This window comes from Xenopus tropicalis, chromosome 2 (assembly GCF_000004195.4).
Source record: "Xenopus tropicalis strain Nigerian chromosome 2, UCB_Xtro_10.0, whole genome shotgun sequence".
Taxonomy (NCBI): domain Eukaryota; kingdom Metazoa; phylum Chordata; class Amphibia; order Anura; family Pipidae; genus Xenopus; species Xenopus tropicalis.
The window spans coordinates 57,091,692-57,163,780 of NC_030678.2; positions in this window are offsets into that span (position 1 = coordinate 57,091,692).

Genomic DNA, 72,089 nt, shown 5'->3' on the forward strand with positions numbered 1-72,089 from the left:
AAATGCTCTGCACGTATGACCACATTTGCTCTGTGATACAATATCTTTCATAGGGAATTGCTTGTAGGCTTGTGCACATCCAAATGCCTTAACCAACATGTGTCCAAGCAAAGGCAGAAAATCATCCTGGGACTAATCTTTTTGCTGGATGCATACCACTTTTCCAGCATAAGCATGTGACACTGACATAAAATCCCACTGAAAATAATTACACTGCACGGTATTCCTGCTGTGGTTCCCAAACCAAGGGGCTTGAAGCAGTGGCAGGGGAGCTCAGCCACTCACCAGTTAGGGTAATATTTGCCAATAATATCTGTTGCTCTACTACCAGGAACCCATAAAAGCCTTGCTAGAAGATGAATTTAGGGTAAGATTTGGGATGAACACTCCACATAACTGTACTTCAATCAATCAATGTAAATCAAATGCAATTGCACTAAGTCAGGACTGCATAATTTCTATCGCTTGGTGTAAAAAAGAAATCTGCAAATGATTATTTCAGTATATGTGATATTTTAGGTGCAAGTACAGTGATGCAGGCCACTTGTTCCCCAGCATCAATAGGTTCACTTGCACACAATTCGGAAGGAGGTGGCATAGAGGCAGCGGGACTAAACGCAATTATGCAAGTGCTTACATTTTGATCTCTCTTATGTTTTGGGCTTCTATTCAGATCTGTGCTTCCAAAGATACCTCCAAAACCACTGTTTCTTCTTTTCTGACAGTACACACTATGGACTGCTTCTATTTATGCTGTATAAACCTGTATAATATAGAACGCACAATACAAGGCTGTTATGCAGTGTATATAATATAGAATGCACAATACAAGGCTGTTATGCAGTATATATAATAAAGAATGCACAATTCAAGGCTGTTTCATAATTATTTAGATCCATTTTACATGGCAGCAAATAAATGAGTGCATTCTGCATCAGTTTCCCCTCTAGATTTTCCAGTGCTGGAGTTGAAATCCAGAAACCTTTCTAATCCACCTATAATACATGTTCCTTGTGTGGTGGTATATAAACTTGTTCATTTTGCAGCTGATTTGCAAGTAACATTCCATTTATACAGTACAGTACATGTAACCTCACTTTTTAATAGCATTTTTACATTCTGACGTGATACCTAGTTAGCTTCTCTACAGCAGCCCAAAGGACACACAGCAGGTATTGTGATACCAAAGGAAAGTGAGAGATGCCAAGGTATTTATTGCTCATAACTTATACAAGAAAGTAGACCTTGGAGCTATCAAGTCCCACTAATCCAGATGTAATGGCATGTTGGATCAATCAGGTAGTCTTTCCATCACTATGGAATCAGTTCTCTGCCCACTGTAATGTAACAGTACGGTATATATATTTCATAGTTGGATACCATCCAACTAGGTCCTTTAGTTAGACAGAAAGCATATCACAGGTTTTCATGCAGACCAAAGACATGTATTATTATACTGTAAACTTAGCTTTCACAGTTGTCCACTCAAATGACCATATTCTTTCCAATACACAACAGTATTTCATTGGAGTTTACTGGACCAAGATAAAAAGATTTTGCACTCCATGTGGTTTACAGACCACGAAGATCTCATCTTCAATGCAGACGTGTCACCTTTGAAGGAAGCCCCTGCTTTTATCTAAGTCCAATAAAATGTGTCTGAACCTGCTTAGTTTTTACACTTGCCTATAACCCGTGAAGCCTGTAAACTTTCCCCTGCTAAACACATCCATTTTTATTAAGAATGGTATCCAGGGCTGATTTTATACACATAGCTGGTTTCTATTTTACAAAAGTGTGTACAATTTCAAGTACTTTAGCAAATGGCAAACATCCAAAATGACTATTTTCGACTACAATGTCAGAAATCCACTGGCTTTCTTGTGTTCTAGAGAAAAGATCTTCTACCTTTACTGCTTAGTAAGATTTCTTTCAGCTAACTCTTAGTTAGTGCCCAACTGAGCTCCCTATACCTCTTGGGCCCCCATAGTAGCTGCTTCCTCTATAGTTATGCCCTTGCATAAGGCACGTTTTTGTTTTATTTTATAAAATAATAAATATAACTCTCATGGCTGGTGTTAAAAAAAGTTGAATGTACAGCAGTACAAAACACAATCCATTTCTATGTCTCTGCAGTATGTAAAAATATTAAATAGCAACTGAAGCCCCACAGATGATTAGATTACATGATGGTATTCATTGGAGTGCTGTACCAATCTGGATGTACACATTTCTTGCTCTTTGTCTCCAGGCAATAATTTTACTGATTGGAAAGTAAAATACATAGTAAACATCTTCAGCAGGCCGGCACACAAATTCAGGGCAGTCATTCTTATAGGGCTACTGTATGTTTAAAAAGCCTTTCTACAAAGACAAGGCGCCTCATTCATTACTGCCCCTTGGTGCTTATTCAATTCCAACCTATGGAACGGGCAGTGCTGCACTCTGCAACTTGTGCGGGATAGAATTTCAAGCACTAGGTACAGAGCAAAGTGTCATCAGTATAAAAGGAAGCCCTTTCCTCACTCAGGCAGGTGGTAACTACAGAACCCCCATGTGGCCTGTGCCCACTGGTGCTCTGATTGAAGGGACAGTTAGAATGCCAGCCAACACCTGCTTCTCATAAACACAATACTGTTGAATGCATGCAGAGCTATATTCAGTGGGTGCAGGCACAGGTCTTTGTGCTCCAATAAGTAGTGAAGGGCCTGGGGCAACCCACCTAATATGGAAAGCAAAGCAAAAACATGGAGGATTGTGCCTGTTTTTTGTACTTTTAACCATGCCTTCCACGTCATAAATGATGAACTACATAATACTGCCACCTAACCCATTTCCATGAAAAAAAACACTGCATTTAAAAATAGATATTTTCTACCATGTATTTTCATTTAAACAGAGCTTAATTAAAGCGAATTAGCTTATTTTGTGCAGAGAACATTCCTTCTCTGCCAATTTTCATGTATTCCAATTAGAGGAAGCTGGAGGGTTCTGACTAGGGAATCGGGTATGAGAAATGCAAATGGCGTAAACATGCAAGAGGAGGGATGAGACAGAAATGATCACAGGAGTCAAGCGAGGATAGAGTGACACAGATGAAAGCTAGACTGCAAGACAGAAAATAACTATATTAAACTTTAAATCCATACTAACCTCAGAAAATATTTTTGAATAATTTTGCCAAGTAAAGAATTTTGCAGATGCTAGATACAGTTATATATTCCTATATCTACAGGTTACAAGTAAACCTGAGGAATTTGCATTGTTTTCAATATTACATTTGCCTCTGTTCTATCTATACGGATATAGGGTCAGTGCCTTCCAGTAAGCCATGCTTCCAATCCTGTTGGAAAAATACAGGCAGAAGGGATTAGGGGCTAGATTTGGAGAACAGCAAGAGTTTGTTTTTGTTTCTTTTAATGAGAATGTAAATGGACCTTATGTTTTGGGGGTACTGTTCTAGCTAAGGGATGTTCATCCTGTATTGGTGAAAATCAATGCCCCAGTTGCTGTACATAATTGTTTTCTGCTAAGGCAAAAATCATACTTAATCCCCTCTGGCATACAGCCAGCTGAATTTACAGAGCTAGAAGCAGAAGAGGTTGGGGTTTACATTTTATGAAATCAAATGGTTAGTCCAAATAAGCAAAGTGTCAAAGTTTGACCTATTACTTTTAATCTACAGATTTTCATCAATGTAGAAGCAAATATCTATAATGTTTTATGCATTTTACTGATAGCTGTATTTTCAGGTATGTAATTTTTATCTAGCCCAGTTACTAATCAGCCCTGCAGCAGCTGAATTTGAGCCTTGCAGAATATGAATCAAGTTCCAGTTTCATTTAACAAAGTTGTAAAAATCATTCCTTTCAAGCTCAAAGTTTCCAAACTACCTCTGACAGCAACATCAGCGCAACTGTTGTGAGCTTCATGAACTGGGTTTATATGGCTGAGCAGCTGCACACAGGACTAAGATCAGTATGTTCAATGCTAAGAACTGGCTGCAATGGTGTAAAGTACTCCGCCATTGAGTTTGAACAGTGGAAAACATGTTCTCTGGAGTAATGAATCACACTTTACCATCTGGCAGTCTAATGGAGGAATCTGGATTTGGATTCCAAGAGAATGCTACCTGCCTGAATGTGTTGTGTGCCCAGTACATAATATAGCATTCATAGCTTTATTCTTTTCTTACTTTTTTAACTCTGTATAGTGTGACTTAAGCTTATATTATAATATTACATTTTTCAATATAGAATGATGGTAAAATGTTGTCATATAAAATGTTGTTGTTTAAAGTGGCTTTAGATTAGCACAGGTATGGGATCTGTTATCCAGAAACCCATTACCCAGAAAGCTCCGGATTACAGGAAGGACATTTCTCACAGTGTGAAGAACAAAAAAAAAACCATACTATATATAGTATATCGATGACTATAGTTTTAACATTGTTTAAAGGGATCAAAATGTAATTGTAAATAAAATGGACAGATTAAAAAATGAGTAATTCCAAACCACCACAAATATTACTGGATTAAAAAATCAAATATAAAAGTTGTAGCAAATATAATGTTTTCTCACATAAGAAAACAAACATCAAAATAACTGAATAGTTGTAGGGACATAACTACAGATGAAGCAGATCCTGCAGTTGCAGGGAGGCTCAGCAATGTATTGGGCCCAGTAAGGCCCTAATTAATGAGCAATTTCAATATATCTTGGTTGAACGGGTCAACTTATTTTGGGACACTAAATTGAATTTTTTGTGGGGTCCAGTAACATCTAGTAATGCAAATGGCGTAAACATGCACTGAATAGTTGTCAAATGTTAAGTGACAAAATACTGTATATACTGGAAGTAAATACAATAGTAATGATGCAAAACATCCAGCCCTAATACCTCTGAGGAGCACAGAGACCTGTATACAACTTATATTGTGGACTGTGTTAGGCAGCGCTCAGTCTAACAGGGGCGGATGGGGGGAGACATGTTGATGATTTAAGGGGTCATTTACTATACCCTGGAGCGGAAGTGCATGTCTCTTAGTGCCTTAGTGCTCAGTTAAGAAGCACTTGCACCTCGGGGTAAGCAGGTGGCACAGCCACATTGGAGCCCTGTCCTTACAGGTCCCAAAGGCAGGCCATAAGGACAGGTCTAGCTGCTTCTCTTGACACTGCTATCTGCTCTTTGTGCTTGATTACCAAAGCACAGCTTGCCCTGGGGTGCTAGTGTGCATTAACTGAGCACTAAGGGATGTGCACTTGTTCCCGTAGTATGGTAAATGACCCCTTTAATGTTTATTATCAACATCAAAGCTAGAAATGCTGTCATGCTGCGTGGACAGAAGTTAGAATATAATTGGCAGGCACATTTGTTTTTAACTCCAAGCTTGTACTAATAACAAACAAAAGATGATCAAAATAAGAAATCATTCTACTCTTTGAAGCAAATTGTTTTTAATTTTATTTTAGAAGGGTTGTCAGTACAGTCTCAGAGAAGGACTGCATGTATGCAAAAATCCTTTCAGTTGCAGAAAGATTTAAAAAAAATTTTTTCAGACACAGATGCCTGATTCCATTACAGCCATTCAGATCAAATCAGAGGGCCACAGTGTTGGACTGGCCAACAGGGATTCCAGAACAACTCCCAGTGGGCCCAGGTGTCAGTGGGCCCTCCTGCTTCTAGCTGTTTGGCCTAATTCATTCCTTATTATTCTATAGGAAAAAAGAGACTAAATATATAAAATAATAGATTATAATATGTAAAGATGTAAAAAAAACTAGGAGAATATAGTGGCTGAGTAAGAAGTAGAGGAAAATAGTTTGGAGAGTGGGCCCATGGTCTAAGGTTTTCTGGTGGCTCCCTGGTATTCCAGTCCAACACTGGAGGGCCAAATGCTATGCTATATCTATTCAAAGTGAGGGTAGGTAAAAGTGTCTTCTCTGCTATGTACGTTGGTGTTAGCAGATACTGTAAATCTCATTAGAAAGGTCTAAGTAACAGAAAGCAGGCTGCTTAGGGTTACATTTGCTGCTAACCAAATATATTTAAGGAAGCATTTGTAAAAGGTATATGTTTCTCTGCATGCACTGAGTATATGTGGGAATGTCTACAGCAACCTTGTCTACAATAGTGCACACATATTCACAAATTTTTATCTTAGTTGCCACTTAGCACCTTAAAGGAGAACTTAAACCTAAAATAGAATATGGATAGAAATGCCATATTTTGGATAATATACTTACTGCACTGGCTTAAAGCCTTTACAGTTGTCACAGGAGCTCCTCATCTTGGATTCTGTCCAGGACAGTGCACATGCTCAGTGTGTTCTGAGCAGCTGTTGAGAAGCTAAGCTAAGGGTTGTTGCAAAATATCAAGCAGAAAATGAGGTTTGTCTGGCATATAAGCTGATGCTACTGGGCTAATTATTTAATTCTGTTGCAATTGCTCTGGTTTCAGATCTATCATGTAATGTGAATCTGAATAAATTACTAATCAGCCTTTTACTGATATTTTCTATTTATGTAGTAAATTCTGAGTAGGTCCCTTAGCTCAGTAACTTACAGTAGCACAGAGCATGTGCAGGGAAGCAGCAGAAAAGAAGATGGGGGCTACTGGGGCATCTTTGGAGGCACAGATCTTCCCTGCTAAGGGGCTGGGGTTGCCCAGGGCTGATACAGAAGCCCATAACATAGGGGTATATTTATCATGCTGTGTAAAAAAAAGAGTAAAGCATTACTGGTGATGTTGTTCAGGGCAACCAATCAGCAATTAGATTTCAAAAGTTAGAAAACCAAAGCAAAGCATCTGATTGGCTGCTATGAGCAATATCACCAGGAATGTTTTACTCTACTTTTTACACAGCATGATAAATATACCCATTAATGTACAACATTTCTGCCCTACTTCCTTAGTTAGGTTTTAGTTCTCCTTTAAAATATAAGGATATGAGCACAGCACCACGTGTTTATGGAACCCTAAATTGTTGACTTTTAATTATCTTCTACTGCCATGTTTTTTATTTATTTGTAAAGTATTGGTTCCTCCCAACTTCCACAGAATATTGTTGCGCTTTTTCACATCCCTTCAGCCTGGTATCATTTAGAAATATGCATCAACAAACATTGCCCTCGAGCTATTCCACTTTAGCACAACTTATGATCTTGCAGGATCTTGTATCACGCTGAGTCATTTGTAAGTGTTTAAATGTGCCTGTCATATTCTTCCCACCTCTTAGAGCAGTGAACATAATATTCCAAGTGCTACAAGCATTCAGTGGGAGATTTTTTAGTAGGGAGTAACAACATTTTTTTTATAAAAGGGCTCTATCATTGGTTGAGTGGTAATGTGCAAGAGCTGAACCAGTGGAACTGTTAAATTAAACTGAACAGAAATATTGAGTCTAAGGCTAATGGCAAACATGGTATATTAGCTAAAAAAGGCCCATCGTTTGCATGTAGAAACAGGATATGCCTGTGACTACACATATGAAGAGGGTTTTGGCCAGAAGATGCAAACACAAGATCCATACTGTGAGCAAAATTGTAGAAGTGGTAATGGTGATACACAGCTAAGCATCTCACAATACTGTTTTTACTATTGATTTGAACTCAGGTATCCAAACACTGAATCCAAAAATGTGCAGAGCACTAAAATATTTGCTTACCTCAATTGCTGGAGCTTTATTAACAAGCATTACAGTGTGCTTAATAAAATTTAGTATATTCTAAACTAGTATCTCAGTGGAAACAGACCTACTGGAAAAGGCTGATGATGCTAACAGCAGCCTACTGTAAAACCTACCTGAGAATCACCAGTCAAGTTCAACTAACCTGGCCAAATTTGCTTCAAAGTACAGGGAATTGATCAATGCACATGCCCTGGCCTCATGTTTTATTAGTAAGTTAGCCTGTACAACTACAAAAACAAGGGTTTTAGTTTCAAATTTATGATCAAAAAGACGCCAAGCCACCATACCATGTCTACGTAACACATTTCATCAGATTTTATTCTTGGGAAATGTGTCTCCTGGCAAAGGGAAGAGAACATTTTAGAAAACTCTTTAATACAAGCCTGAATTGTTGAAAGTCTCTTACAGTATTTGGAGGATGCATTTCAATATCATCTCAAGAGATTATGTAGCCAAGGAAGAAAAACCTTTATTAACTGATAACATTTTTTAAATTTAGCATAAAGACTCAAACAGAAGCCTGAATGACATAGGCTTGATGCAGAGGTAGGGATGAAGAGAAGAAGAGGCTATCATCCACATACACCAATATAGGAGGTTTATAGAAAGTCAGTAAAGATAATACCTTAAAAAGCTGCTGAAAAAGTTACACAGCCCTAAAAAAACAAGTTGTAACCTCTTTTTTACCTTCTGTATTGTTTAATATGTCATCTATGTGTTTGGTTTATACACCCATGTATTCTAAAGTGGCATATGTTGCCACTTCATAAATAATGTTAATAATAGTAAACTATATATGTAAGCTCTTTTGGGCAGAGCTCTCTTCACCTCTTGTATCGGTTATTGATTGCTTTATATGTTACTCTGTATGTCCACTTATTGTACAGCGCTGCGGAATAAATTGGCGCTTTATAAATAAATGTTAATAATAATAATAATAATAAACAAAAATAAGAACATTTGTAATGTCTGTATTCAGTATTAAATAACAGTTTCTTTAACCCTCGGTCTGATATAAAGAAGCTCTATCAAATTCTGTTTGATAAAACTATGGACCTTTTCAAGTCAAAGTTCTGGGAAGAGGGGCAGGGGGTACCTTTAATCTACTGTTATCATATTATGGCGCTAATTATGGAGGCCTTTAAAGACTCTCCTTTTCCCAATGACATAGGAGCCTGCAGGAGAATTAGATTATTCAATTAGGCCTCAGGACAAATTCTCTTATATGTACAGTTTTACTGCCTGGAATTCAGTTTGCTACAGAGCATAAGTTATGCCTTGAGGAGGGAGGGTGCCACACAGACACTCATTAACACAGCCATATGGCTTGTCTCTTATAAAAAAAAATAAAGAAACAGGCAATTTTAGAAAAAGAAAAAGAGAACTGGAAGCCAAGGCAGATGCAGGCAAGTAAACTGATTTTACCCTGTCACAGGGCCCTTTACTAGAGCACCCTTGTTCCCCTCGATGGTGACCCTGAGCAGGAGATTCCATCAGGAAGAAAACTGTCAGGCCAGAAAAGAGAGTAGAAACACAACCATTAAATTCCCAGAAGCACTGGGAATTAGTAATGACAATAAATATGATTTGAGAATTGTAAATGGCCTATTATCTAAAGAAATGCAATCTCTGGATGTAGGAATTAAGGTCCCTTAGTGCCACAATAAAAGCACAGGCTAGAGGTTTGTTGCTCCAGTTTGCATCAGTTCCTCAGAACTTATTTCGGGTAGAGTTTGAAACTAAAGGGCTTAACATTTACAGACTTTGAAGTCTATCTGGATGCAAAGATCAATTAAGGCTTTTGTTGTTCCTGGATTGCCTAGCAACAGAACTTGACTTATACAGTTCTGAAGCCCTGGCATATACAAAACGACTACTAGGAATCAAACTACACTCTTGCTGGTGCATCAAAGATCGACACAAGGTTGATCAACTGCAAATTCAGAATTTGTGGTTTTATCTGGATAGAGAACTGATTCAGAAACCTCCAGAAATGCAACACCTAATAGGCCTCAAGAGGAGCAATTGTCCGAGCAGGAGCCATGGGTAAAGACGGTTTTGTAGCTAAAGCAGGATAGGGAGGGAGGAAAGGGAAGCACCAGTTTCAGAGAACCTGGATGTGCTAAAGCAGATCCAATTAATGGCTTAGCTGGGCTTTGTCTTGATGCCTAAAGCAGTGGAGGGCAATTTGATGGCATGTGGAAAGAAGCATAAGGTAAATAGGGCAAATGACATCAAGCCACCAGTCACATGATGACAGCAACATAATAAATTTGGCCTAATGATAATAATGATTCTATTGTAATGTAATGGCACAGACACATACATATCACTAAGCTGCCAAAGAACAGGTTGACTTGATACATAAATGAAACAAATCAGGGATTTTCTGCTAAAAAGATCATAAGCACTCACTCTACATGGGCAGGAGTTTGTTTCTTGTTTTAATATCTTACTTGGGGTGCTATTACTCCAACTTGCAGTGCTGCAGTAAAGTGTGACAAATCATATGGCTGAGGGTACCTGGAACACTAAGAATATGGCTAGGCCCACGTAAGATTTCTAAATTAAATATAAAAAAAATAGTGCAAAAATTCAGTACAGGATTCTGCTGGAGTAGCTCTATTAACTGATGCATTTTGAAAAAAAAAAAGTTTTGCCCTTTAACTGTAATAGAAAGGTAGCATAGGGCAGGCAGAGTATAGCACACACAGGCAGGGTAGGGCAGGCAGAGTATGGTACACACGGGCAGGGTAGGACAGGCAGAGTATGGTACACACAGGCAGGGTAGGGCAGGCAGAGTATAGCACACACAGGCAGGGTAGGGCAGGCAGAGTATGGTACACACGGGCAGGGTAGGACAGGCAGAGAATGGTACACACAGGCAGGGTAGGGCAGGCAGAGTATAGCACACACAGGCAGGGTAGGACAGGCAGAGTATGGTACACACAGGCAGGGTAGGGCAGGCAGAGTATGGCACACACAGGCCAAGTATGGCACAAACCAGCCAAGAATGGCACACAGTCAAAGTATGGCACACACAGGCAGGGTAGGAAAGGCAGAGTATGGCACACACAGGCAGGGTAGGGAAGGCAGAGTATGGCAGGTTTTTGCTGTACTACAACCATTAATATGGGTATGGTCATGTGATAACACAGGTGTGGTTTCAAGTGGGTGCAGTTTCAAAAAGGGGAGTGGTCAAAACTGGCTTCCATTATCGGCCCTCCATCACGTAGGTCAGAAAAATTCTGGCCCTCGGTACCACAGAAGTTGGACAGCACTGATTTAAGTGATGCAAAGCTTTACAGATAAGCTGCTCTATGCAATATAGTTTTATAGAGACCTACATTGTTTGCAGGTATAGCTTTTTTTTAAAACCAATAATGCAAACTGCTAAGTGCTCAGGAGACCACACTGAGCAAATTAACTTTGCCAGAAGGGATATGGTCCCCCAAGTAGAGACCTTTTGCAACAAATGTGTGTGGTTTGTGCTATTCATTGGTTCAACTGAAATAGCCCACTGAGCTCCTAATATTCTGCCTCTTTTAGCGGTTGGACAGATGTGCACATCTCATTTTACTATGGACATTTGTGGCATGCCAGAAGTGGCAACACCAGAAAAAATAAAGGGCTTTCATAAGTAATCCTGCAGGGAAAAGGTTAGAGACAGAGATAGACCATACAGGGAAAACAGACATCTGCTAATCTCAGCCAGAAGGAGAGCCTGTGTGGAAGGACAGAGCTGACCAAAGCCAAAGGGCCATTTGCCCAGCGCCCATTTTGCCTGCATTACTTTTATCTGCTCCCAGCCTCACTCACCAGTGAGTCCATAATGTGACTCTATGTAAATTGTGGGTGCATGCATGCCTGTTGGTAGCGCAGAGTAAGGAAAGCCTACAAAATTGGTCTTTGCCCATTTACATTACATTACATTACATTAACATTTATTTATAAAGCGCCAACATATTCCACAGCGCTGTACAATAAGTGGGTTACATACATTGGACATACAGAGTAACATATAAAGCAACCAATAACCGATACAAGAGGTGAAGAGGGCCCTGCCCAAAAGAGCTTACAATCTACAATCTTACAATTCTACACAAGGTGTGGGAATGGGCATGACCAGAGTTGTGAGAGGTGGGGCACAGGGTATTGCTAAACTAGATTAGGGTAAGCCTCTCTAAATAAATGTGTTTTTAGAGATTTCTTGAAGGCAGAGAGATTGGGAGATAGTCTGATAGTTTGTGGGAGCGAATTCCAGAGAAGGGGGGCAGCCCTTGCAAAGTCTTGAATGCGAGCATGTGAGGAGGGAATGAGAGAGGAGTTGAGGAGCAGGTCAGTAGAGGAGCGTAACAAGCGGGTTGGATGGTACCTAGAGATGAGTTCAGAGATGTAGGGTGGGGCAGAGTTATGGACTGCTTTAAATGTGAGGGTCAATAGCTTGAATTTTATCCTGGATGGTAGGGGAAGCCAGTGCAGGGATTGGCAGAGCGGCATGGCAGAGGAGGAGCAGTTGGAGAGGTGTATGAGCCTGGCAGCAGTATTCATTATGGACTGGAGAGGGGACAGTCTTTGGAGGGGAAGGCCAATTAATAGGGAGTTACAGTAGTCCAGGCGAGATATTATAAGAGAGTGAATAAGAATTTTGGCAGCATCTTGGGTGATAAATGATCGGATTTTGGAGATATTTCTTAGGTGAAAGTGACATGATTTGATAAGTGATTGGATATGAGGAGTGAAGGACAGGGCAGAATCAAGGATAACCCCAAGGCACCGGGCCTGGGAAGATGGGGTGATGGTAGAATTGTTAACCGTTATAGATACCTCGGGAACAATATGGGCGTTGGATGGGGGAAAGAGAACCAGTTCAGTTTTAGAGAGGTTTAATTTGAGGTAACGTTGGGACATCCAAGTGGAGATAGCGGACAGGCAGGAAGAGACGCGAGTTAGAAGCTCTGGGCTGAGATCAGGAGAGGAAAGATAGATCTGAGTATCGTCAGTATAGAGGTGGTACTGAAAGCCAAAAGAACTGATTAATTTGCCAAGTGAGGAGGTATAGAGAGAAAATAGTAAGGGGCCCAGGACAGAGCCTTGAGGAACCCCGACAGAAAGAGGCAAGGGAGAAGATGATTCCCCATTGTAAGAGACACTGAAGGATCGATCTGAGAGATAAGATGAAAACCAGGATAAGGCCCTAGATAAGGCCCAGAGATAAAAAGGCCCTAAAGCAGCCCTGTAACCACTTCAACTGAAGTTGACCAATGCCACAGTTTAGACCATTAAGCTGCCTTTAATATTTAGAAAGAATCTAAGCCACCAATGGAAAAATAATGACAAAAATGCCAGTGGGCAACCTCTAGTTAGGATCATATGTGGAAGCAGATATCTTGGTTCAAGGAAAAGTACTTTGGTCAGTGTAGCACTGCCTGGGGTTTAATAAGATCTTTTAGAAAACGACACATTAAAAGAGTAGTCACTTCTGCTAAATCTCCTTTACTGAAAATTCCTGCAAATTCTTTCCTACCAGCAAAAATGTAAATCATGGCAGGAAAACATGTCGCTAAGTCATTCAAAGTTTCCTTGGGAGGCAACTTCAAAAAAACAACAAAGAGTATGTTTTCCCTATGGCAATTTAATTATTGCTATTGGGAAAGCATTGGCAGGAGATTAATCACTCTGTACAGGAGATTTATTGCAGGCGACTAATCCCCTTGTGTGCTCAGTAAGGGACTGTGTAAGGCTAATGTTCCACAGTGCAAATTAGTCGCCCACAATAGATCTCTGCTATCATGGGCAACTAACCACTCTGAAATGCCTTTCCACTGGAAACTATAGGAGTCGCCAGTGGAAAGGCCTACGCATTACTTCATCTTTCCAAAGTTGTGTGCACTGTTATGTTGTTTGTTAGGCAGCAAGTTTTTTGTGTTCATTTAATTAGTAAGATGGTTGTATTAGATGCTTATTATTTTGTGATCACTAGGGATACACCAAATCCAGGGTTCGGCTTGGGATTCAGCAAAGATTCTGCCTTTTTCAATAGGATTTGGGTTTGGCCAAATTCAAGTGTCTGATGAGACCAAATCTGAATCCTTAAAATCATGTTACTTTTGGTTAAGTAAACACGGAAGTAAAAACATTTGTAAGCGTGCGCGAAGTGCGTGCTTCTATTTAACGCTTCCATTGCAGTTCGGTATATATCCATTGTAATATATAATGTAGTGGCATCAATCACATTAGTACCAATTTTTCCCGTCTCCCTAGCTAATACCATGGAGGGTTCCCAGACTTGCCTGACCACCATAAGTGTAGGCCTACCTTAGTAGCTACCGCAGGAAATGGTTATGTTGTTATTAACACAGCTTTCAGAGATGGGTGCCATAAAATTAGTCCCACCAGTGACGTGATAAATCATACTGTTCTCTGGAGAGCTTGTGGTGAGCGTAATCTAAAGCACAGCCCTAAAACCTGAGGGCACCGACCAAGACGTACATATTCAGAGATAAATCCCTGTAAGAGAAGGTACATTAAATATTAATTTCTTCTCTAATATTGCTTTGCTTTATGGATAAAACAAAATAAGCCACAGCTTTAGAATCTCTAAATGCAGATAGCCAGTTGTCTCCAGCAATCAGAGGAAGCGAGCTAGACTAAACACATAAATGGCTCTTGAAAGAGATATTCACATGAGAGGAAGCATTTAGGGCATAGCATTGCAGAGAGGAACCACCAAAAATATAATGCTTTCATATTTGTGTTTTCATCCTCTTATTTCCAGTTCTTGCCAACGGCCAGATCCGATTTGCAGCGCTTAAGCATGTGATCAGAGCTCTGTATGCCTTTCGGGCTCGGCTGCCTGGCAGGGAAGGCAGACTAAGCAGGGCTGATCTGTATCTATTTGATACGCTCTATCACACCCACCCATGAACCACGGCAAAAGCCAATTTCACTTTGTTTTCGTGACTGCAGGAGGGTGAGATCAGATTAAGCAGTGACACTGAATATGAAGAAAAGCATTCATAGTGTTTTTACTGTTATTTTATAGTTACCCACTACCCAAATTCCTTTGATTGGTTTTAAATGACTATTTATGCTTTAATCTTAGAGAATGTACCTTTGATTGCCGTAATGAATGTACCTACTTTCTGTACTGCAATTTAGAAAAATAATCATTTAACAATAACCCAATAGTACTTGCCAGTGACTCAATACCCATATTTTGTATTTCCTTTCTCTTACTGTAGGTGTCACAGTTTAGCTACTCGACAGAACACCTCATATGTAATTTACAGGTATTGGATCTATTAATTGCAAACCCTTTATGAACAAAGATTGGCGATTCCATTTTCCATAGTGTTTTATTTTAAAAATTCTTCATTTTGGCTAAATTTATTATCTGCCGTAATAATAAGATTGCCCCTTGTACTTGATGGCAACCAAACTAGCATAAATTAATTGATGGCAAAATAATCATATTGTTATTTTATAATTTTAGTGGTTTTAGTTGCTAAGGGGCTCCATGACAAATTGAGGCCCCTTATTTAGAAAATCCCTAGTCTGAAGCATAAGAGATCCCATACCTATATACTGTATAAATGTTAGGCTATTAGTTTGAATGTATTCTGAAGCCATTGTTACAGTCTTCTCATGCACGGGACAGACAAGGACACTTTACTTGGGGGCAAAGACAGAGTCAGATGCTAAGCATGCCTCCACTTGTAATGAATACTCTGTAGATACTTGACACGCAGCTTCTGCTAAGGCTTTGACCTTAAGTGAAAGTTTTGACCACAAGAAGCCCAGATCTTACAGATCAACAATTCATAGCAGGTATACATATTGTTGCTAACACATTAAGGACTCACCACTCATGTTTGTGGGGGTTATTCACAATTGTGTGGTAGATTTAAATTGGAGAAATGAGGAAGGCTTTTGGTAAAAATTTGCAGGGTAAAGTCAAAGGATTGGATTACCAGGCAAAACAAAAACCCCAGTGCATTCATGTGTGACCCACTATTCATCTCTTCTGGCTTTATATACCAGGGTCCCTCTTCTCCAAGCCGCCAATCAGTCCTGGATTGACAATCTATAGATTTTGGAAAATGCCAGAGGGGCTGCTGCAAGATGCTATAGATAGTCACTATTTATTGGGCCTGTGGGGGACTGTTTGGGCCTTTGTAAACCTTATGGATGACAAGTTTGGAGTCAAGAAAACCCGGATGGGAGGCGGGTCAGTGACATAAAGGGGTGTGGTTTATGACATCAGGAGTGGGGTTATGACCTGGCAATCAGCCAATCATGTCAATCTAATAGAGTCCTGTCCAGTTTCCCTGATTTAAAAAACAGGGCAGGGAGTTCTGACAGCCAGGCTGTCCAAGTTAAAACCGGGCAAGTGGCAACCCTAATAAACCTGAAATCCCAGGGCCTATTTTATATTTTTAATATGCCCTTTTCTAAGCAATAATCAAAACGCATCTCTTCAGGGTTTACTCACACACCTTAGGTATTGTCTCCCAGTACCTTAAGGGTTACACACAGAAATCCCTACCCACTTGAGTCCCTGCACTTGACAAGTACCAATTGTGGAACTACTTCACACACCAGACCTCCTTGGTGAAGCACAGGACTGTTCTCCACAATGTCTAACTCACATTACTCAGGAGTATACTATAACATGATCTGTTTTCCCAGTGTCTACACCGGTGGTTCTCAACCTTCCTAATGCCCAACCCTTTAATACAGTTCCTCATGTTGTGGTGGCCCCCAACCATAGAGGAGCAGTATCTCAGTTCCTAAGTCCATCGGAAGGTGAAAGGGTCATTTGACCCCCAAAGGGGTCCCGACCCACAGGTTGAGAACCGCTGGTCTACACCATGTTCATGGGTCCCTTTCCCTGACTTCACTAATGGTGGGCATAGCTACTGGGTCTTCCTAAGCCAATTAACCCCTTGGATCCAGTGCACATCATTTTGAATAAAAGGAACCAAATTGGCCAACCATCTTCCCTCTGTACTGCACCATCATATATACTGTCCAATGCAAAATAAAATCACAATTCAATTTGCTTTTAGTAGATGCTGACATATATTTTCTATTACAAAAAATAATGAATTTGAATAATACAGGGCAAGTACAATGAGTATTCAGTGAATATATGAGACTGGTGCCAAATAAGTGGTCGTGGGGTTTCACACTCATCCAATCTGTTTCTTCCATACGGAACTGATGCTGATACGGGATATATATTACTCCCACATTTGCACTGAAAAAGCAGATTCACACGGCTCACAGTTTCACATAACAATATCTATTTTTTCTATATTTAAAATAATCTCAATCGCAGACACCTGCCAGGTTTGCCTATTTATACATAGGTCTGTCTACTTATACACAGGTTTGTCTATTAATACACAGGTCTGCCTATTTATGCACAGGTTTGTGTATTAATACATAGGTCTGCCTACTTATACACAGGTTTGTCTATTAATACACAGCTATGCCTATTTATGCACAGGTTTGTGTATTAATACATAGGTCTGCCTACTTATACACAGGTTTGTCTATTAATACACAGCTATGCCTATTTATGCACAGGTTTGTGTATTAATACACAGGTCTGCCTACTTATACACAGGTTTGTCTATTAATACACAGCTATGCCTATTTATGCACAGGTTTGTGTATTAATACATAGGTCTGCCTACTTATACACAGATTTGTCTGATAATACACGGCTATGCCTATTAATGCGCAGGTTAGTTGCTGCTGCCGCTCGCAATACAGGGGAGGCACACACAACATTCCTGCCTAGTTGCCTTTCTCTATAGCTCTATGCTCCGCTAGCGCTTCCCCGGCTTTATATAGCAGCGAATTATCCTCTTTGAAAGCTTCCAGTCCAACCCCTTTTTAACCCACGCAGAGACTTCCCAGTGCGCATCAGCTGCTGCTACGTTTGTTGCAATGGACTTGCGGCAAGGTGGGGGTTAAGCCAAATGTGTCTGCGCTGGCTGCACCCCACCGCCTGGCAGAGTGATGGATGGTGCCTGGAGGGGGTGATTTGCTGCTGATCGCACATTACCACTGGCAGGTCAGACTGGCTGCTGATAGACGGCTGGTAGCGGAGGCTCTTTCACACTGCCCGCCTGCCAGTCCTGTCTGCGAGTCTGTGATCCTCCGTGTGGGGATAAGCGCGCTGCTCTGTGCTCGCTGGCTGGGAAGTCATTCATTGGCGCTGCATGGCGGGCTAATGAGCTCAAATCTGCCAGACGACGCGTCTTTCTGATTAAATGACACCGATCAACCTCTGCAACCTGTGGCACATATTTGCGCGTTTTATAAGCTTTAACCCTCTAAAAAAAACCCGTTTATTTGAAAGGTTCGGTAAAACCAGGAAAGAGCCCGGAATGCATTTTCTTTTGACGTTCGCTTTGTCTGCACTCATGAAAATATAAAAAAAAAAGTATCTCATTTTAACTGTTTGGGGGAAGGACAGAAGGTATTAACTGATGCTTTCTTATATAGCAGATGTCGCCCAGAGCTAATAGCAAGCTAATACACAGTAACAAACCCAGAACTGCATAGCAGTGTAATAGCGAAGCCGCTAACGTATTCAGGATAAAGAGAAGCGGTATATCACGTAGGGATACACCAAAGCCAGGATTCAATTTCCGGCCTGCAGCCTGAGGGCCGCTATAGGGTCCCTGACCCCCTGCCCCTTATACACCACAATCCCCATTTTGGCCTTCTGCCCTGTAAGGACCTATGAGTGACTACCTCTTTGCTGGCTGCCATTACCATTCTGCCCCAGGACCATGTAAGGACCCATGGCCTGTGATCCCTGTTCCACCCTCACTGCAGTTATGCCATTGGCATAATCTTTAGGGTTCTGGTTCAGCATAAGGGACCCCAGCTAATGAAAAAAATACATAATCATATCTGTCAAAACAATCAGTAGATCCCAGTACCAAACCTATGGGCCCTGGGCTAAAATTTGCTACATAATGGAGGTAAAAATTGATCACAGATAATGCAATTTTTTATCTCTAAGTTAAATATGCCAATTGCCGTTAAGTAATTGACCAGATTTAAATATGATAGATTTGAATCCCTATTTGCATCCCTAATCTTTGGGGTTCCTGGTTCTAAGATCTCCTGTAAATTACTTGGCAGTCTGTATGACCAGCTTGCAGTGTATCTCTCAGTGGATTTGCATTGCCAAGCCAGCAATGAGTGGGGTTAAACCTAACTCAAGAGCTTCAGCTATGATTGGGTGCAGTGTGTACGCAGACAGGCTTGGAGAAGGAGGAGGAGGGCTGTTTGTAGAGGGGCTAGGCAATGAATTCCAGGCTGTAACCCTATATGAAGACTGTCTGCCTAATTTGTCGAAGATGAAATCCAAATAAACTATATTGCATTACCCAGGCCTGTCAGGGATGTTTTGCCTAAGGATCCCCAGCTTTTGTTCCACAGGAACTCCGACCTCTACACTGCATAGTGACAATGGAGGGCAGCGAATGCTCTGTTTGTAACTACAATGGGTACAGGGTGTGCAACCCTACCCTGGCCTCACTACATGAGATGGCCCCTGGGAACAAAGAATAAGATCTTCTATCCCTAAAGACAAATACAAATTGCAGCAGGAAAGGGGCAATGCACAATTCCACATGCAGAGGAACATGCAATACATTTTGCATTGGGATCTAGTTATGTCACTGAAGCAGTAGATCCCCAAAAAGGCTGATAAGCAGGTGACTGTTTCCCTGACTGTGTGATGATTGACAGTTAAGATACTTTTTTAATTTATCAAAAGAGCCAACTTGGCTTGTTTATGGCGCATCACCAATTTTTTTTATTACACATACTTTACATATAAGATGACTTTTTTCAAGGACAACTGTTAAAGGAGACATATTAGATAAATGGAAAAAAACTAATTTTGAAAGGCAATTATGTATAATATAAGGTGCTGGTTTCACTTTGGGCTAAGAATTAATCCTATCTGTAAAAATGGTCCCTTTATTGGAGCTCCCTATAGATCCTATCAGTTCTCTGTCCCTGTTTCATATGAAGGGTGGGCGTGTCCTAACAGTTCCTGCCAGAAGCACAGCAGGATGGGGGGGGGGGGGGGGTAGTCAATCACAACCCTGCACTCATGCAAGCAAAGACAGGATTCAGTTCCCTATCAGGTCAGCCTAGCTGCTGATTGGTTCCTATACTACAGTGCAGTATACTGAGAGCCGATGGCTCCCCTGCACATCCAGAGTATTCAGCCAGCAGGAAATGGAGCAGATGGCTGGGCCTAGTGGGGTTTTGGGGGAATTTCTCAATAAATCAGTACAAAACACAACTTTTTTTAAGCACAATCCTATATTTAGAGGAGTATAATTCTCTGGTACATTCTTAATTTTTAAATGTTTAAAATGTTAGGCACCCCCAAGTGACTTGAATCGCCTACCTTTTACCCCGGGCTGGTGCCCCTGTTCAGAGAGAACAGGACCAGCCCGGGGTAGCTGTGGCGCTTCCTCCTTCCTGTATCGCTTTAACAGAGAAGTCGGCTTTTCACTCTACTGCGCATGCGCCCATTGTGTGAGTCTTAGTGAAACGCAGGCGGAAGAAGGAAGCGCTCGCTACAGGTACCCCTGGCTGGTGTTGTTTTCTCCTAACAGGGGCACCAGCCCGGGGTACGAGGTAAGCGATTAAAGTCACTTGGGGGTGCTTAACATTTTAGCACCCCCAAGTGACGTAGCTTTTCCTTCTCCTTTAAGTTACGCTCACATTTTTTTCTCTGTAATGAATGACCAGTGGCAAGTTTCTAAAGCTGGACATTTGGCAAGTTTTATAAACAAGCGGACCTCTGTCTGATTTGGCCATATATGTGCTGAGCCAAATCAGGCTAAATGGCCAACAGATGTATCAAACAGCAGTCAGACTTGTCAGATAAGGACTGCATCAATGTTCTGACGTGGGCCTTGACCAGAATCACCAGAATTTTTAAACCTGCATGCTGGTAGCTTGAATCAGTGCTTTTGTGAGTTGAGAGAGTACAGTGCAAGAGTAGCATTTTAACTGTGTGCTCTTCTGTTTGTAAATAAGGTTGTGAGTGGTTCTGAAGCCAACAAGCATGTGTTTGAATTCACAATTCCATATTTTTATGGACCTCTAATAAGTATTGTCCTGCTGGGCACGGCATTTGAGGTCCCCAGGGATGTTAGGATGCGCCCAGAAATGACAAGCACACAGTTGCTAGGACAAAAGTAAAAGAGCAAAGCTATGGCAAATCATAAATTACGCTGGCTTCCTCCTGCTTGCACAGATGTGACTTCCCAGAACTGCCCCAAAAACTGTCTTTCTCACCCAATTGGTGTGTAATTCTATCACCTTGTAATAAACTTTTTCAGTTGGGTTTAGACGAACATCACAGCAAAATCACACTGCAACACATCCTTGTTGCGAAAAGTGATTTTATTTTCAGGTAAGATGAACAGGCAACGTTTTGGGCTTACTCCTGCTCTTTCTCAAGCCTGCCTGGTAGTACTTCATACAAACCATTTATTCCCATCAGAGTGGGAGTGAATTATACCAGGACACACCCCCAAAAACTGTCTTTCTCTACTCGCTTAGCTAGGACTGACAGTCGAATGCCAGAGGGGCTGCTGTAAAATGCCATAGGCAGTCACTATTTAGTGGCCTGGTGGGGGGCTGTTTGGGCCTGTGTAATTCCAGGGTCTATTTTGAATCCCAGTCCTGGGCAGAATCTAACCTTAAAAAGCCATAAAAAGATCTACTTGTTTGGGGAAGGACAACAATACAGTCCTGTGTATGTCGCATATAAAAAGCCTTTAAAAATGGAGCAACATTTTTAGCTCATTTTGCATCTATTTTAATTCCCATATAGGGTAAAAAAACAGCTGCTAAATAAGTATGAAAATATTTGAAAATATCTGCTTTAGCTCTGTTTGCAGTGCCCTTATTTTCTATGTTGCCTTTGAACTAGGCACCCTACAAGGAAAGTTTAGAAAGCATTAGTATAATGATTTTTTCTCAATTTTAATATCAAGCAGGCAGTTCTGCTGCTCCGACATTCCATACTTTGCTAATGCTGTGCGCACGCAAGAGCTGCGCTTCAAGCCCTTCAGAGCTGCTTTGTTAAAATCTTACTCTGCAGGAGTTCTTAATGCTGGGGATTAGTTGCCGGCTCACAGCAAGGGGACAAGGGAGGCACCAGCTTGCAGACTAACCCCTTTTGGTCTCTGAAGCTTTAGCTGCCTATTACAAACCAGCAAATAATTTGCTGCTTTTCCACAGGTTCTCTGCTCCGAGTATGGGCAATGTTATGGCAGTGTTTGATACTAGTTCTTGCTGCACTGGTCAGTGACAAATGAGAATATGTAATAGTGGGTTTGGGGCTGATAGGGGGGCTGTGACAGTTATTATCCTGCATGCTGCAGCAATTTATATATGCCAGCAAATTCAAGCAGGATCAAATTCAGTGCAGGATCTCTGATAAATACTGGGTCAATGCCCCTAATGTTTGCAACATTCATGCAATATTTATGAGCCGAAAGTGAATATAATGATCTGATTTTAGTAACCCTGCAGTCTTGTTTCTTTTAAAATGCTATGACATTTAAAATACACTTATTTTGTCAATTCTGGTGCTTAAAATGTAGTGTAAACATGTATTTAAAAATACTGAAATTATAGTTTCTCCTTGCATGGAAATATTAGCGGTCATTTACTAGCAAGAGTAGGGAGCATAGTGCAACAAACCTTAGTGAATTTCTGCAGGTGTCAATCCCCTGTTTATGTTTTCATTTTAAAGACCTGTGGCTGGCCCAAGAAATACAGTGCTGTCTGCCTTCAGCAGTGCTGTATTAATGAGGGGGGAGACATGTCCTACCTGTCTCCCTAACTTGCACGTCATTCAGACAACGTGGTTACTTTATGTAAAAGCATGATTATAAAAGAATGATTATAACTGTAAAACTGCTATACTTGCAGGAGAATACATCGATTGGCATTAAGGCTGGGTCAGTCCAACACCTTGGGAATTACTAATGTACAAGTAATTTTTTTATGACTGTGGTTGAAAAAAATTGACATTCTTTGCCTCTTGCATGTCTCTCTGTCCTTCAGAAGGCAATCAGTATTATGAAGTAGTGCAGCCAGACATTCCTTTAGAATATTGAATTCCTTTCTTTTTCTTCTGTCTATTGCCTTCTTTTTCAGTATGTACACCAGCCATAACCGTGCGTGTGCATACTGAAACCTACGGGTGGGCGATATCGGGAGAATACAGGCTAATTTGATCGTTTGGCCCAGGGGCCAAACAATCGAATTATAACAATGGGTATAGGCAAAGTCTGTCCGGTCTGTGCGGTCCCCAATCCGACTAGATTTTTTAACCTGCCCGATCGATATCTGGGCGATTTCAGGCCAGATATCGGTCGGGCAGCCCTGTTGGTAGTTCCCATACACGGGCCGATTAGCTGCCGAATCGGTCTAAGGGACTGATATCGGCAGCTAGAATCGGCTCATGTATGGGGACCTTTACAAATCTTCTCACTGAAATGCTATTCCTCCTTCAGCATAGACAGCACAATATTGTGGGATGATAAAATTGTATACTTATACTGCTGCAACACTGCTGCCTCGCTATGTACACAAGCAACCTAGGGCTAAAATATAGAAAAAAATGTGCCATTGTCTTTTCTTCTTCCTTTCTCTTGTACTTATTCTACTTTTCTTCTCTCTTAAACTTTCCTTTGTCCATATTTCACTCACACTCTCATCTTTGCTAGTGGATCACCCACCTTTCCTCACTTCTCTACGTACAGAACTTGTCTCTCCCGTTCTGTTTCTCCCAATCTCTTCACTCTCCCATCCACCATATTATTCTGCACAACACTTTTTCTTACCTCTGCCTTGTTTTTTCAATCCTGTTTTCTATGGGGGTGGACTGGGCCAATCCGGGTTGGGGGTAGGCTGGACCAATCTATGCTGGGCCAATCCGGGCTGGCTGGACCAATCAGGTTGGGGGTGGGCTTGGCCAATCAGTGCTGGGGATGGGCAGGGTCACTCGGGAATGGGGTGGGCACTGCATTGAGAGTAAAGTAAAAGCTCCCAGCCTTTGTTGCTGAAAGCAGGGGGGCCTGGCTAATATAAGTAAGTGCAGCATGGCCAGGCCCCCCTTAAAGGACTTTTCAAAATCTTTCAATACCTGACACTCAGGCTGTCAATAGGTTAATGGTAAGGCTGCAGCATCCACTTAATCCAGTGGTTCTCAACCTTCCTAATGCCGCAACCCTTTAATACAGTTCCTCATGTTGTGGTGACCCCCAACCATAAAATTATTCCCAAGACCATTGGAAATATGTGTTTTCCGATGGTCTTAGCCAACCTCGGTGAAAGGGTCGTTCGAAAGGGGTCCCGGCCCACAGGTTGAGAACTGCTGCCTTAATCACTTAGATTTCCTTCTCCTCCTGTAACCCACTCGGCCCCCTCCCTTAGGAATTTGCTTTAACTTTTGGCTTTTGGGCATGCTCAGTTGTTTAAAAACTCAGATTACTAAACACGCCCTCCAGTCTAGCAGCCAATGAAGAAATGGCATTGCTGGTTCCCATAGAAACTCAGCTCTAGCTGTCTGCTTCAATCTTTTTCTCCTAACCAACTCTCCTGAGCTCAGCTCAAACAAAGTAGTTTTGCCTATGTGAGCCTGTATTCTTGATGAAATGTATGCTGAATAAGGGTCTGTGGGTGTGTATGCTGTTTGCAGATTTAAATGTAACTGATTATGTATCAGAGGAAAAATAACCACCGGGTGAAAGCTGCTATTTGCTTTAGGAAAATGTGATGGTGCTGGCAAGCAGAGGGGATATATGCAGAACAAATGATGCCATTTGGGTGGGGGAGATGTGCCCAACTCATATACATTGAGGGCAAATGTAGGCTTTACATGTCCTTTAAGAGCCAAAACCCACTGGGATGATTGTACCCGCCTAATGGGCGCCTTGGTGGACTGTGTTAAATTGGTGGAGTTCTAGGGATCCCTTGGCATTTTATAGTTCAGAGTGCTGGAAACCTGTTATCTAGAAAGCTCTGATTATGGGAAGGTTGTCTCTCATAAAGTCCATTTTAAGAAAATAATTGTAATAATTTTTATTTCCCATTTCTTTGTTATAATAACACAGTATTTTGTACTTGATCATAACCAAGCTGCATGAATCTACATAGCAAAACAAACCTGTTGGATTCATTTAATGTTTACATTTTTTTTTTATCACACTTATGGTATGATTCAAATTATAAAAAAAATCCCTAATTGGGAAAACTCAAGATCCCAAGCATTCCAAATATAGATCTGTAGTAGTTATGGGCCCACAAGTGTAACCCACAACATGTTCTGTTCAACATGCCCTGTTCTATGCCAGTAGCTTCTATCAGCTCCCTGGTGACACCAACATAACTAAAAGTTGCTTCTAGCAAACTTTTTTCAGGCCCCTCCTCATTATTCATAAAGAATATGATCAGTTTTGCACATATATACTTAAGGTAAGGTACTCAATCAGTACCGCCGTGCCCCTTCCAGCAGCCACTGAGTCGCCTTGCTCTATTAAAGGGGTTGTTCTCCTTTGAGTTAACATTTAGTATGATGAAGAGAGTAATATTCTGAGACCATTTGCAATTGGTCTTCATTTTAATTTTTTTTGTGGTTTTCTTATTATTTTAATAATTGTTCAGCAACTTTAGCCTCACAGAGCAATAGTTTTTGGCTGCCAGAGTCAGTGACCTCCACTTGAAAGCTGCAAAGAGTTTGAAGAAGAAGGCAAATAATTCAAAAACTATAAGAAATAAATAATGAAGACCAGTTGAAAAGTTGCTTAGAATAGTTCATTCTATAACATACTAAAAGTTGAATTAAAGGTAAACCACCCCTTTAACAAGCACCATTAAAGAGATACTGACACCAGAAAGTAAATCCTTTCTTACAGCTTTCATAACACTGCATGCTTTTTTTAAACTGACATAAAGGTATTTGTTCAATGCTTTTACATTACATATTTGGTCTATGAGGGGGCTGCCATATTTGTGCAGCAGGAGTCCGTTAGCATTAGAATGAGAAGGGACAGTCTGGTTGGCAAAACAGTCAGATTTAGGGACTTCAAGTAACAATTACTTACAGAAGCAGCCCTATCAGTAAAAGTGATCAACATGACCTACGAACATTCATATTTTGAAAAATAGAATTTTAGTGTCAGTATCACTTTAAAGCTTTTTTTAAAAAAGATAAATAAATAATAGCATTATTATTTTCGTCTCATACAGTTCCATTGACCGTAGGATCAGTGCTAGCTTGTGCCTGTTTCAAGGCCGTTTCACAAAAAAAACCAAACCCAGTGTTAATGAACCAGAAAGTTACATTATTGCTATGCTGAAAATACACACTGGCAAAATAGATGCAAAGTATTGTATACAAAAGGCTATAATCAGTGCACATGGACAATTTTGATTACTGCATCAAATTTTTACTGATCTGAAAATACAAATGATGTGAAACTTTCCCCACAATCAGTGCAAGCAAAATTTCTGCACATCACATTTGCACCTGCGTAATTTTGATTGTAAGTACATTTACAATGTCTTCATGAAAATACACCTGTATTGGGTGAATTTTGGCAGAGCTATTTCTAGTTAAGGAGAATATTCTCACTTAAAGGAGACATATCCTATACAAATTAAGTATGTACCAGAGAATTATACTTCTCTAGATATAGAAGGAATGTGCTTAAAGAAGCTGTGTTTCTGACTGATCTATTGAGAAATTCCACCAAAATTCCACTAGTCCCGCCCATCTGTTCCACTTCCTGCTGGCAGAATTCTCTGGATGAGCTGGGGAGCCGGCGGCCCTCCGTACACTGCACTATAAGAAAGGAACCAATCAGCAGCTAAGCTGACCTGATAGGGAACTGAAGCCTGTCTTTGCTTGTGTGAGTGCAGGGCTGTGATTGGCTCTCCCCCTCCTACTGTGCTTCTGGCAGGGACCGTTAGGACACGCCCACTCTCCATTTCAAACTCGGACAGAGAAGTGATAGGATCTATAGGGAGCTCCAATAAAGGGGCCATTGTTACAGATAGGATTAATGTTTAGCACAAAGTGAAACCAGCACCGTATATTATTCATAATTGCCTACAAAATTAGGGTTTTCCCATTTATCCAATATGTCTCCTTTAAGTAAATAAGCCCCAAATCTACACAATTTTTTTTGTGGAAATTTAAGACATAGCTAACTCCTTTAGTAAATTGCAGATTTGGTGGCAAATTTTTATTTTTGGCGGGAATACTCCACATGACTTTGGCATTGTGACTTTTCGCAGTGTTAATGAACCAGACAGTTACATTATTGCTATGCTGAACATACACATTGGCAAAATAGATGCAACGTATTGTATACAAAACACTATAATCAGTGCACATGGACATTTTTGATTAATGCATAGAATTTTTACTGATCTGAAAATACAAATGGTGTGAAACTTTCCCCACAATCAGTGCAAGCAAACTTTCAGATTTGGTGGCAAATTTTTATCTTCGGCGGGAATACCCCACATGACTTTCGCATTTTAATAAATATGCTCCAATGACTTGAATGTTCTTTGCTTAACAGACCCGTAAAAAAGAATAATCAAAGTAGTGTGAAAGACATCTATCAGAGAGGGGCATATTTACCAAAGAATGAAATTAGAGTTTGTCACAGTCCGCCAGAGAAATTCTACGCTCTGTGCCCATTTTGCTCTGGTGAACTGTAGCAAGCTCTGATATCACCCTTTGGTAAATATGCCCCATTGTGGAAATAAGTGCAGGGGATAGCAAAGGGAAAAACAGATAAAGTTTTATATAGCAATATATATATATCTACAGTACTTCTATTTCATACTTTTGAACTTATTTAAATTGAACATAGTTCCTGAGAATTCTCAATATCCCTTTTAGTGGAGTGCATCACTCTTACCATTTTCATTATATTTCTCTTTACAAAGTTGTTCATTTGGCTTCACAATTCTCATTAATCCTAAATTAGTTAAGCCTATCCCTTTATGGACACGCGTTCCCTTTAAAGGACCTCCCCCCATACGCACACGCTAGTTATTAGAAGAAGATGTTCAAAGCTGAGTTAACATTCTCTGCCTTCAGCTGCTATCAGTTCATTTAATTAGCACATCGGAGATTGCTATGTGCATATATTCTGTTGACATACTTTCTGTACATATAATATGCTTTCATTCATATCTGTGTTAGCTCAGATAAATAACTGCGCCAAAGGAATTTTTCCACTCACATTTGCATATTCATGTGCGTATTATCCTAATGGCCATCATGTGACAGGAATATATTGGAGATCCTCTCTGCATCAGCTAAAGTAATGTTAGCATATTTGTATTCATGTTTTTGTTGTATACTACATTGCATTGTGTAGTTCAGAGACAAAAAAGGGGATTTATTATGCATCTGTCTTTTTTACCAATTCGTAATGATTCTTACCACTTGCTTAAACAATAGAAATGATGCAGCCAAACCTACTAAGCACACTTGGTTGCTGGAGTGGTTTGTTCCAGTGTGGAAAGGTTTTTAAAATTGTTCTTAAACTGTATTAAATTGCATTTTAAGGGCTCTGACACACGGAGAGATTAGTCGCCCGCGACAAAACTCCCTGTTCGCGGGCGACTAATCTTCCCGAGTTGTCATGACCCGCCATCCCACCGGCGAACATGTAAGTCGCCGGCGGGATGGCACACGCGGCGGTGCGATTTCCCGAAATCACCGAAAAAGACTCGCGGCCGACTAATATTCCCGTGTGTCAGAACCCTAACAGTTACATTTTTGGGGATTAACAATTCAGAAGGAATTTAAAACTCTGAGCCTCTAGCTCCTCTGAGCTCTAACTCCTCAAAGACCACAGTAATGTACAACTGCTAAAAGCTATAGTCAAAGACATTCTGATGAACTGAAGCACTGATTTTACTTTCAATGTTAATTTGGTAAATAGTATCCATCCAGGTAATTGTTTAATACCTGTGCTAAAATTGTTTGAATTTTTGTAAATCTGACCTATAGTTGTGTTTATCTATGATTGAGAATTAAACATTCTTATTTCAAAGAACTAATAAATAGAAGGTTCATGCCACAAATAAGGTCGCCATCTGGCAGGTATAATATTCGCTCAACTGAATTAGTGTGAAAAAAGATAAAATATATAGGATGGCCAGTATATTATTCAGAACCCAAGCCGCAGGAAAAAAAAACGATGCAGAAACCCCTTAATATTAAAAGAAAATAGGTTATATAAGTACTTACATATCAGAAATGATCATTTCAGTTCATGTAGAAGTCAATGGAAATATATGTGCAAAATTCAATTTGAACTTTCAAGCTTTGAAATTGAGCAGACTCCCTGAAAATGATGAGTAGAATGTGATTTCAAGATTCAAGTTGTTTTTTCACATTTTCACACAGGTTTTTGACGTTTGAGGTTTTTAATAAATAATCACACATTTAAGGTTTTCGAAATAAAAACTTGAAAATTCGATTTATGATAAATGGGCTTTATGTGTTCTCAGGCAAAATACTTAACTCTAGTGGGAAAAATGCTGATAACGGCCTGCTACGACCCCGTGTGCAAAACCCTACATAACTAGCATCCTCCCATCACTATGCACAGGTTGAATTTTGCCCTGTAACCTCTGTACAAGGTAAGAACAAGTCCTATTTATATTGCTCTTGTTGAATATTGATCTAAGGTGTATATCTAAGGTCTATATGTGTATATTCGCCCTTAAAAAGGATAAGCAAGCCTTTCATTTTAAAATCCCATAAAATTACTCTAAACATCCCCCAGAATAATATACCTTTCCGCTTGCATGCCATTTGTTTCTTTATTTCAAGTAGCTGAACCCTTTTGCTTTCTAAGCACTCCTTTTCTTTCTGACTATAAAGACCTCAAAGATGTGCCCACTAGGCATGCACATTAGGCACTTCTTTGAGGTCATCATGGTCAGAGAGAGAAGGAGTGCTCAGAAAGCAAAAGGGGGCGGAGCTTCATGCTAGACAAGGAAGTCAGTATATGAGCTGGGGTTCAGCTGGCTGTAATAGAGAAAAGAAATAAATCTGGATGCAGGGAGAAAGGTATGTTATTCTGGGGCTGTACAGAGTCATTTTTAAGAATGCACCGAATCGAATATTTTCGGATTCGGCAAAACTGCAAATCCTTTGTAAAGGATTCGGTCGAATACCGTACTGAATCCAAATCCTAATTTACATATGTAAATTAGGACGCAGTGTGTGGTGACAGATTTTCAGCTTCCATGTTTATGTGACAAAAAGTCACGTGGTTTTAAGGATTTGGTATTCTGTTCAGCCAGAAGCGTGTATTCGGCCAAATCCTGCTGAAAAAGGCGAATCAATGTCGCAAAGGTCAGTCTCCTTCAGCAAGACAGGTCTGTCAGTCTTCTGGCTTGTGTTGCATTGTTTCAAATGCCAGATCCACCAGGGCAGAGAATAGAAAGGACAGGCAGACACTGCTTTTTATAGCAGTTATACAGTATATACAAATAACCCAGAAACTATTGCAAATATTTAATGCATGTATATTGCAAAGTTGCTTAGAATTATATTTTCTTTTAATAGGCAAAAAATATTTTTGGGGTTTTCAAGGGTTTTTTCTATAGTTATGTTATCTCTACTAAGAGAATACAATTTTCTTATTCAGCATGTACCACATTACTGTTTAGTAAAATCAAAAGACAAATATTTATATAAAGCCTTTTGTCTAACACATAAAGCGGCAATGATGGAGACAAGCAGTATGCAAACTAAAATTTTGGACACAAATCCCCATTTGTGTCCAATATACTTAATAGAAGTCTGGTGTTGACACAACTCCATTTGGGAACCTGGAGACAATGCAGGCCTGGACTGGATTCAAAATAATCCCTGGCATTTCAAGTCCCCACCAGCTCACTAAATAGTGACTGTGTCTTGTATGGCATCCTGCAGCAACCCCTCTGGCATTTTCCAGAATCCACAGATTGCCAGTCCAAGCCTGAGGCATGGCAGAGTCGAAGTAGCTTCAGGTAGCGCTCCCTCTGTACGCTTGTGCATGCACATACAAACTTCAAGACAGAACAGACAACAATTTGTGGTGTGCGCAAAGTTTTACAATTATTGACATGAGCACACAATTTTTAAAAATGCGTGTTTTTAAGGGGGCCCATTCATTAAAGCACAAATTTTCACTAGTTAAAAGAACGATTGGAAAAAATTACAAGTAACCACGATAATTTCTGATGTGCGCAAATTCTTTTCTTGGTTGTACAAAAATATAGTGATTGTAAACCGAAAGTTGCAAAATTTTCAGATCTGAACTATCGTAAATGGTTTTGAAACTTCAATGTATGATTTTGGAAGCCTTCCATAGAACTCAGTTGCACTCTACAGATCCAACCTGGCCAAAAGATAGTCACCATACCAAAGCTTGAATGAATTCTGAAATGGTTGTAGTCTTTGCGAAAAATACGACTTTTTTGTGGAAGTTAATGCAAAGCGCGAAAAAGTTGCATAATGTTAACGATGTTATCGTGGTCATTACAAAAAGTTCTATAACTTGGAAAAAATACGTTTTTTCTGGAAAAAAAATCATGCGTTCATGAATCGGCCCCTAAATGTGTGCATAAAAGTTTTTTGCCAGGGTTCCCTAGTGTCAATAGGTGCAGTTGCGCACCATTCATCAGAAAAGACAGGATGGACACATTGGTAACCTTGTGGAAGTGCAGGAGCACCTATTTTAGAGCTGTTTGTAAATGATCCTTTAGTTTATTTGTAAATAGGTTAAATGAGGGAAAATAAAAATTAAAAAAGGGGCAAGGTGCAAAAAATGTACACAAAGAATATAATGGTTCCCTTGAAGAGTTAATAATTAGAATGGAACTCTCCAGTGCTGCCTATATTCAGCATAATTTATGCAAAAGAGTGGGAAGTGGGCATCACATGCTCCTTGTATAAGCCCTGATAGGTGGAGTTTTGCATCGCTTAGGGCTCCAGCCCTTGTGCCTGTAGCACTGACAACTGCAAAACCAACAAAAATAAGTATATATAGTTAATGAGGAGAGGTTTAATCAATGGGGGACACCAAATTATTAGACAATCCCCAGTGAATATAACTACATATTCACTCTATTAGGCTCTTCTCCCCTGGTTCACTTTGCATCTAGGTCATATACCGACCTCCTGGACCAAACTATTACAAATCTGCTCTCCTATAATACCACCCTTCACCAAGCTAAACAAACCTACTTCACTGCACTCATTACCTTCCTCTCTAAAAAACCTGCACAACTCTTCTCTACCTTTAACTCTCTGCTACCCCTTCTCCACCCCCCTCCGTGTGCCTCAGTCACTGCTCAAGTTATTGCAGAGCACTTTAAAAATAAAATTGACACCATCAGAAGTGACATTGCACAACCTTATCCCCATAACCATTCACCTCCCTCCCTACATGGTACCCAGTCTCTTTTTGGCTCCTTCTCCTCAGTGACTGAAGAGGAAGTCTCAAAACTTTTGGCTTCCTCTCACCTTACTACCTGCCCACTTGATCCTATTCCTACCAAACTTTTATGTAATGCCAACTCCTGTCTTTTCAAAGCCTTAACTCATCTATTCAATCTCTCGCTCTCTATTGGAATCTTTCCATTCCAACTGAAACATGCACGTAACCCCTATTCTGAAAAAACCCTCTCTTGGTCCCTCCAATCTTAGTAAGCTCCGACCTATCTCTCTGCTCCCATTCATCTCTAAACTACTAGAGCACCTAGTTTACAACCGACTGACGCTATTCCTCTCTAACAATAACCTCCTGGATCCCCTAAAATTAGACAACAACACTCCACAGAAACTGCTCTACCCCGACTAACAAATGACCTCTTATCGGCTAAAGCCAAAAAACACTACTCGCTACTAATACTTCTTGATCTCTCAGCTGCTTTTGACACTGTGGATCACCCTCTTCTCCTCCAGTCTTTCCGCTCTCTTAGCTTTCGTGACACTGCCCTATCCTGGTTCTCATCTTATCTCTCAGATAGATCCTTCAGTATCTCTTACAATCAAGCATCATCTTCTCCCCTGCCTCTTTCTGTCGGGGTTCCTCAAGGCCCTGGGCCCCTTACTATTTTCTCTCTATACCTCCTCACTTGGCAAATTAATAAATTATTTTTCTAAGTCGTGTCTCTTCCTGCCTGTCCACTATCTCCACTTGGATACTTGGATGTCCAAACGTTACCTTAAGTTAAACCTCTCTAAGACTGAATTGGTTCTCTTTCCCCCATCCAACTCCCACATTGTTCCTGAGGTATCTATAAAGGTTAACAATTGTACCATCACCCCATCTCCCCAGGCTCAGTGCCTTGGGGTTATCCTGGATTCTGCCATGTCCTTCACTCCTCATATCCAGTCACCTATCAAATCATGTCACTTTCACCTAAGAAATATTTCCAAAATACGATCAATTATTACCCAAGGTACTGCCAAAATTCTTATTCACTCTCTTATAATATCTCGCCTGGACTACTGTAACTCTCTATTAATTGTCCTTCCCCTCCAAAGACTGTCTCCTCTCCAGTCCATGATGAATACTGCTGCCAGGCTCATACACCTCTCCAACCGCTCCTCCTCTGCCATGCCACTCTGCCAATCCCTGCACTGGCTTCCCCTACCATCCAGGATAAAATTCAAACTAATGACTCTCACATACAAAGCAGTCAATAACTCTGCCCCATCCTACATCTCTGAACTCATCTCTAGATACCAACCAACCCGCTTGTTATGCTCCTCTACTGACCTGCTCCTCAACTCCTCTCTCATTCCCTCCTCACACACTCGCATTCAAGACTTTGCAAGGGCTGCCCCCCTTCTCTGGAATTCACTCCCACAATCTGTCAGACTTTCTCCCAATCTCTCTGCCTTCAAAAGATCTCTAAAAACACATTTATTTAGAGAAGCTTACCCTAGTTTAGTTTAGTTTAATATGACCTCAGTGTGCTGCTAAAAGCAATACCCTGTGCCACACCTCTCACAACTCTGGTCTCGCCCACTCCCACACCTTGTGTCTCAACCCTTTCTCCTGGTAGATTGTAAACTCTTTTGGGCTCTCTTCACCTCTTGTATTGGTTTTTGATTGCTTTATATGTTACTCTGTATGTCCAGTGTATAAAACCCACTCATTGTACAGTGCTGCGGAATATGTTGGCGCTTTATAAATAAATGTTATTAATAATAATAATAATAATCTCAGAAACCCACAATCTCAGACCCTGGGCCAAATAAAAATCAATCCTATGCACTTAATCAAGCTTTTCTATAATTATTACAGACTACACTTAAAGAGATACTAACACTAAAAAAAATCTACTCTTTCAAATATTCATGTACATTAAAAGTTACCTATAGGTCATGCTGGTTTTTCACTGATAGGTCTGATTTTGTAAGTAAACTGACTGCCGACCTAACTGCCCCTTCAAACCTGTCAATTAGAAACACTAACACTGGTGGCCCCCTCATAGATAAAAATTGGGGATCTAATAGGTAATGTAAAAGCATCAAGAAAGACTTTTATGGCAAAATTATAAAGCGCATGCAGAGACAATGTCATAATACTTTTTTTAAAAGGTTTAATTTCTGGATTCAGTATGTTTTTAATATTGCAAATCTCACTCTGAATGATTAAATGCTAAATAAAGTTGTTCAAAAAGCATTTCCTGTGGAGCAAGGCATTTGGTAAAGTGACATTTGCTTGTGAACCCAGTCGACCTGATCTTGCCAGTGGCAGTGTCTGCTCCCGTTGCTGAGAAGATACAGCCATGTTCGTCTCAGGTTAAATATCTGTGCTCTAGATCAATGTTTTGATTGTATTACGAGGCCTTCCCCATGGCTAGCCATATTTTCCATTTTCTCTGTACATTGTATATTTAGATTAGAAATAACTGCCTGTGATTATTTCTTAAGCTCTACGATCCACTGATTTATCTTTATTGGGCAATGCCAGTGCCTTGCATACATATCTCTTTGTGTTTCTAGCATAAATCAGTACTGTAGTTGGAAGTGCACAAATAGTGATGTTATCTCTGGTAAATAATAAATCTTTCATTGTCTTGTGCTAAATTTGCTTGTAAACTGTTGTATTGTTAGGGAGACTGTTAATCTTACTTTCTTTGTTTGCGATAAAGGTCCATTATTTTGTAGGAGGAGATTAGCAATTGCTCGCATCACTTTTCAGTATATTAGGAATTTTATATAAGGGAATATTTAATGCCAGATCATCATCATTGGCCTTCTGTTCATCACCACCACTATTTTCATTTAATATATAATTAAATATTTTATTTCTAAATTACACCATTTACATGGCAAATAAGTAAATTGTGACTGAAGTTTATCAGAGCACAAGTCACACGGTTGTGGCACCCTGGGAAATGAAGAATATGGCTAGCCACATTTCAAAGTTAAATACAATCAAGGCACGATTCTGCTGGAGAAGCTCTATTAACTGATGCATTTTGAAAAAAAACATGTTCTTCAATGACAGTATTCCTTTAAGATCTACAGGTACCTAGTATATTATATAAGAGTATATAGAATATATATACATATATGTGTCAGACTGGCTTGCCGGGATACCAGGAATTTTCCCAGTTGGCCCTGACCTTAGAGGGCCCTTTGCCCCCTCTGGAGCACAGCGTATTAACTTTTTTTTTTAACCTTTTTTAGGTTCTGCTTGTGTTTCATTAATTCCTAGCAGTGAGAAAGCTATTTATTGCCACAGATAAAAAGGAGATTCCAAAGAGGCTGTTAATTAGGCTAATGTCCAAAGGAGCAATTTAGTCGCCTGCAATAGATCTTTGCTACCGCGGGCAACTATCTGCTCTGAAATGTAGGCAACTTTGCACGACTTCCAACAGAATGCATAGCCCTTTCTACCGGTGATTCCCTTTGTTGCCGCTGGAAGGACATTTAGAAGAGATTAGTCGCCCACGGTAGCAGAGATCTATCGCGTGCAACTAATTTCTGCGTGGCACATTAGCCATAATTACATAGAGCTGGCAGGGGGAGTTTCTCAGAAAGAATTTGCACAGAGCAAGAGCAAATAGATTCCTCAGACAACCATATAATCTGGGCTGTAAACAGCACGGGGACAGAGATGCCAGTCTGTGCTATCCTCTGCAGTCTGTCTGTATCCTCTATTGCTCTGTGTTCTTACACAGCTTGTACAGCAATGACGCAACAAACAGAACTTAAGTTTACTATGTAACTATGTAGTGCCAGAAAGGTCATATAGAATTATACTATTATTAAAGACTAAAATAACTTTGTAGGATTAGTCTAAAGGCCTGGGGAACAAATGATATATAAAGCTGTTGAGAAGAGGTTCCAATTATCATTATGGTATGCTGACTGCCAGTAGTAATCAGGGGTACATCAGTTTGGCCTCCTTAAACATCTGAGTCTGGAAGCTTTTCAAGGCTTGGAAGTAGAGGGAGATTGTGGTAGGGAATGCCAGAGTTGGGCAGAAGCAATAGAGAAATCATGCAGATGAGAATGAGATGAGATCATGAAAGAATAAAAAAGTCGAAGGTCAGAAGCAGAGCATAGGGAGCATTGTATTTGGAGACGAGAGCTGAGATATAGAAAGGGGCTTTGTTTTCCTATCCTTTCAATCATTTTTCCTTTGTATCTAGACTACAATGTGCTGTTGCTTATTCTGCACTATTTAAACACTTCTTTTCTGAATAATGAAATAATTGATTTGTAGTGACCTATCCGAAGTCAGTGTCTCTTTTATGCAGGTCGAGAAGCAGCCCCATCTGCATTAGCCTTATAGGCATAAGCGACTACAATATTCATTTTGAAAATCATTACATATAGCAATTGTAGTCCAGGAGCTTTAGGCATCTTATCCTGTCCACGACCACCTTATTGGCAAGCCTGGCAAGTAGTAGCTGCAGCTGCTGCTGGCTGTGCCTGGAAATCTATTTTTACCGATGGGAGGTGGGAGGGGAACCAGCTGTGGGTCTGCAGGGTCTGTCTGAGAGGAGGAAAAAAAATGCCTCCGCCGCTTCGCAGCTTACATCAAGCTTTCACATCTGCACACGCTTGGATCGATGAAAAGAGCGGATAATATTTGTCAGCTGCAAACCTCTTTGCCTTTCATTCCCTACAAGAAAGGGAGAGAGTAGGAAGAAGGGGAGGGAGGAGGCACTTTCAAGGCCAGAGGCATTTCCTGCTATACCCAGATGATACCTTGAGCCAGAAAAGAGAAGCAGATGATGTGTGATACTCTGTTCTACAGCAGCTAAAGGACCAGCAGCAGTAAAGAGTGCTGACCTCCCCTTCTTTTCTATGCCTGTGTATAAAGGCCAAGTCTGTTCTTATTAGGACCAGGGGGAGACATTCTCTTTAACCCATTTCCAAAGGCTTTCAAAATCATACACATCTTACATTTGCAGTTTAAGGTAGACTCAATTATTAGTATTAAAACTTTCATTTTAAAGGAGAACTAAACCCTACCTCATTCCCAGCCTTCCCTATGCTCCCCTCCACTGCCCCCCCTCCAAGCAAGAGCTATTTTGTTCAAAAGTCTCCTTGTGTGCTAGCCTGCTTTAAATCTTTAGAGCTGCATGCTGAGTTTAACGGCGCCATCTTCTGTCTGTCTTCTGAACCTCTTCTGTCAGTTGTCAATACGGATCTTGCGGTAACATGCGCAGTTTAAGCTGATTCAGGATGTGGATTCAACTGCGCATGATCCTCCAAGATTCGTGTCGGCGCTCTAGCAGATTAGAAGACAGGGGAATATGGCCCCTTTGAACTCTGCTGTGCAACTCTACTAATTTATGGCAGGTCAGCACACAGGGAGGGGGTGATAGGGTTTCATTATTATTATTATTAACACTTATTTATAGAGCAAATTTTGCTTTAACATATAGCATAAAGCAATTGTAGTTCAGGAGCTTTAGGAAAAGGTGCTATCATCAGCATCATCATTCATTTATATGGTGCCAACAAGTTGTGCAGGGCTTTAAAATCATTTTATCTCAGACCAGGGCACTTACAATAAATTCACAAACAATGGTTACTAAGGGCTCTGGCACACGGGCGACTAATCTCCCCGAACTACCATCCCACCGGCAAAAATGTAAGTCGCCAGTGGGATGGCACACTCTGCGCAGGCGATTTCGGCAAATCGCTGAGTTGCCTCGAGAGGCATTTTCGGCGATTTGCCGAAATCGCCTGCGCAGCGTGTGCCATCCCACCGGCGACTTACATTTTCGCCTGTGGGATGACAATCCGGGGAGATTAGTCGAACGCGAACAGGGAGATTTGTCGCGGGCGACTAATCTCCCTGTGTGCCAGAGCCCTAAATGTAAGAGAAGGATCCAAGGGCTTACACATAGGTCAAGATAAAGACAGGTTACGCATTTAGAAAACAATAAACTATTAGTAATTGCTCAGTAAAGCTATTCCAAAGTGCCCAGCGAAATGCATTAGCAACTATTAGATAACTGAGCAACACGTATGACATGCCACTCATATGAATATAGATTAGGTTCCCTCTGCAAATATGTTTTATTGGATTTGTAATTAAATATATAGTGACTGTAAACCCAATTTATTTTTCTGATAAACAGAATCTGTTTGTGAGCATAGACTTATTTGGTTTTTGTAGTCTTGCAATAAGAAGGCCAAGAGTCAGTGGTCTAAACTCAATTCCATTTGTCTGTGCAAGATGAGTGTAGGAGATAAATCATAAACGCAAGGCTACAAAAACTGAATTGCCAGACTAAAATAAAGTTACGCATCACTATTCTGCATGTAATATTATATAAGACAAATACAAATTGATAGTATTCCCTTAAAGGAAGGAAAGGTTAAAACTATGTAAGCTTTATCAAAAAGGTCGATGTAAATGCACTAATTTACACTCACAGTGCTGCTGTTCTGAGTCCTCTTTGAAAAGAAATACTGCATTTATTTCCTTCTATTTTGTACACATGGTTTTCAGTATCTTTTTTTTTTATCTGTTTTTACTGTTTAAAGTATGGTAAGGGCATGAACAAACCAGCACAGGCTGACAATCTGCCCCTATGCTTCCAGTTGTGCCTGCACCTGGAAGCACTGAATCTACCTGGGTACAGGCACATGCAGCAAATATTCGCCAACAAACACAAGATTTGACTTTTGTTGGCAGAAACTGGCTGCATGTGCCTGCACCTGGGTGGATTCAATGCTTGGCACAACTAGAAGATTTTTTTAAGCATGGGGCGGATTGTCAGCCTGTGCTTATCCGCAGGCTGACAATCCTCCCAGCTTGACCTTGCCCTTCTTGCCTTGCTTGAGTTCTTGCTTGCACTATTGTGTCTAATCTATTGGGTATAAACTGCCTCAATAGCTTTTCTTCCACTTAAAAGCAGGGATCCCCAACTTTTTTGTGAGTCACATTCAAATGTAAAAGTGTTGGTGACCCACACAAGCATTAAAAAAGTTCTTTAGGGATGCCAACTAAGGACTGTGACTGGCTATTTGGTAGCCCCATGTGGGCTGCTGGCCTGCAGAAACTGTGTCTCTGTGCTTCCACAGCTTGTCTTTAAGCCAGAGTTTTAAAAATGGGCGGCTACTTTGAGGAAACTGGGAGCAACATCAAAAGGGGTGGTGAGCAACATGTTGCCTATGAGCCACCAGCTGGGGATCACTTCCTTAAGGGCACTGGCTCTTTGGGAGATTCGCAATAAATCTTCGCTACTGTGAATCGCAGGTAGGACGGCATAAACATCGCTTCTGTTTTCTGAAGTTGCCAAAGTTTTCTTGCGACTTCGAAAAACCAAAGCGATGTGTATGCCATCCCACAAGCGATCCCCGGGTACCAGTGCCCTAGAGGTTTCTTTAATCTCCAGATCAAAAGGCTTATCAATAATTACTTAAGGAACAGCTCCAGCGTTGCGTAGCTGACTATCTGGCTGTATCTCTGTCGGCTCTGATAAGAGTTCTAACATCATGCACTTAACTGAAAACTATTATACCAGTGCTGTCCAACTTCTGTTGTACCGAGGGCCGGAATTTTTCCGACCTACGTGGTGGAGGGCCGATAATGGATGCCAGTTTTGACCACTCCCCTTTTTTAAACCACACCCACTTGAAACCACACCCATGTTATCACATGACCATACCCATATTAATGGTTGTAGTACAGCAAAAACCTGCCATACTCTGCCTGCCCTACCCTGCCTGTGTGCCATACTCTGCCTACCCTACCCTGCCTTTGTGTGTGCCATACCCTGCCTTCCCTACCCTGCCTGTGTGTGCCATACTCTGCCTGCCCTACCCTGCCTGTGTGCCATACTCTGCCTACCCTACCCTGTCTGTGTGCCATACTCTGCCTACCCTACCCTGCCTTTGTGTGTGCCATACTCTGCCTGCCCTACCCTGCCTGTGTGTGCCATACTCTGCCTACCCTACCCTGCCTGTGTGCCATACTCTGCCTACCCTACCCTGCCTTTGTGTGTGCCATACTCTGCCTGCCCTACCCTGCCTGTGTGCCATACTCTGCCTACCCTACCCTGCCTTTGTGTGTGCCATACTCTGCCTGCCCTACCCTGCCTGTGTGTGCCATACTCTGCCTTCCCTACCCTGCCTGTGTGTGCCATACTCTGCCTTCCCTACCCTGCCTGTGTGCCATACTCTGCTTGCCCTAGGCTGCCTGTGTGTATGGCACACACAGGCAGCCTACAGTGACACAATGCTGGCACTGCTCCTACAGTCTGCACAATAACTATATATTAAAAAACTTTTTAATTGCAGTACCACCTCAGTATATGTTCTTTTTGTAGAGTGCAGGGATTATTTGTGGGTTTCTACTGCTCCTGAGGTGTGAACAGGGGAACAATGGGGGTGATTACAGCCTGAGCCTGAGGTGTGAACACTGCAGGGGGTGAACAATGCATAGATTAAAAGGTGTGAACAACACAGGGGATTACATATTTAAACAATACAGCCTGATTACAGCCTGAATCTGAGGTGAGAACCATGCAGGGGGGGCAGTTATCTCAGTACTGATACCATTTAAAGTTTACACAAGAGTAAGCCATCAAAGCAGCCAGACAGGTGGGGGGCCACGGCCCGCGGGCCGCCAGTTGGACAGCACTGTATTATACTATATATTTGTGGTTCAAATAGGCTGGAACAGTCCTGCTCAGGCAAACCTATCAGTTATGCTGCTGTAATTTATGCCTTAAGGACGTATTTATGAATGCAAGCTTAACAGTGAAGGCTAATTTGCATCTGTATTGGCGAAATGCATGCATCATAAGCTATTTAGCCAGTACTTACATTTGCAAAGCTGCAGCACAGAAAAGGAAATTTTACATGACAACATCACAGGAAAAACACCAAGAATGGGAAAATGCACTTCATGAATTGGCTTCATACTTTATGTAGTAGTGTGCTGTGTTTTAGCATTCTTAGAAAAGCAATTTTTCTTGCATTACTTTTGACAATTTTTTTAGTGACATAACTGACGGCTCCAAGAAAGCCACACAATGTGAATATTAAGGTAAATGTGTAAAAAAAAAAACACTGCTGGTTTTCAGGCTAGCGACCCAGGTCCTGTGAAAAAAAGCAATACATGTTTCTCAAGATACAATAATATAATTCCATATAATATATATTTTACAGAATGGCACAGTCAGCAGAAAAAAATTGTGAAATAAATCACAAGCAGTACCACATATGTTAAACTTGTAAATGTTTTAACATGCCTTTTTAAACAAGTGCAACTTATTTAGATGGGATACTCTACCTTTTTAAGATATTAAGCCTCAGAGGTAGCCCACAATAAACAACTAAATTGTGACAAAAGGTATTTGCAAGGCACCTCACGCCCAAGCTGAAGAAGCCAATTTAGACTTGAATATTTTCCTGAGACAGGGAACTAGAAGATACTTTTCCACTATGGGTAAATATCTATAATTGCATTTTAGCATGTAGGTCCATAAACAAAATCTGCATAATGCAAAAGTGCAGTTATTGGCTTGTAGTTAACAATAACAAAACTGAAAAGAAAACCATACGACATCAACCAAAAAATTTGTTATAAAGCTTAGATGGCTGGATGCTTTATTAATAAGCATAAGGTATCGCACCTAAACTATAAAAGTTTTATCTGAAGCACAAACCAAGCTTGCATTCGTACTTAAAGATGGCCACACACGTGGCGATTTTCGATCTTTTGGATGGTCGCACAAAAGATCGTTCCTAACAGCCACTAACGTTCAGGGCTGAAACGGCAGATATGGAGGTAGAAACAATAGGATTTCTACCTCCTTCTGCCGATTCAGCTCTGAAGGCAGATTTTGCTCAGGTGCCTTCTATGGCGCCCGATCAAAATCTTTTAACCCACCCGATCGGCGAGTCGACCAATATCAGCAGCCTCCTGCGATATCGGTCGCCTCGCCGACTTGCCATGCACGCACCGAATATCGTACGAAACGAGGTTTTGTACGATATTATTGGTGCGTGTATGGCCAGCTTAAGTCTTCTGGGAAAATAGCCATTGACAACTGAAGAGCAGTGGTACTACAACTCATTCTAACCATTTCTTCTCTCAAGTAGCATCTCCCTATCATCCATATTTTTTACAGGGACAAAACTGGTTCTAATAAGACTTTAAGGCCCTTCTCCTAATGGAGTAAGTGTATAAACTAAAGTGGTCACACTACCAGATCCTACAATGGCCCAGATTGGCTATCATTCATTCTGGTCTCTGCGGTAGTAGTAGGAGCAACTTAGGAAAGGACATTTTTACTACCTGCACTGCCCTATAGTTTTAAAGATTACACAGTAATGTTTGCTGCAGTTTGTGGTGAAAACTCCTTTAGTTGCAGTATTTAACCCCACCTTTCATCTCTAATCACATCAGGTCAAAATTTATAATTCCAGGAGCCATGATCTTTTTTTATTTTTATTTTTTTTTGAGCAGTCCAAAAAGGACCTTTTACATGCAAAATATATTAAAGAACTGTTCTGGGCCTCCTAAAGAGGACATAGCTATAGCCTTTTTATATAAAAAGAGCCATTATGGATCAGTCTAATGCAGTGGCTTGTGAGCAACATGTTGCTTCTAGTAACCTCAAAGCAGGTGCTCATTTTTGAATTTCTGAGACATACAAACCCTGTGTACTGCCAAACAAAGCCTCATGTAGTCTGCCACTCCACAGTGGCCTACCAAATAACCAAACACAGTCATTACTTGTCACCCCCTAGGAACTTTTTTCAAGCTTGCATTTTTTGATTTTTTTTTTAAATGTTGCTCATAGGTAAAAAAGGTTGGGTAATCCTCATCTAATGTATTAATTAAGATTCCTATTCCACAGCTAAGTGTAGGGGTCAGCCCTAACAGCTCCAGGAATTGCTAGTTCATCTTAGTTTTGGCTAGAGAGACACATTTAAGTGTGTGCTAAGGTCATCCTTATCAATTGCTTGGTTTGGATGGCTGATTTTCTCTATGGCTGTGGTGCCATGATAACACATTTTACTCAGAGCTTGAAAAGCTCTTAGAATCCTAATTTTCTCACACAAGAATCCAATTCAGGACTCTGTCATAACCACAGCACTTTACATATTCACCAATATAGTGGAAAATTGTGGTAAGCCTTAGGAGGGATCTCTGTAGTCCCCTTTTTAATTGACTGTTTGCTAATACCAGTATCTGCTTCTCCTCTGCTGAACAAAGCACTTGCTACAACTGGTTGGATAAAAACTAAGAAAAAATATTTGTAATCCCAACCATTTCAATTCATTGTTTCACCTTCTGTTCATCAGAGATGTGTCTTTATCTTCCTCCCAATAAGAATCTATTTAAATAGTTAAGAGGTTTAAAAAAAATCCTACATGTCTTAGGAACATAATTAGGATTCTTAGTATTATGACCTTGGCAACAGATGCTATACTTGGGCAAGGTTTTATTTGGGACAATGAGATTTGTCTGAGGAGCAATGGCGTACTGTTCTCTTTAGAAACTCAGTTCATTCTCAAAGTGTTATGACTGTAGTTGAGGTGGTGGTGGATTTAGGAATCTATTTTGGCTCAGGGCTTTTTCAGGGCACCAACAAATCTGGACAGAATTGATGAAAAATTCCTCTATCTGAGGCTTGGCCATTTTACAGGTTCCAACACCTGAAATGCATTTGAGATGCCTTACAATCATTACGTTAAGGGAAAATGAGGTCAAGGTACTAAGATCTTCTAGAGGTTGAAACCAAGGCATTAGAACTTCAGGTGTAAATTCCCTCAGTGTGGTCCCTCACCATGGTAGCGGGAGCCAGACTTATATAGAATGGGTTTTTCTTAGATTGATTTATTGGTTAATCATGCTTTTTTTGACTGGTATGGATTTGTCGTGAAATTCCACATTTAGCCATCAATGAATATTTTTATGAGATTGCCGAAAAAATTTCCTGTGAGTAAACATGGCAACAAGACCCAAATGTATTTGTGTGAAAAAAAGTTGCTGTGAAAAGACGTCCTTAGACTGATGTATTCTGTGTGGAAAAAACTTGCAGCGAAAAAATGCTTATAGACTCCAATGTATTTTGCAGAGGAAAAGTCGCTGCATATATGTTTTGAAAAATTTCCAGCAGTTTCGCAAATTTTTCAGAGAGGCGAAATGCGACACATTTACTCATCCCTAGTTATATATGTATATGAGCATTATTTATTTTCCATTCTGCTTGGAAGGGCCCACCACCTAGAGGCCCTGGCAATGCAGTGAGCCAATAACCCGGGCCCCATGATTTCTGATGGTGGCCCTGTTCCTGGCATGAATCTTTGCTGATCCATATACCATTATGTTGCCAAATAAGTTAATAAAACATTATTTTTAATTGCCTTTTAGCATTCATTTCCTTGTCTTCTGCAAGCACACTCATCTGCATACATATATACAAGTTGCGGTAATCTCCTTCTTAGGTATGAGCTCTCTCTCTCAGGGATGACTGAAAGCCTACAATTACATACAGCAGTCACTGAATTCCACATCCATTTTGTGTGTTAAGGATCTATTTCATGTTACATAGTGGTTGTACTACACAAATACCTTTCAATCAACATAACCACAATCATAATGAAATACTTTTTGATGTCTCCATTTATTTATCCTCTGTGCCTTTGCCCGTTTCTGTTATTTCAGTTACTTTTATCCAGAACCCAAATATGGCTGTATTTGTTTACAGTAGACTAGTAAAAGAAATGAAAAAGAAAACAATAGCCATAAACTTAAAGTGTTTTGAAGTTCTGGTTGACTTAGCATTCTGAATAATATGGGCAAATGGGCATGCACTTTGAAGCATGCCAACCAACAAGATTTGTCAACTATGGGTAGTGCAGATCTCTAGCAGACAACATATTTCCTTGTCTGCCATTACTCTTAATAGTATTATACACGCACATCATAAAATAAATATAGATACATTAGCAAAAGTTTAGTGCTCGTTTCTGTGTAAGAAGACCTGCAGCCTGTAACGTGTTTTACATGTGGAGATTTCAATTGAACCGAATGGGAAGATATTTTCGGCCACTCTTTGGACTACACCTTAGAATCCCTACATTATTTCGGAGGTAACTGTAATTTTTTCAGTAGAAATGTTGACTCTGTCTATAATGGGAAGATTGCATCCTCTACTATAAAATATAAGGATTTGAATAGTCACTGCTGTTATACATGTCATGGTACCCTATATTTTAAAGTAAGGGTCCAAGTTTTAGTTTGTCTTACACAAACTTACACAACTTTCCTTTACAAACTACCCTATACAGACAATTTGAGGTTCTGGGATACCCCAATACAAATAAAGAAAATCTTTTTGACTCTTACAGCCTGACAGCTGAGAGCCATAACTGATTGCGTATTAATCTGTGTTGTGTTCAAAAGAGTATATTGTAAAGGTTATTTGGGGGCATACAACATAAAGGTGTTGCACAGCTGATTACTGCCCACTACGTACGGTATACAACAGACATACTTAGGACAATGTACAAGATTCACATTGCTTTCTATTAAGTCAAGCCACAAGCTGCTGTGACAAGTTAAAAGCCCATTTGTTTCAATAGGAAAAAGGCAAAATCGTGTGAGGCACACAATAGGGCAAAAAAAAATCCTGTAGTGGTTTGCATCTGAAACCTTGGCTGAATAATATAATTTTCCCTCCCATTACAGACACAATAGTGAACAAGCACAAAGTGGCAGAGCACAGAAGGAAATCGTTTGTGTGTTACAAGGGAAAAGCATTTGTCTTACTGTGTCGTTGCCTTGTTTTTCTCACAAGGTAAATTGGCAGTTAATCCCTTCACTGCGAGGCTTCTCTGTGTAAGAAACATTTAAACACTGTGCTTTATGACTTGCTGTGGAGAAGCGAAGTGAGTGCTTTTCAGTTCACCTACATGTGCTTGTCTGTATAAGAACACAGACACTGCATATTAATTCATCACGCGCACGCATTTAAATAGAGGCAACATTTTCAGATAAGAACTCAGTTCCAATTTTAAAGCCATCTTAAATGAGATACAAATATAACACCTTTATTTCTTAGTTTTGTTTAAAACTTTATTGTAGAGACAAAATGTATACAAGCTGTTTGTCACCACCCTTCAGACCACTGGCACCCTTTAACTTAGTCCCTTCTGCCACCTTGGCACCTGTACCAGACAGAATTAGTAGCTAGTAATGACATACAGGTACTATTTGAACTACTTCCTCACATCTATGAAATGCAAATATAAAATCATAAGGCAGTTGATTTTAGGCCAAATCATCACACTAAGTGCTTTCATTATCCTCATGATGCCCCTTTGCCTTAATGCAGTGCTCACTCAGATTCTTTTCTTTCTATAGAAGTGAATATAGCCCAGAAAATGAAACCAAGGGACAACTCATGAGAGGCTAGTGTGCAATTATTGTAATCCATCAACACACATCACACATCATGTCCTGATCTTCTAGAGAAATAAAAATCAGGGCATCTCAGTCATCTTTTGTGTCAACATTTGTGTCTCCAGCTGAACCAGTTTCAGGTTGTAAGGATGTGTTTGAGAATGCTGAAAACTGTAATACAGCAGCAATTATTAATATTATTACAACAAATTAAATCCTTAATACAACAGCAGAAAAAAGCAACAACATGGTACAAATGTAACCAGAAAACACAGGAGAAAGCCTGCTCTTCTCTGATAACTGGACTTCAAAAAGACAATCCTATACCATAGAGAAAAGGCCTTATAGTTCTACCACTTTTTAAGTATTTCTTTGGCAAATGTCCCTGTATACCAGGGGTCCCCAACCTTTCTTACACGGGAGCCACAGTCAAATGTAAAGACTTGGAGACTTGGAGAGCAACACAAGCATCATAAAAGTTCATGGAGGTGCCAAATAAGGGCTAAGATTGGCTATTAGGGAGCCTCTATGCACACTATCAGCTTACAGGGGGCTTTATTTGGTAGGAAATCTTGTTTTTATTCAACCAGAACTTGCCACCAAGTCAGGAATTCAAAAATTGGTTTGGGGGCACTGAGAGCAACATCCAAGGGGTTGGTGAGTAACATGTTGCCCCCAAGCCACTGGTTGGGGATCACTGCTGTATACTATTGGGGCACATGTAAAGTATTTTACATTTGATATATCATTACAGTGCCATTATGAGTATGAAAGTTTGATGGAGAGCCCCTATCCATACCAAGGCAACAGCTGTGACAAAATATAACTAAAGATCTGAGATGCCTTCCAAGCAGAAAATAGCCAGTGTCAAAGAAAAGTAGTAACACCAGCATAAATCATTGGGAGGTGATAGGGAAATTTTGTTACAGAAAATAGATTTAAAATATACATAAAATAGGTTTTGGATACCCAAATATCAGTCAGTAACATGGATTATCCAGATTATATTAGTTCCTCTGATACAGCAAATAGTGAGTAGAGAGTGCTTCCCATTAGGGGGGGGGGCATTAGACCCCTGGTTTAGATAAAAGCCCAGGAGCAGTAACTCATTGCAACCAATAAGATGTCTGTTTTTAAAAGGTGACCAGTAAATGTTACCTGCTGTTATTAGTTACTGCACCTGGGCAAACTTAGTGCCTTTTATTACATAACCCCCTATAAGTGCTAGCTGGGAATGTATTTAGGGCAGTGATCCCCAACCAGTGGCTCGGGGGCAAAATGTTGCTCCCCAACCCCTTGGATGTTGCTCTCAGTGCCCCCAAACCAGGTAGTTGTTTTTGAATTCCTGACTTGGGGGCAAGTTTTGGTTGAATAAAAACAAGATTTACTACCAAATAAAGCCTCCTGTAAGCTGATAGTGTGCATAGAGACTGCCTAATAGCTAATCTTAGCCCTTATTTGGCACCTCCATGAACTTTTATGATGCTTGTGTTGCTCTCCAAGTCTTTTTAAATTTGACTGTGGCGTGCGACTACATTTTTACATGGACATTTCTAGTCTCTTGGTTAAACTATATTGATGCCTTTGTGAGATGCTTCTTCAGATGATTTTGGTTTAGTGACTTATTTTTAAAAGGATCCAGTTCATTATTTACTCTCATTCTGCACAGATTAATTCAGTGCATCATTACTTTGAATACTGTATTAATAACATTAATTTCATATATTATGTTTTCTTCCCCCTAGCGAATGTAACATAGTATGAAGGACTGGGTTTTCGCCATTGCCATCTCCCTTCTACTTAATACATCATTGTCTTTTCATTTTATATTGCCAATGTAAATTTCTGCATTGTCTAGAGCCACTGTCTGACCCTGACTTTTATGAACATCTTTAACATCCTGCTTACACATCAATAAACTTTCATACATGAAACAGGAGCTGCAATTTATCCTTGTCCATCCTGTAGAGCGATAATGGAGGACACGCAGGGTGAAATGAAAAAGAACAAAGGTGGATAAAATAGCAAAAAAACTGTATATTCCTTCTAAATAAGTGTTATTCATGCCAAAACATACGATAGTCCCACTTTTTATAATATCTGGGAAATGTTTAAAACCTAGCAATTTGTAAGGTGCTCAAACAGATAAAAATTGTCCTCTCTGTAATCAGCCTCTGGAAATTTTTGTGGGATTTTACAAAGGCAAATATTGAACATAATAGGGTTGATTCACTAAAGTGCGATAACGCTTATCGCATGCTTTTTTGCGTTAAAATTGCTGCTAAAGTATTATCGCATGCGTTAAGTCGCATATCGCGTGCGTTAAATAGTGTGCAACCGAATGCATTAATTTTACCGCATTGCGTTAATTCTCGCGAAGAAATAATACTAACGCATGATTCACAAACACTTAGACGCGCTAAATATCGCATTAGTCTATGCGAAAATTAACACCTACTTGGGGCAGGCGGTAATTATAGAAAAGAACAGTTCATGAGCTTTTGGCAACACAATATGGACTTTGCAGTGTGATTTATTCAAGTATATGTTGGCCCTAGAGTGATGCAGCCTCCAGTTTGCAGGGAAATGGTCATTTTCAAAAAAAGTAGTTTTACGAACGTAATGGTGTGTATGGCTAATATGGCGTGCGCGCGACAAGTAGCGCATGTGCGTTAATTAGCACGCGCGACAAGTAGCGTGCTGTGTTAATTAGCGTGTGTTGTGTCAAATACCACACAAAAATAGTCTTTGCGACTTAAATAATGCAAACAGCATCGCATCTAAATTAATGCAACTATCCTTTTAGTGAATCGTGCGTTAAGACGCGAAAAATTAGACGCAATAAAATTTTTAACGCATGCTATAAATAGCGTTTTTTTAATGCACCTTAGTGCATCAGCCCTAATGTGTTTTTCCATATGACTTAATAAGAAAATACCTTAGAGGCGTATCAAATAGAGAGTACTTTAACTGACACAAAAGATTTATTTTATTTTAATGATTATAGTGTGATTTCTTACATACACAATTATTACTATTCATTTTTATTAAGTTCCTTTTCCCTAAGATTGCAAATGGATGAAGGGAGGGGAGATGCTATTGTACATTATTTGTGTGGTTCAACTATATATACCAGTGTCAATACTAATTGTAGATTTTAGTATCACAATAGCCTTGGATGTTATACTTGTTCAATAAATCATCCCAACTACTCTTAAAGGCACCTTTTTTTCCAGAGAAAACAACCCCAACCTTGACAGTCTAACTTCATTGTTTAAATCTTCCATCCCCTTTACCAGTTTAGTTGCACGTCTCTGCACTCTCTCCAGCTCATTAATATCCTTCTTAAGGACTGGAGCCCAAAACTGCACTGCATACTCAAGGTGAGGCCTTACCAGGGACTTATAAAGGGGCAAAATTATGTTTTCATCCCTTGAGTCAATGCCCTTTTTTATACAAGACAGCACTTTATTTGCTTTAGTAGCCACAGAATGACACTTTCTGGAATTAGACAACTTGCTATCTACAAAAATCCCCAGATCCTTCTCAAATAAGGATACCCCTTTCATTACCTTTACATCTTCAAGTCTTTTTTACATCTCCTCCTTAGTGACTGCCCAATTTCAGTGTTGCTAATACTGTTATTTTTATTCCCTTAGCTGCTAATATGGAGCAAATTATATATTTTAACTCCTCTTTGCAGGGCCACCTTTTGGTGGAAAAGGCAGGAGACCTGCCGCAGCTCTTCTTTACTTTCTGGTGCTGTTGGCCGAATTAATGGACCAATAGAAAAGTTGCCCAATGATGAAAGACATATATGCTCAGCCCATATATACAGTGTGAAATGAAGAAGAAATAAAACAAATCCACCTTAACAAATAAATATAGTATGGTAATAAGCAGATCATTGTGTCAAACCTTTTGCAGTCCAAAGTATGACCCCCCAAACTATAGATTTGTGAGACCTTTGCATGGATTATGCTTGTCATATATGGTCCATGTCACATGATCATGCCATTTTTCAATTGGCTGAATGTTAGTGCGATTTGATTTACAAAGATCTGTGTTTGACACCCCTGACACAAGAGAATGGTTGCCTCACGCAGCAACAAAAGCTATATATGAAACAATTGTCTTAAAAATCCATGACTGGTTAATAGACGGACCCCAATCTTTTTTACTTGTGAGCCACACTCACATGTAAAAAGTGTCAGTGAGCAACATAGAGCATGAAAAAATATCCCTGAGGATGCTAGAAAAGGGCTGTGATTGGCTATTTGATAGCCCCATGTGGACGGCTAGCCTGCAGAAATTTAGAAATGGGTGCCCATTTTGAGGACACTGAGAGCAAAATGTTGCAGACTCAGGCACAATGCACCGAGATGGCTGCCTGCACACCAATATTATGACTAAAAAAATACATCTGTTGGTTCAAGAATAACATTTTAAATGGTAGAGTGAATTATTTGCTATGGAAACATAGAAATCTATCTAGAAATAAAAAGTAAACCATAAAAATCATGACAGAATCCCTTTAAAAACTTTGCAGTAGCTGCTATATAGACTTATGTACCACTGCAGCCAACACTTCTCACTCTGGGCTCTTTTGTATTGTTCTTGTAGTAAAGTTTGCGACTCTACATCTAAATCTGATTTCTTTTGTGTTTTCACTATTAAGATTTGCATAATTAGTTAATTTCATAAGCTCTGCCAAACGTTTTTAATGTCCTCTACAAAATAACACAGGGTTGTTATTAGCCGTAAAATAGGTTTAGAATAGATGATGATATGAACAATCCAGCTGCATAATGTTTTACATAGTTACACTGGGTTGAAAAAAGACTAGAGTCCATCAAGTTCAACCCTTCCAAGTAAACCCAGCACACACAACCTATACTGACCTATCTATACACTCACATACATAAACTATATATACCAACATCAATAGTAACTGTAGATTTTAGTAACACAATAGCCTTGGATACTATGCTTGTTCAAGAACTCATCCAGGCCCCTCTTAAAGGCATTAACAGAATCTGCCATTACAACATCAGGGCATTCCACAACCTCACTGCCCTCACCGTGAAAAACCACTTACACTGCTTCAAATAGAAGCTCCGTTCCTCTAATCTAAAGGGGTGACCTCTGGTGTTCTGGTTGTTTTTATGGGAAAAAAGAACACCCCCCATCTGCCTATAATCCCCTCTAATGTATTTCTAAAGAGTAATCATGTCCCCTCGCAAGCGCCTTCTTTACAGAGAAAACAACCCCAACCTCGACAGTCTAACCTCATAGCTTAAATCTTCCATCCCCTTTACCAGTTTAGTTGCACGTCTCTGCACTCTCTCCCGCTCATTAATATCCTTCTTAAGGACTGGAGCCCAAAACTGCACTGCATACTCACGGTGAGGCCTTACCAGGGACCTATAAAGAGGCAAAATTAAGTTCTCATCCCTTGAGTCAATGCCCTTTTTTATACCAGACAGCACTTTATTTGCTTTAGTAGCCACAGAATGACACTGCCTGGAATTAGACAACTTGTTATCTACAAAAAAACCCAGATCCTTCTCCATTAAGGATACCCCCAACACGCTACCATTTAGTGTATAACTTGCATTTATATTATTGCCACCAAAGTGCATAACTTTGCACTTGTCAACATTGAACCTCATTTTCCATTTTGCTACCTGATCAACCAGATGCCGAACCCTGGCACTAGGAAGACAGCAAACCATTTGGTTGTAGTGAAATTACCCTGTCCACTTTCCTAATGATTGAATCCCCTATAACCACAATCTGTTTAGGCCTAGCTCTGCTCTCCTCCCCACCACTACCAGAGAAAATGTCCTCACGGCTGTTAGAGAGATCAGCCTCATATAGAACCGCCAGTCCAGAGTTCACGCTCCCATCTTCTTCACATAATCTGGCAAATCTGTTGGGATGCGCAAACCCCAGAGCAGCGATTCCTTTCCCTTTCCCCACACTAGATTTTCTAAATGTCACCCAGCTTACTGCCTCATCATCCTTCCACTGTTCTCCTTACCCCAAACTATCTGACCCTGCAAGCTCCTGCTCAGTGAGAAAGAGACTCCTCTCAAGATTGTCAATTGTTTTAAACCATTGATAGATAGATGATAGATAGATGATAGATAGATAGATAGATAGATAGATAGATAGGAAAATTGGTACTTTAAGAATCTAGACCAGTGATCCCCAACCAGTGGCTCGGGGGCAACATGTTGCTCTCAGTGCCCCCAAAGCAGGTAGCTATTTTTTAATTCCTGACTTGGGGGCAAGTTTTGATTGAATAAAAACAAGATTTACTACCAAATAAAGCCCCCTGTAAGCTGATAGTGTGCATAGAGGCCCCTAATAGCCAATCTTAGCCCTTATTTGGCACCTTCATGAACTTTTATGATGCTTGTGTTGCTCACCAAGTCTTTTTACATTTGACTATGGCTCACGAGTAAGAAAAGCTGGGGACCCCTGGTCAAGAGAGATAAATAATATGCAAAGAAATAGAAAGACAAAAGATAAAGAGATAAACAGGCAGCCAGAGCTTACGTTTTCTCAAAATTAGAACATACATCTTATTGTTTCTGTGAGGTAGAAACAATTTAAAATAAATGCTATTACAGTTTTTATGAACCTCCAATTAGAGCAGGACAGCTTTAAGCTGCAAAATATACTAAAGTTCAACCTTATTTAAAAAAATACCAAATACCTGAAAAATAGGCGAAAAAAACATAAAATACAATACATCTCATTTTTAAACAATAATAAACAGGCCAATATCAGTAGTGGTACTGCCCATAATAAATGTGCTAATTATATAAGGGGACCATATATTAATCTCTCTGATGTTTTTTTTTTATCAGTAGGTCCTTCCAGCAGAAACAAGGGCATTAATTCTGATGTATAATAGAAAGGAGGTTTCATCTTAATATTTGCAAAGGGTTTGTTACATAATGAGCTGGGAAAGTTGAGGAATTCTCAGTTCTCACGCTTGCCAAGAATATGCCCCGCTACTGTAAATGCGCCCTACCTGTGCCTGCACCCGAATGAATGAGATACGCTCGGGTGCAGGCACATGTAGCCTATATACGCATAAAAACGCAAGAGAACGCAAAATCTCGTGTTTCTTCATGTGGTTCCTTTTGAAGAAATGCAGCTTGTTCTTTTTAATACTCTTCCCGTTCCCTGGTGGTGGAACACATGAAAAATCCACCACAGGGTAACACAGAGTTGAGTTTATGAACCCTTAAGCTGGCCATTTTATTACTGACCCATGAATAGGTCCAAAATGATTACTTTATATGGGTAGCACCGGGCTGTGTGTGGGCAGATAGATCTGCATTTGATTGGCCACTGTGTGATACAAATGTTGACCAAGTGGTCAGTCAGTTGAGCCAATCTTAATTATCTCACCACCTCAGACAAAGCTGTAATTGTCACATCTAGTTAACTAGTTTTTGTTATGCGACTTTCAGTTACTATTAATCCATATGAAAATGGTACAGAACTGTTTCACTTACTTTCTTCTAATAGCAATATTTATATCACATTATCTTCCTAGTCTCTGCACTCTACTGTGTCATACAGTGATACCCTTTCCCAGGTCTGAACTGGCCTTCAAAATTGGCACTGGCATTTCAAGTACACAGAGGCCCAAAAACCCCTGCCAGTCCAATAGTGACTGTCTATAGCATTTTACAGCAGCCCTGGCATTTCCCAGAATCCATGTATTGCCAGTCTGGGCCTGCCCTTTCCTTTAGAAATGTCTGATATTGAACATATATATAATAAATTGATATATATTATTTTTCCTTTATATTTTTCTTTCCATTTTTGGCAAGGATTACAATAATAGCAACGCCTTAGATCAAGAAAAGCAGTGTTCATTTATTAGACACATAAATAATATATAAAGGGAAGTATTAATATAGCTCTGGGATTAGTAGGACCCATAGCACATTACAGTTATCAAGGCAGCCATTATAAACGCTCAGTGTATGCTGGGACACTAGGAAATTAAATTACTAATGTCACAGGGATTCAATCCAGGGCTTTTGAGCTCAATAATCAGTGTCAGAGCACTTTTAACATGTGGCTGCCCCTTTCCCTTGAATCTGCTATTCAAATTATTCTTGCCCTGCTGCTTTGTGTGATTTAAAAACAGCACAGCGTTTTTCTTATACATATAATGCTCTAGCCTTAGTTTACAATAATTTTAAAAATCCATCTAGATCTTTGCCCTCTAACTGTCCCAGTTTGCAAGTCATCACCCAATTGGGAGATTGAGGATGTGTTTTGCATAGTGATCTAAACAATTACTCAACCCTGAATGCACCCAGAACCATAGGTTTAAGGCTAATTGCACACAGGGCTGAAGCTTAATTTTCTATGCAGCTGGAGAAAAAAACCATTTATTTCCATCCGTTCCTTGCCATATCTGCACTAACAAGCTGGGCCTATTTCAATGGTTTTAGGTCAGCTAATGAAAAAATCTGCAAATGTATCGTGGGATATCCTTGGGGACCTACAATGGAAGTCACTTTCGTGCAATTGGTGTCTGCCGACTATTTCATGTCTGAATGTTAGTTTTAGATCATTGCATTTGAACATACAACCGATATCCAAACATTCGTTGGAAGAAGACTAAAATCTGAACTTGTATGGCCACCTTTACAGAACAACCAATCAAAAAAACCCCAAGGTTAGGGTGGAGTCTCTAAAAGAAGCAGAAGCACAATCCACAAGAAGTGTAGTGAAAGCTTTATAAAAAGAGATAGTTTTAACATTCCTCATGTTACATACATAGCACTGCCATACACAAACAATAACATTTACAGCACTTTGTGATGGTTTCATTTTAATCAGATAATTTCCATCAATGTACAAGAAAACAGATGAGCATTGCATAACCATAACCATTCTCCGCTGGCCATCCCCCTATCTGTACCCTTGCCAAATGGTGATATCAGTAGGAAGTGTCACCAGTAGTTGAGTGACCTGAGGGAGCTCAACTACTGGTGACACTTTATATAAAGAAAGGATGTGTGGCAACGCTTTATATAAAAAAAATGTTACATTTATAATTCTGTCACTTAAATCCATAGTGTGTAACTTTATGTTCACCTTTTTTTAAAAGCATAGACACAATAAAACAGATTATTAAGTCAAAGGCCATGAAGCAAGCTACTGTATATTATAGTGAAGTTCAGGCAAGTTTGACCAGGTTCTTGCACCACCAGGAATTGAGCATGAGAGCAGAAGGTAGAGGACATGACAAATGTCCTTTTCTTCATCAACCGACTTCAGCAACTATACTATGACACCAGTTTTGTATTACAGTATCCCTAAGGGCAATGACACACAAGGGAGATTTGTCGCCTGAGTTAAAATATCAATACCACAGAAGAAAATGGCTTGCCTGGTTTCGCATTTTATAGTTAATGTAGGACAAGGCATTTTTGGGGAGATTTGTCACCTGCTGTAGGGATTTTTTATGCAGGCAACAAATCTCCCCAAGTGTCATTGTCCTAAGGGGCTCTCAAACCGTTTTTTTTTTTTTTAACACAGGCCTTATTAGTTTATCATAATTAAACCAGGCCTCCCTGATTTTGAACATCAATGCTGAAATTATCAGTTATATTAATTTTCATTGTTTAGAAACATTTAAGCAGTATACATTATGTTTAATGTTTTATCCATATAAATATAAAATCTTTAGGACTCATTTTTCAAGTATAAAAAAAAACATTTTTTTTATCAGAATAGCTGGTTTATTTCAGGCCAGTTCTCTTCTGCTGCCCTTTTTATTCTTTTCTTCTTCAGATACATTTTTCCTTTCCTCTATAAGACGCTGCCACCTCATCCCACTGTTGCCTTCTGCCACTCATTTAAAAGGTCAAGCTAGTTGCAACCTATCAATATTAATAAAATGCTTTGTAACGGGCATTTTTTTTTTTACTGAAAAACCTCTGGAAAGGCTGCTTCAGAAAGTCTCTGGCAATGACACTGGTGGCATGTTTTAGTAAAATTACAAGGTACAGCAGAATGACAAAGTAAACTGTTTAAAATCATCACCCAGGAAATGATGCACTTGACATGTAAGTGAGAGTTTCTTTAAAACCCAACAAAAAATGTTCGGGAGTGTCTTGCAAATGGAAATTCCAAAATGGACATTGGGTTTTAAATCTACTCCTTCAAAAACATGTCCTATGGCGTTTTAAGCTCTAGTAGCTCAGATATACACCTGCATGTTTCACAGGTGGCAGTTAGTTGTGTTGTCCATAGAAAGACAATGACAGTGTGCTTTCACTGAAATGCATTCAGAAAGTCTCAATCAAGCACTGCAGAGCTATCTGATCAATTGTCAACTGTGTGTAAAGATATCCATACATGAACAGATTTATGCAACAAATATGGCCCCCCTAGACCTAGTTGGCATTTTATCTGGCCATGTAGAGGCCTCCTTTCTGAAAGACATCTAGCCAAAAATCAGCACCCAGTGCATTGATGCAGTTCTCTTCAGACAGGCCTGCATAGGTGCCTGTTATGGTACAATTATTGGCCCAGGGGGCAAACAATTGGATCAGACTGATTAAGCCCTGGATGTATGTGGCCAATTCGGGCAAAGATATGATTGTTTGGTGACCTCACCAATTGAGTGTATCTTATTATACACGGCTAGCTTTACATCAAACTTTGCTCACTTGTGTACTCTGCATGCTCCATCTTCTCCATCCCTAGGGTCACCAATAATATGCCTGCTTACCTTGTGACCAACACATCATTTGAGGCACCAAATGCATCAGTGATAAGCTACATGCACTCAAATGACTTAGCTTACTGTGCATTAACACAGGAGGGTGAGAGGCAGTGTGCAGTGACATTAAAGGAACAGTAACACCAAAAAATGAAAGTGTATAAAAATAATTAATATATTATGTACTATTGCCCTGCACTGGTAAAAGTTGTCTGTTTGCTTCATAAACACTACTACAGTTTATATAAATACCCTGCTGTGTAGCCATGGGGGCAGCCATTTAAATTGAAAAAAGGAGAAAAGGCACAGGTTACATAAGAAGATAACAGATAAACTGTGAAGAATACAATGGGAATCTGCTACTTATCTGTTATCTGCTTAGAAACCTGTGCCTTTTCTCCTTTTTTCAATTTAAATGGCTGCCCCCATGGCTACACAGCAGGGTATTTATATAAACTGTAGTAGTGTTTATGAAGCAAACAGACAACTTTTACCAGTGCAGGGCAATAGTACATAATATATTAATTATTTTTATACACTTTCATTTTTTGGTGTTACTGTTCCTTTAACCTATTGAAAGGATGAGAGCAATTTAGAGACAGATTTCCACAGGGAAAACATTAGGAGGGTGTGATTATTGATACAGGTTAGGTTTTAAGGGGCAATTATTGTGTCTTAATGTTACTAGAAGTTCTAGTTGCCCTTTAAGGCTGGAGCCTTATACGGAGAACAAGAACGGGTCTCAAGAGAAACTGCAAGCTAGATTCTTACAGTCTGAGAAACAGTGCTTTAAATTGTTCATCCAGGAACTGTTTGGGTTCCTAAAAGCAGCTTTCAAGATGCTGTTCTGCACTGAGTAGGATTAATTATTTACATCTACTGACAGCCACTAATCCTCCGTCACAGCTCATTCTTATTGGGCCCTTACTGTGAAGTCAGTAGATTAAAAAAATGATCTTAACACTTCCCTACTACAATAGTGAGATGTAATTCACTAATTGGTGTGCTGGGTGATAAAACACACAAATGATATATGAGATATGTATGTCATAGAATTTGAAGGAAATCCAGGTTTTACATAACTGATAATCAGGTGAGATAAAGCAATAAACACATCATGTTGTATAGCTAAATATACAGTTAATAAGTAGCTGGTGAAATGAATGCCAAATACTGTATCACAGGTGAGAAAATCCATAATTAGCCTAATTTAGAGAAAACAAAAGGAATGCCTAATTTTATCTGTATTTAGCACCCCGTGGGCATGGACACATAATCACTTAACTCCTGTGCTGCCATTCAGTGGAATTTCCCATATGTACAGGCTCTCGAGGTGACCATATATGAGTTAATAAAAGCTTATGATTTGGTCTTTCAGGTGCGCTTGTCTGACTGATATCCAGTGTTGGACTGGGATGCCAGGGGCCCACCAGAAAATCCTAGATCATGGGCTAACACTCCAAACTATTTTTCATTCACTTCTCACTCAACCTCTATATATTCATAGTTTTTTTTATCTTTACATACTATAATCTATTCTTCTTAATATTTATTGTCTATGTTCCCATAAAGAAATAGGTAATGTCCATAAATTAGGCCAAATTGCTAGAATCAGGAGGGCCCACTGACACCTGGGTCCACCGGGAGTTTTCCTGGTATCCCTGTGGGCCAGTCCGACACTGCCAATATCTGGCTGTAAAGCAACCAGATAATGATTGGGCAGATTTCAGTGAGGACCACATCAGCTTGTGTATGAGGTCCTTGCTCAATGCCCTGCATTCACATCAGACATATTGGGAGAAAGATTAGCTTGTTTGGGGACTTTGCCAACAAGCAGATCTTTAAATGTAGGGTCATTTTTACTGTGGTGCACCCATATTCCTCAGCCAGGTACATTTATTGAAAGTAAGAAAGGATAATTATGTTGATATGAAGATGTTTGCTTTGGTTATTAATTACTTCATTAAGCTAATAAAATCCATTGCTGATTGATTGCTATCATGCTATGAATTACAGAGGAGGGCTCTTATTCCTTACAGAGGAGAAAGAATATCTATCTTAATTCTAATTTATTGGTACGTGTCTCTCAGAATATTCGTTCCGTGATGCAGTTGTAGAGAACAGCCAGGAGATCGTAGTAAAACGGAATTGGCTTTTGTGTAAGCAGAACGATGAGGAATGCCCAGGCCTCTCATTTGTGATGTGGAGCCAGGTGGCCCACCCTAGAGAGAGATGAATCAGAGAGGCAGCTGAGCGTGTACAGCCCAGGCATGTTCCTCAATCCATTCATTCAGTGGAGCGAGTGAAAAGCCGCTGATGGCTGCCATTGTGACTCACAGGCAATATGGGAACTGGAGCCTCCGCTGGCTGCCAACAGATAAATAGCCTCTGACAGCTCTTCCTGCGCACGTACAGCCCTTCGCATCTCACACGGGGCAGACTTTCACAGGTCTGTGCTGGCTTCCTTTTCATCTGTGCGATTCCTGTGAGTGAGGCTTGTCTCACCCCTCCACCTTCATAATCCGCTGAGCTGATACAAATCGCCAAAGGGCATACGCGCGTTTAACTGTTTCCCTGCCTGCCTCCACTTTCTCAGTTTTCCTGTCTGCAAAATAACTGCACATGGGAAAAATGAATGAGAAACAGATGCAAGCTACACTGTTTGGATAGCCCCAGATTTTCCTAGTTACCAACATCTGAAAAATATTTTCAGGACGAATTTGCTGCTACGATTGTGCATCAACTGAGCCTTCCCCTGACTGGGCGCAATGATTACAACTGGATTGATTTGCACGTTTAGTCTTTGAATAAGTACAGCTAGCTTATGGTGGGGATGGACAAACTGCATCACCCCAGGCTTTGCTAAACTATAGCTAATTGTTTCCAGTATCCCATTGACACGGGAAGGCTGGGGCTGGGGGTAAAAGAACATCAGTAGCATCCCAGTAGATAAACAGTGCCATGTGTTTGCCAGATAATTGGACTGCAAGAAAGAGAAGTACTCCATCCCAGTCCTCTGGTTGGCCAGTGACCTGGTGCTAAATAGGTCATTGGCTGATGGAATTCTCTATTCCACTTGTTTGCCAAGGTCTTCAAATGAGTGGATCTTTTACCAATATGCTTGCCTTGAGGTGGGCGATATCAGATTGTTTACCATCACATTCAAGGGATACAGGCCTTTGGGACAAGAATTGCATCAATGTGCCCATGCACTCCTGGTCCTGACAGGATTTTTAAACCTTCCCAGTCGGTCCAGTAGGCCTTTGAGGGCCCTACTGATAAGCTTCCAATTCAACCCATTGCAGCTTTTATTGGCACATATAAGGCCATCTTAGGACCACAGTTACACATGGCGTACAGTCTGTTTTTTTCCTCCTGCATTTTGTAGACAGGTGGAGAGAAGTGGATCTGCTCTCATCGGCAGCTTCGTGTAGCTGCACTGATGACAGCCCAAGTCAGCACAGCGTCAGCCCAAGTTCAGTTACACAGAGCGGAGACTGGCTTGAGAATACATTCTTTTGCATTTTTCAAGGCGATCTTCACTCCCTGTAGCTGCACTCAGGCCGACGGAGAGGCCAGTGGGACAAGCAGAGTGTTTATAGCTACAGCAATGGCCATAGAGTTTATCTGCCCACCCTGTTTTGTGTGAGCACTGATTTGCATGGCTCTGGCCCATCAGCAAGCACACTGGACGGATTTAATCGAAAAAAATGCATAGTTGAGCATTTCACCTTGTGGCTGATGGGCCAGTTCTGTGAGCAGATTGTTGTGTGTGCCCCTGGAACTCCAGCCAGATCTTGATCATCATATCTCAGTCATAATGAGTGATAGTATTTGGACTTGATACACAGACAGAAGTAAATGTCTGAAGAGTGAGTCCTGAAACTGAACATATCAAAGAGTGATCAAATCTAAATAACTCCTAATCTGGTGGCACACTCAACGTTTTTCTTTCTACGCAAATGGTGAAAAGGTCATCAAGGCACACACAGAGTAGTTTTGGCTCAGAAAGTATGCATTTTCATGCCAAAATCAGCTTCATGTGTTCTTTGACAAGCAGATACCATACCTGTCAAAGCATATAGAACACAGAGTAGAAAACATCAGATCAGCCTTTTGGCATTTGTCTGCATGCATAACAAACACAGACAGAGAAATGCCTAGTGTGCCACTAGCCTTAATCATCCACAATGGCACAGAGCATTCTTTTTGCCAACTGAGAAGCCTGTCATTAGCATTAATGGAAACCACATGCCAGCAAAGGTGGTAAGTGTATTTCAAGCACAAAACCTCAGTTCACTACTTGCGACAGGTGGTTTTCATTAAAACTGATGGCAGGCTCCTCTGCAGGATTAGTTCACTTTACTGCTGGCTACAACATTCCACAGTGACCATTGTGTATATGGCATATGTAATGTTTCTATGCCGGTGTATTTCAGGGCACTGTCTAGGAGCTAACCCCTTATTACACCGTGTAGGCATCAATGTGAGCCAGGCCCCTCTGAAGACTTTTTTGCAGGGGGGCCTGGCACTGCTACGTTATGCCACTGTTTCAGGGTAATGTAAAGGAAGAGTCCTGTGTTCGCCTGCTAAATATTGCTACCTGTCTTTATGAGGGCCAGATAGGGGAGGAACATAGGCCTTTGCCTTTCTCTTGCTGGCACTGCACTCAGCATATCACCCTAGATTTTTTTTTGGATATTCACTGTATTTTGCCATAGAAAGGGCAATGCTAATTCACTAGAATAGAAAGTGTCTGCCAGCAGTCTTTTTACAGTTGTGCTTCTCCTTAGAGGATTGTGACTGTTGAACATCTAGCTCTGTGTGACATTGCAATAGAAGCATGCCCTTCCCTTAGTATTATCATATTAAGGATAATAATCCCTTGTTTTAGTGTAGCTTCTTTCATGGTGCTAGACAAATATATTTCAGCATGGTCGCAGCAGTTGACATTTTATTCTTAAACTCTGTCAACAGCTCTCTCATCTGCCAGCAATAATAACGTGTGGTTTTATGATTTTTTCCCTTGTATAAGTCAGGTGTGTATTGGGTCCTCAGGCTATGTTTTCCCCTATGTTCCTCTCTCTCCCGTTGAAGGAACTAAAATTTCCTTGCAAACTCAGCAATAATAATGCCAAAGTAGAGATGGGAATTTGCAGTCATTTTCACAATCCAGTAACTCTATAAAAAACCCTCATATTGCTAACAAATTGGAGTTGTACAGAGCATTTTTCTCTTCTCTTCTCCTTTGGTGTTAGTGATGCATTGAGTAGCATTAAAACACCATTAAGTGCTGATTGTGGCAAGGAATTAAATAGAAATTTGTAGTCATTTCTGAATCCCAGAGAGCTTAAAAAGCATGTGATAATAAATACTGTTGTTGCAGTGCGTATGTTTAAACCCAGAGCCTGGAAGTCATGGTGTGCCGCTTTTTAAAATAGAATCAAGGTGGAAATCCAGCCAGTGGCCATTTACGGGTTGGAAAATTATAAATACCAGCATCCATTATATTACTGGCTATAATGGATGATGGGGGTTGTAGTGTAGCAACTACTGGAAGGTTGTCAGCTGATCATCTTTCTGCAAATATTTTTAGAATTCTTAGAAGTTCTAAGACAGAAGAACCAAACTTAATTAAAGGTTCAGGGCATCCATTTTTTTAATGTTAGATGGATTGTTTGGAACCTTTGCATGATAAATTGTTTGATTGATTATTTCATTTGCAGCTATACCGTGGCAGTCTTTTGACTTTTACGATGAGCAGAGAAGATCAAGTTACCCCTTTGCTGATGACAGTGCAGCGCAGCTACATTGCAGAAACTGAAAAAAGAGCAGAGAGTAGGAGTAGTACTGTTTCCCAAGATTTTAGAAGAGAATGCAGTCTGATTGGTAGTGGCACCTGCTTTAGATGTAGGCACCACTAGTGAGCATGCCAGTGGTTTTGGAGGATTTCATATCTTCCTCGCGTGGAGGGGGTAGTTCACTAAATGATTGTCTGTTCTCACCAGTATAGCTTTCTGAGCTAAGGTCTGTCTGTCAATGCCACATCTTGTTTAGGTTGGCCATTTCCCATAGATCACTGTTTTCAACATGATTTCAGAGGGGAGTGCAATGGCAGGAGCAACGGCACCCAGACTGACTTTTCAGGCATAGTATTTTTATGCCTTGTAGAGAATTCTGCTTTGGTTTGGTGAAGGAAGTGGTAAAGAATAAATTCTGTGTGCAGATTAGCCACCCATGGATTCTGTTCTCAAGCTAGCCTTGGTTACATATACTATGGCATTGAATCATCTGTTTGACAAAGAGCAGCTCCTTGTTTTCTGTGCTGTAAACAGATATTTCTATGCATGTACACTGGTAACCCCTATGCTCATACAGTTCTTATGATGTATGTTACCATGTTACAAAGTCTTTAAAACCCCTGTGCTCTCTTTGTTCTGTAGTTCTGACTCGTGGCTTTGTTCTGAACGTATGTACATGGCAAATAAATCTTACCTATTTACCTCTTACGACTTTTGGTATCTAAAATTTCCATAACAGAAGAATGGAAAGAATAATCGAACTGCTCAAGTTAGCACTGAAATTGCTACAAGAATAATTTTATAATTTACATTTTTAAAGGTATCTCTATTCCACCTTTCAAATTCCTTAAGTTTAAACAATTGACAGTTCATAATGTAAGCTAGCCATTCATGGTTTAATATTGTCTGCCAAGTTGGACACTTTTTTGACATAGTATGGTTCAAATTATAGCCTCCCTGGCCAGTATCTTGTTGGGGTCTGTCATATATCTACTATCTGGGTTTGAAAGTCTGTCAGTTCTGCTTAGACCTGTTGCTTTACTGATCAATATGCTAAACTTGGTTCAACACCTGAGAGGTCAAATCAGGCAAAGATCCACTCATTTCAGAGGAAAGGGTCTTTGCATGTTTAAATAGCTTTAGTTGAGAAATTGGTTACTTAAAGGGACAGTATCTAGTAGAATTAAGTCTAAAACGACTGGACTTTTCAAATGACTGGTAGGCTTAAAGGGACAATTTAAATTAAAGTGTATTCATTATTTATATAGCACCAACACATTTGTGTTCATTATACACATCAGTCCCTATCACATTCACACACAAGGGTCAGTTTCATCAGAAGCTAATTAACTTGCCTTAATGTTTTTGGAGTTTGGGAGGAAACCAGAGTATCCGGAGGAAATCCTTACAGACACGGTGAGTCCATAAAAATCTTTGTAGATCATGTCCAGGCTAGAATTAAAACTTATAACCACAGTGCTACAAAGTAAAAGTACTATTTACTGAGCCCCCATATCAAAAGTAGTAAAAAGCTTTTATTTTTCCTTTATTCTTTCAATAACTTGTTGTTACAAAGCTCTCTAGTTTGACTTACTGGCAAATGATGTGCCTGTCAGTGTACTGGAAGACAGGGTGAGTGGAAGCAGACTGGTGTCATGTGTAACATTGGCCTTAATGGAGAAGGAAAGCTAAGTCTCTGGGGGTGCCAAAATGTTAGGAACCCCCCCCCCCCCCCGTGACTTTAATTCCTTACCTTTTACCCTGGGCTGGTGCTCCTGTTAGAAGAAAACTGCACCAGCCCGGGGTACCTGAGAGCGACTGTCTCGTCTTCCTTTTCCTGTCTTTGCATGCTTGCGTATGCGCAGTAGAGTGAAAAGGCGATCTAACTAAAAAAGTTGTCTGTTGTATGTTTGTATGTATGTATAACTTTATTTATAAAGCATCAGAAGGGTACAATCTTACAAAATACAAAATTACACACAGGGAGACAAGTGTTATAATAAATAAATACAATAAATATATATAAATGCACAGGGAATAAGTGCCATGTGGTATAAGACACAGTAGGTCCCTGCCCCGTAGAGCTTACAATCTAAGTGGTTGGGTAACATACAGGCACAAACTGGAAGGTAAGGGTGCACCAGGTATGGGCATTTGCCCATTGTTTAGTGCCCCAGAAGGTAACATCTGACCTTTTTCTTAAAGAGAGTGGGTGAGTTTTCCCTACGGAGGGATTCAGGGATAGAGTTCCAGAGGTAAGGAGCAGCGAGATAGAAAGGTTTAAGACGAGAGAGCGCAGTGGGTGTGGATGGTGTAAAAAGACGGAGGCTCTGAGAGGAGCGGAGGAGACAACCAGGAACATGCAGAGAGACCAGTGAAGAAATGTAGTGAGGAGCAGAGGAGTGAAGGGCTTTGAATGTTAGCAGTAGGATTTTGTAAGCTATTCTTTGCTTAACAGGCAGCCATGCTAGATAGCTAAAGTAAGGCTGAACAGGTTCCCTCTTAGGAGAGAGCAGGAGGATCCTGGCAGCAGAGTCTGTCTGTCTGTCCTAACATTTGGCACCCCCCAGTGATTTTTACCCTCTCCTTTAAGATAAATGTTCCCATTTAAGAGACACATTCACAGTGTTATTAAAGAATACATAGGTGCAAATTGTTAAGAAAGGAATGAAAAAAAAAACAATATAGGTACATGTATGGGACCTGTTATCCAGAATGCACTGGACATGGGGTATTTTCATAATTTGGATCACCATGCATTAAGTCTACTAGGATCAAGTGCAAGGTACTGTTCTATTATTAAAGAAAAAAAGGAAATCTTTTTTTACAAATCTGAACTATTTGATTATATTGGAGTCTATGGGAGATGACCCGATATTCAGAGCTTTTAGAATATTGGGTCCCATACCTGTACCAATCAAACTACAAATTATGCATTCTATTAACCCTGTGGAAGTCAGTTTGAATTATAACAACGCAAGAAGGGCTTACATTTTGATTATGGCAATGATATCAGAATTCAACAAATTATTCCTTCCCTCACAGTGGATACAATATTGTAGGCATCCTCTGCAAAATCTAGAGTCAATAATTTTCTCTACTTTAAATTCCTCTTGCTTTTTCACTGCAAAAGGAGCTGGGAGTTGTATAGAAGTGGATGGAGGCTACTAGCTTGACAAGAGAATACATTTGAACAGACAAAGGCTGCAATAGCCTAAAAGTGAAAACATGTAAAACCTTGGCAGAACAAGTGGTAAGGGATACAATGACAACTTAAGTACCCTTCTGGAGGGATGCCCATCAATCTGAGTGGCTAAGGAATTCTAGAGCATTTTATATCCCTGTATAACCTGTTTGTTCAAAACAATGGGTCTGCTGGACAGATATGAATAGGATATGTAGATCATGAGGAACAAAGCAGTCCAGCAGATGTAGCAGATGAAGCAAGGCAGGGCTTATATTGTTATATATATTTTTGTGTATGTATTTGTAACTATGTCAGTTCTGCATTAAATGGTTTACTTTTATTTTTTAAGAATCCATTTATGAATTTTGAAAAACAATGGAAGTTATGAGTTGGTGTAAGACAACAGAATACTAGTTTATAAAAGATGTTTGTTTGATTGTTTTTCCTTGATCATTACCCATCATTAAAACATGAATGGGAAACATGAGGTCTGTAGGGTTCTCTGTGGAAGTTGCACAGTTCACACTGTTAGTGTAGGAACACCTCTTTTATTTGAGCTCTGACATAAACAATGCACAGTTATTTGCAGGAAGAATAAATAAAACCATAGAGAGGAAGCAACAAGGAAAGCTAGAAAAAAATACATCCAGTAAAGGAGAGAACCCATATTAACTGAATCGGCAATTAGAACTGTGGGTCCCCCTTGTGGTACACAACAAGGTCCGTTTGCTGGTGCTGAATTACAGCTCACAGAAAGGTTTAGTATTATGGCCTTGCCCAAGCTAATGAGTCAGGTCATAGCGCTGAAACCCAGTGTATTCCCAGTACAATTTACAAATAAGCTTTCTTGCAGGCAGAACACCATATTTCCTACAATCTTTTCTCCACCACCTCTTGTGGGGATGCAGAGATTTTACCACATCACTGCATGAAACATTTTGATGTGTGTAGTTAATTGAAGCTGTAATAAAAAGAGTATGAACTCCACACACATAGAGAAAGGAAGCAGCATCAGTGCATGCATGAGGGGACAGCAGTTGTGTGGAAGCACTTAATCATATATCTAAGCTCAGCAAAGGTAAGGACAAAACACATTAGATTATGACATGTGGTCCTTCTCCTCACTGTTGTGTCCCCATGTGGCCCTGTGTAAATAATGGCCTGTCTGGGCTTATTTTCTTACTGGGTGTGAATTATCTTGGTTGTCTGGTCGTCTAGGAGCCAGCTTTATCCATTAAGGTATTGCTTTCCTTAGGATAGAGATGGTACGTAAAAGATTATTTATGTAATGCTAGCAATGCATTTTAAACATCACGATATAGGACACAACACAGACAATATTTAAGGGGAGCTACCTGACATATGGCCAGCATATAAATAAAAGGATATTGTGGCTATTGTCCTGAAGAAGTTAATTTGTACAATGCATCTTTAGAAAGAAAATGTAAAAACATTTTAAAAAGTTAAGACTTTTTGTAGAACATGGGAAATTTGAAGTTTTTGAGACAACGGGACAAATTTATCAAGGAGACTGGGTATTGGGTTTAAGGGTACAGTGTGGTACTTGAGAAGTGTTTGAGAATAGAGAGGTCAGTATAAATAGAAGATGCAGTAAAAAGACATTCTTGGGTGCTGAATGCTAATAAAGCGAGTAATAATTTATTGAGATTCAGTCCAATGTATATCAGGTCTGGACTTGGAGTCAAAATAGGCCCTGGCATTCCAAGTACACAGAGGCCCAAACAGGCCCCGCCAGCCCAATAAATAGTGATTGTCTATGGCGTCTTACAGTAGCCCCTCTGGCATTTGCCAGAACCCACAGATTGCCAGTCCAGGCCCAAATATAATGCTTTTAAGTAAAAGAGTATTGTTTGTAGTTGATTCTTAGGGTGTATTAAGGCAGGAAAACAGTCAGGATTAAAGATGGAGGAAAAAGTAATTATTATTGTAGAATTTAAAAACACAATGCTAGGATCACGTAGAACAGAATATAAAACAGCAGAATGTTTCAATTGTCAATGTGAATTAATTTAAAAATGTATGTCTGTTGTGGTGATAAATGTCACTCTATTAAAGGGACCATGGACACCAGCCATGAAAAACATACAGTAATCTGTCCTGGCTTATAGGTTAAGAACCATGTTTTTGTTTATAAAACAATGTCAAGCAGCAAATACAATAGGGACTAAAAGATGGCCATACATGCACCGATTTTATCAAGCGAAATGGGGTTTCGTACGATTTTCAGTGCATGTATGGTGGATTTAAGAGGTGACCATTATCGCAAAAGCTTCATTGAAGGCACCCAAGCAAAAGCTGCATTTAAAGCTGAATCGTCAAATAGGGATAGAATTCCTATTTTCCACCTCCATATCTGACGATTCAGTCCTGTCAGTGGAGGGTACAAAGGATCTTTTGGTGCAGGAAAGATCGTAATTGTTACGTGCATGGCCACCTTTAGACTAACAGAGGCTTTATCTGTGTGTAAAAATTCTTTATTTTGGTGGAGAATGGAAATACACATTCTGCTTAGGGGACAGATACTTGGAAAGGGTGATTCAGATCTCATTTGTGATTCTTGTGGGAGCTTCTACTACAGGTGGCCATACACGCACCGATATTATCGTACGAAACATCGTTTCGTACGATAATCGGTGCGTGTATGGTATGTCAGCGAGCCGACCGATGTCGCAGGAAGCTGCTGAAATCGGTCGGCTCGTCGATCGGCCAGGTTAGAAAATTTTGATCGGGCGCCATAGAAGGCGCCTGACCAAAATTCTCCCTTCAGAGCTGAATCGGCAGAAGGAGGTAGAAATCCTATTGTTTCTACCTCCTTACCTGCCGATTCAGCCCTGAATGGTGTGTGGCGGATCTGACGATGTTTCGTGCGAACGATGGTCGTACGAAACATCGTCGGATCGCCACGTGTATGGCCAGCTTACCTCTGACTGTACAGTTTTATTAATTCTGATAACAATACATTACAGAGATTGTTTATCATTCATATTACTACCAGCCTCAATTGAGCTAATAGTTTAAAGGTGGCCATACACGGGCCGATTGCAGCTGCCTATATTGGTCCCTTGGACCGATTCGGCAGCTTATCGGCCCGTGTAGGGGCAGCAACAACTGGCCTGCCCAACCGATATCTGGCCTGAAATTGGCCAGATATCGATCGGGCAGGTTAAAAGATTCAGTCGGATCAGGGACCGCATCGGCTCGTTGATGCTGTCCCCAAACCGACTGCGCCCTTAACAGTCATTATAATTCTAATGAATTAGCCTAAATTCCCCCGATATAGCCTACCCGTAGGTGGGGATATCGGGAGAAGATTCGCTTGCTCGGCGATCTGGCCAGGTGAGCGGATCGTTGCGTGTATGGCCACCTTAAGTTACATATCACACAACACACACTAGGATCAGTGTGACCATAGTCAGTATTTAATCTCACTGTGCCCTGAGCAACAAAACAAAGAGTCTGGTCCAGGCACCTAGGTATTAAGCTGCAAGAGGAGCAATTTGGATGCTTAATGAATAAACTCTTTAAGAGTTCCAGATGTTGTAGAATCCAAGAAACAAATTAAAAAATTGCCTCAAGATGATATTAACACTCCTTCTAAATTTAACTTATTCTAACTTCTAACTTATTTATAAACATACCAGTGATAGATGCTGGAAATGTGGCAGAGACAGGGGTTCTTTGCTCCATATATTCTGGATGTGCCCCTTTATGAAATCCCTTCTGGGAAGATGTTAGACAAGCGGTACATCATATCTTAAACTATGATATACCTTATGATCCAGCATATGTTTTGTTATTCCATATAGAATATCGAATCCTTTACGTCAACGATTGAATCTCAAGTATTGAATGCAGCCAAAATATTGATTAAACCACAACCCCAACATTAAAAGATTGGTATAAAAATGGAAGAAATACATACATTTAAAGAATTCACCCTCTCCTCACCAAAGCAATATAACACATATAGGGCCCGATTCACGAAAGTTTTTTGCGTTAAATAAGTCGCGATAATTAGCGCGCGATTCACCATAGTATTATCGCATGCGTTAAGTCACCATTTTCGCGCTAGTTTTAACGCATGCGTTAATTTCCACGCTGAAAAGAATACAATCGCCTGATTTACAAACACTTAGGCGCACTAAATATCGCATTCGGCTATGCAAAAATTAACACCTACTACAGGCAGGCGAAAAATTATAGAAAAGTACAGTAAATGAGTTTTTGCCAATAAAATATGGACTTACAGTGTTATTTATTAAGTATGTGTCTTTTTACTCAATTTTACTAAAGTCTTGGCATGTATGGAATTTCGCTACTAATATATAGTACTATAGCGGTGAATATTTTGTCGCGATAATATACAGTACTATAGCGGTGAATATTTTGTCGCGATAATATACAGTACTATAGCGGTGAATATGTTGTCGCGATAATATACAGTACTATAGCGGTGAATATGTTGTCGCGATAATATGCAGTACTATAGAGGTGAATATTTTGTCGCGATAATATACAGTACTGTAGCGGTGAATATTTTGTTGCGCAAAATACATAACTATGTATATTTTGCCGATTTTTTTTTGTCGCGACTTGCGGACATTTTTTTTCGCGACTTGCGGACATTTTGTGGCGATCTCGTGACATGTGCGACTTGGGGCCATTTTGTGTCATTGAGCCTGCAGTCACACTACAGAGAGGATCATGCCTGGGGTTTCTTATCTGCTACCAGGGGAGAGGCGCTATATTATCAGCGTGCTCCTGCGTTCAGGATATGACGACCCGCCGCTGGGGGACTTAGGGGTCCACGAGAGGAAGAGAGCAATCCTGCGCAAGCTAAGAGAAGGTTTGCTCGCCGGGTTTGCCCTTGATGTGGACCTCCGCCAGCTCCAGCAACTGTGGTCTGACCTGAAGCGTAGGAGTTCAGATCTGGTGGCTGAAATTGCGGAAGGTAATTATTGTATTTATATTGTATTTATTATGCTTTTACAGTATACTTTCAGTAAAAGATTTAGCAAGTAATTTGAACTAAAGGTACAAATGTAAGAAATGTCAGGGATGATGAAAGTAACATAGTAACATAGTAAGTTGGGTTGAAAAAAGACATACGTCCATCACGTTCAACCATAATGCCAGTGAGGAACTGAAACGTTGGTCACAATAAACCTCTGAATATTATTTCACATCTTTGTGACTCCTTGTGAAAATCCTGTGTGTGCCGTCACCCCATGCCTGTCTAGATTTTGTTTTGCCACAGGCACCCAGGTATTATTGTTCCTTATGGTGTGCAGCTTCCCAGCACTTCGTATTGTATATATATATATATATATATACAAACCACGAGGGTTCAGCACTCCTTAGCAAATGGCTAATTGACCCAGGTGCTACCGATTCAAGCAATTTCAATAAAGTCCACAGGTATAGCGGTGCACACTGGGAATCCTTTAAAAATTAGCTTTTATTGAAATATATAAAACTTAATACATGGAGAAATAGGTCAACGTTTCGGCCCCCATCTTGGGCCTTTGTCAAGACCTTAAACATGTAAAAACCATCAAAGCTATAAATAGATAAAAGCACAAACCCACACCCAATGGCACA